The sequence below is a fragment of the Coregonus clupeaformis genome, chromosome 1, assembly GCF_020615455.1.
Source record: "Coregonus clupeaformis isolate EN_2021a chromosome 1, ASM2061545v1, whole genome shotgun sequence".
Lineage (NCBI taxonomy): Eukaryota > Metazoa > Chordata > Actinopteri > Salmoniformes > Salmonidae > Coregonus > Coregonus clupeaformis.
Genome location: NC_059192.1, coordinates 10,258,392 through 10,330,480, shown reverse-complemented (window position 1 = coordinate 10,330,480; position 72,089 = coordinate 10,258,392). Strand labels below are relative to the sequence as shown.

The window sequence follows — 72,089 nt, the reverse complement described above, 5'->3', positions numbered from 1 at the left end:
TACAGTACCCCCCCTCCGACGAACGCCACCGGGCGGACTCCCGGAGCGCCAGGATGGAGGCGGTAGAAGTCACGGATGAGGTCAGCATCTAGGATCTGTCGCCGCGGAATCCAACTCCTCTCTTCAGGACCATACCCCTCCCAGTCCACGAGATACTGGAAACCCCGGCCCCGCCGTCTGGAATCCATGATGCGTCGCACCGTGTAGGCAGGACCACCTCCGATCATCCGAGGAGGAGGAGGAGGAGGCGGAGGAGGCAACAGAGGACTGAGGAAAACAGGCTTGAGGCAGGAGACATGAAAGGTGGGATGGACTCTGAGCGTCCTCGGGAGTTTGAGTCGAACTGCCACCGGATTGATCACCTTCTCCACCACAAACGGACCAATGAACTTCGGTAACAACTTCCTAGACTCAGTCCGTAAAGGAAGATCCCGTGTGGCCAACCAGACCCTATCTCCGATGGTATAGGTGGGAGCGGGGATCCGGCGACGATTCGCCTGGAGCTGATACCGGTCCGAAACTCTAAGGAGTGCCTTTCTGGCCCGATGCCAGGTCCGGTGGCAACGACGAATATGGGCCTGAACAGAAGGCACTGAGAGCTCCTTCTCCTGAGAAGGGAACAAGGGAGGTTGGTAGCCATACAGGCACTGGAAGGGAGACATCCCAGTGGCAGATGTAGGGAGAGTATTGTGGGCATACTCAACCCAAGGCAACTGAGAGACCCAGGAGGTGGGGTTGGAAGAGGCCAGGCAGCGTAGCGTGGATTCCATCTTCTGGTTGGCTCTCTCCGCCTGACCATTAGATTGGGGGTGAAAACCAGATGTGAGACTGACTGTAGCTCCAATGGCCAAACAGAAGGACTTCCAGACAGCAGAGGTAAACTGAGGGCCACGGTCGGAAACGATATCACTGGGCAAACCGTGGACCCTGAAAACCTCCCTAACCAGGATCTCGGACGTCTCCGAGGCAGAGGGAAGCTTGGCAATTGGCACAAAGTGGGCGAACTTGCTGAATCTGTCCACGATAGTCAGAACGACCGTGTTCCCCTCAGAAGCGGGCAACCCAGTGACAAAGTCCAGGGCCAGATGCGACCATGGTCGCGGGGAATAGGAAGGGGGTGAAGTAGTCCAGAGCTGGGCCGATTGGTACTCGTATTCTGCGCACACACTGGACAGGCAGCAACATAACCCCGAGTATCCTCGGCCATGGCAGGCCACCAAAAACGTCTGCGAAGAAACGCCATCGTCCGAGCCACGCCAGGGTGACAAGCCATCTTGCTGGCGTGGGACCATTTGAGGACCGCAGGACGAACCGACTCAGGCACAAACAACCGACCGGGTGGACCGTTACCGGGACCGGGCTGCGTCCGAAGGGCCGCCATCACCTCCTCCTCAATCTTCCACCTAACAGCTCCCACGACGCAGTTCCGGGGGAGAATTGTCTCGGTCTTGGACCCACTCTCCTCCGTCTTGGAGAACATCCGAGACAAGGCGTCCGCCTTGCCGTTCTTAGATCCAGGTCGGAACGTCAGGGAAAAATTGAATCGTCCGAAAAACAACGACCAACTGGCCTGACGGGAGTTGAGACGTCTAGCCGATTGCACGTAAGCAAGATTCTTGTGGTCAGTCCAGACAATAAACGGTTGCTCCGCCCCCTCCAACCAGTGGCGCCACTCCTCCAAGGCAAGTTTCACCGCGAGAAGCTCCCGGTTACCCACATCGTAATTCCTCTCCGCAGGCGAAAGGCGACGAGAGTAGTAGGCGCAGGGATGGAGTTTACTGTCCGTGGAGCATCGCTGCGACAGGATGGCGCCAACTCCCACATCAGACGCGTCCACTTCAACGACGAACTGACGGGCCGTGTCCGGTTGAGAGAGAATCGGTGCGTTGGTGAATCGCCTCTTCAAATCCAGAAACGCTCGATCCGCCTCCGGATTCCACTTGAAGCTCCTGATACTGGAAGTCAAGGCAGTTAACGGAGCGGCCACACGGCTGTAATCCCCGGATGAATCTGCGGTAGAAATTCGCAAACCCCAAAAATCTCTGGAGCTGCAATCTCGTACCGGGCTGGGCCCATTCCAGAACCGCTCTAACCTTCTCCTGGTCCATCCTAATCTCTCCCCTGGAGATGATGTACCCGAGAAAGGATGTCGTGTGGGCGTGAAACTCGCACTTCTCGGCCTTCACGAACAGGCGATTCTCCAACAATCGCTGCAGAACCTGCCGGACATGCTGGACGTGGTCGGAAGGTTCCTTCGAGAAGATCAGAATGTCATCCAGATAAACAAACACAAAGAGACCGATCATATCTCTCAGGACGTCGTTCACCATACTCTGGAATACCGCTGGAGCATTGGTCAGTCCAAACGGCATCACCTGATACTCGAAGTGACCCATCGGTGTATTGAAACCCGTCAACCACTCGTCTCCCTCTCTGATCCGGACCATGTGATACGCATTGCGTAGGTCTAGCTTGGTGAACACCGTAGCACCCTGTAAGGAGTCGAAGGCAGAACTCATCAAGGGCAGGGGATACTTGTTCTTGACCGTGATGTCATTCAACCCCCGATAATCAATACACGGTCGAAGAGAGCCATCCTTCTTACCCACAAAGAAGAATCCTGCCCCCAGGGGTGATGATGAGGGACGAACGAGACCAGCAGCTAGGGACTCCTTGATGTAGGTCTCCAAAGCCTCACGTTCAGGGCGGGAGATACTGTATAACCTTCCCTTGGGGTAGACAGCTCCAGGGAACAGGTTGATGGCACAATCATATGGTCGGTGGGGAGGGAGTGACAGAGCCTTCTGCTTACTGAACACTTCCCCCAAATCGTGATATGTCTCGGGAACCAGGGACAAATCTGGGGGTTTAGCCTCAATCACCTGACTGGGAACCGAATGGGGACAGGCAGTCTTGAGACAGTTAGCATGACAATCAAGGCTCCAACTCGTTACCTTGCCCGTTACCCAATCGAACGTGGGATTGTGTTCCTTCAGCCAGGGGTATCCAAGGACCAGAGGAACATGGGAAGACGGCAGAATGAAGAATGAAATTATCTCCGAATGATTCCCCGACAACAGCATCTTAACCGGTTCAGTCCTCATCGTGATACGTGCCAGACTACTGCCGTTCAGAGTGGTCGCTTCAATGGCTTCCGGCAATTGCTCCTTGGAAAGCCCCAGCTGTTCCACCAACTCGGCATCAAGAAAGCTTCCATCGGCACCTGAATCGATAAAAGCGTTAATCGCTAAGCTCTGATTCCTGTTCACAAGGGTAGCCGGGAAACGGGGTCTGACAGAGGTACTGAGAGGTTGAAACTGGCTCGCTAAAAGTCCTCCCAACTTTAGCGAGCCGGGCAGTTTGACGACCGCCGGGAACAAGTGGAGATGTAATGTCCCGAGCTACCACAGTAGAGGCAGCAGTTGGTCTTACGTCTATGTTGACGCTCCTCCTTGGTTAACCCGTGCCGCCCCACTTGCATGGGTTCAGGATCGGGAGAGAGGACCTCTCCACTAATCCTTTGTGGTGGAGAATGATCGACGTGTTCTGGTCCACCACCCGACCCGACTGGGAACTGAGAAGCTGATCGATTGGACGGACCCCATTGCTTCTCCCTCCTTCGCTCTCGGACTCGATTATCCACCCGAATATACAAGGCTACCAAGCTGTCCAGGTCACTAGGCTCCGGATAGGAGATCAACTCATCCTTGAGCTGCTCCGACAGACCCTGGTAAAAGGCTGCTTGCAGAGACTCCTCATTCCACCCACTCTCCACAGCCAACGTCTTGAACTCGATCACGAAGTCGGCCACGCTGCGAGTTCCTTGGTGAAGCGAAAACAGGCGCCTAGCTGCGTCCCTCCCTCGGACGGAATGGTCGAAGAGCTTCCTCATCTCGGCCGTGAACCCCTGGTATGAAGCCATGCAGGGGTCTTGTCGTTCCCAAACGGCTGAAGCCCACTCCAGCGCTCGACCACGCAGCAACTCAATCACAAAGGCTATCCTAGCCTTGTCTGTGGCATAAGAGTAGGGCTGTAGATCGAACACTAACCCACACTGCATAAGGAAAGAACGGCATCTTCCCAGCTCCCCCTCATATTTATCCGGCGTCGGAACCTTGGGCTCACGGAAGGACACAGCTCCAGACGCGGCAGGCGAGATGGGTGAAACCGGTAGTGGATCCTCCACCGGAAACTTGCGCTGGTTCTGGACCTCCGTCAGACCGGTAGAAAGGTTCCGAACTGACAACGCTATCTCCTGTAGTGCCGTGCTATGTTGTCCCAACATCTTCTCCTGATGGGAAATGGCATGGCGAACAGAGTCCAGGTCCGCTGGGTTCATACTGGCCGGATCGTTCTGTCACGAGTTACAAAGCCAGAACCCAGAAGCAGACCAGGACAAGGTAAGTTGAAACGAAGGTGAGTGTTTATTTACAAATTCAAGAGTGATGCTGAATAATCCAGGGAACAGAGCGGGCGGCGTTGATTAGTTGTTGGGGGTGCAGTGGTTGATCCAATCATGGCTCGGCAGCCGCCGACCACCAGGCAGAGGTTGGATGAAGGTTCCGGACGAGTGATGTTCATGGCTAACGATCCGGCAGGGAATGGATGTTAGGCCAGAGCCTAAGAAGGGTGATGATCAGGACCAGGTGTGCAGATTGCTGATGGGATGCAGGTGCGGAAATCAAGAGAGCTCCCCGGAGCGTTCCAGAACCCTCGGGAAACTGGAGATCACGAGCAGAAAAACTAGTCCACAGACAGGACCCGACTCAGACTGCCGGGATCGTTACATGTACCCTCCGAATAACTGGAGGCAATCTAGCTTCACTAATGCACTAAAAGTTGAAGTCTTTGAAGACTGCTAGCCTATTTACCAAAGCAATTGCAGGGAGCATACGCCTAAAACTTTCTGAGATGCTGGAAGGATAAAAAGCATACAGACAATAAATAAATCAGCCTGAGAAAAATTGTAATTTTCACACAAAAAATAATAATTAATAAATAAAATCAGTACAATGAGTCAATATCAAAGTAGAGGAATTATTTAGAGTTCATGGTACAGTTTTAATAGGCTTTTATGATTATTGTGGTGTAGTCAGCAAGTCAAGCATTTTGCAGATGAACCCTTGACTTCCTTCATTCACCAAACAAAACATGTATTCTGATTAGTTGCTCTAATAGCTTTCTATTGACAAGTTAAGCCCTGAAGCCATGTGTGCTAATGTGTTACAATAGAACCATATGTGGTTATTATGTTCAGGGCCATCGTTGCTGTATATGAGGCATTAGCAATCACAGCAGAAACGGATGCACGTTGTTCGAAGCATCGCATCGCTGCTGTTAACACTTCAAAGTGCAGACAAGGTCATCTTTTCATATCAGACCGCTCTTTGCTATTTTTTATATTTTTTTATTCCACAGCATGAAAGTTTCACCAGTTCTCAGTAGTCTATTTATCTAGGTTTTCATGGGTATTTGAAGTGTGCTACTTAAAGTAAGATACCAACAGCAGTAGGTTTACATGCAGAGCAGGCTGAAGAAAGACATGGCAGATGGGATGTGATGTTCACTGTGAAGTTTAAAAAATCTGTTTTGATTACAGTTTAGAAATGTCACAGTTTGTAAAGTTTCAAGCTGTTTATGTCATGTGCAGAAGTACAGTGAAATGCCTTTCATGCAAGCTCCAAACCCAACAATGCAGTAATAAATATCAGTGTAGCCCAAAAAATAACAAGGTAGAACAAAAAAACACAATAAATAGGAAGAAGAAGAACACCAGAACGTAAGAAGCTATATACAGGGTCAGCTCGAATACCATATTTACAATGTGCAGGGATACTGGAGTGATAGAGGGAGATACAGTTGAAGTCGGAAGTTTAGATACACCTTAACCAAATACATTTAAACTCAGTTTTTCACAATTCCTGACGTTTAATCCTAGTAAAAATTCCCTGTTTTAGGTCAGTTAGGATCACCACTTTATTTTAAGAATGTGAAATGTCAGAATAATGGTAGAGAGAATGATTTATTTCAGCTTTTATTTCTGTCATCACATTCCCAGTGGGTCAGAAGTTTACATACACTCAATTACTATTTGGTAGCATGGCCTTTAAATTGTTTAACTTGGGTCAAACGTTTCCATTTGGGAGACCCATTTGCGACCAAGCTTTAACTTCCTGACTGATGTCTTGAGATGTTGCTTCAATATATCCACATAATTTTCCTTCCTCATGATGCCATCTATTTTGTGAAGTGCACCAGTCCCTCCTGCGACAAAGCACACCCCCAGCATGATGCTGCCATCCCCGTGCTTCACGGTTGGGATGGTGTTCTTCGGCTTGCAAGGGTACCCTTTTTCCTCCAAACATAACGACGGTCATTATGGCCAAACAGTTCTATTTTTGTTTCATCAGACCAGAGGACATTTCTCCAAAAAGTACGATCTTTGTCCCCATGTGCAGTTGCAAACCGTAGTCTGGCTTTTTTATGGCGGTTTTGGAGCAGGGTCTTCTTCCTTGCTAAGTGGCCTTTCAGGTTATGTCCATATAGGACTCATTTTACTGTGAATATAGATACCTTTGTACCTGTTTCCTCCAGAATCTTCACAATGTCCTTTGCTGTTGTTCTGGGATTGATTTGCACCTTTTGCACCAAAGTACGTCCATCTCTAGGAGACAGAACGCGTCTCCTTCCTGAACGGTATGACGGCTGCGTGGTCCCATGGTTTTTGTACTTGCGTGCTATTGTTTGTACAGATGAACGTGGTACCTTCAGGCGTTTGGAAATTGCTCCCAAGGATGAACCAGACTTGTGGAGGTCTACAATTCTTTTTCTGAGGTCTTGGCTGATTTATTTTGATTTTCCCATGATGTCAAGCAAAGAGGCACAACGTTTGAAGGTAGGCCTTGAAATACATCCACAGGTACACCTCCAATTGACTCAAATGATGTCAATTAGATTATCAGAAGCTTCTAAAGCCATGACATACTTTTCTGGAATTTTCCAAGCTGTTTAAAGGCACCGTCAACTTAGTGTATGTAAACGTCTGACCCACTGGAATTGTGGTACAGTGAATTATAAGTGAAATAATTTGTCTGTAAACAATTGTTGGAAAAATTACTTGCGTCATGCACAAAGTAGATGTCCTAACCGACTTGCCAAAACTATAGTTTGTTAACAAGAATTTGTGGAGTGGTTGAAAAACGAGTTTGTAAACTTCCGACTTCAACAGTACGTATAGGGGTAAGGTGACTAGGCATCAGGATATATAAGATAAACAGAGTAGCAGCAGTGTATGATGATTGTATGTGCGTGTGTGTGCGTGTGTGTCGAGTCAGTATAAATGTGTGTGCATGTTATGTGTGTGTTGGAGTGTCAGTGTGTGAGTGTGTAGAGTCCTGTGAGTGTGAATAGAGACAATGCAAAAAAATAGCAGTCTTATGGGGATAGAAGCTGTTCAGCTGTTCACGAGCCTGTTGGTGTCAGATTTGATGCACCGGTACCTGTTGCTGTGCGGAAGCAGAGAGAATAGCCTATGGATGGGTGGCTGGAGTCATTAACAATTTTCCTGACCTTCCTTTCACATCGCCTGATATAGAGGTCCTGGATGGCAGGAAGCTCGGCCCTAGTGATGTGGTGGGCTGTCCGCTTAACCTTCTGTAGCGCCATGCGATCGAGGGCGGTGCTGTTGCCATACCATGCAGTGATGCTTTGCTATTCTTGAGTAGTGGAATGACTTCTTTCTTCCCTCCAAGCCTGAGGGCACACACGTTCCTGTAGGCTTAGATTGAAAAGATGGCAAATAGGACTGGCAATATCATCCTCTATTATCCTCAGTAATTTTCCATCCAAGTTGTCAGATCCAGGTGGCTTGTCATTGTTTATAGACAACAATAATTTGTTCACCTCTTCCACACTCTCTTTACAGAATTCAAAATTACACTTCTTGTCTTTCATCATTTGGTCAGTTATGCATGAATGTGTTGATTCAGAATTTATTATTGGCATGTCATGCCTATGTTTGCTAATCTTGCCAAAGAAACATTAATTAAAGTAGTTGGCAATATCATTGGGTTTTGTGATGAATGACTCTCTTATTCAATGAATGATTGAGCCGAGTTTGCCTTTTTGCCCAAAATTTCATTTAAGGTGCTCGAAAGTTTTTATTATCATTCTTGATATAATTTATATTTGTTTCATAGTACAGTTTCATCTTCTTTTTGTTCAGTTTAGTCACATGATTTCTCAATTTACAGTACATTTGCCAATCAGCTATGCAGCCAGACTTATTTGCCATTCCTTTTGCCTCATCCCTCTCAACCATACCATTTTTCAATTCCTCATCAATCCACGGGGATTTAACAGTTTTTACTGACATTTTCTTAATGGGTGCATGCTTATTAGTAACTGTAATAAGCAACTTCATAAATGTGTCAAGTGCAGCGTCTGGTTGCTCCTCATTACACACCAGAGACCAACAAATATTATTTACAGCAACAACATAGGAATCACTACAAAACCTATTGTATGACTTCTTAGACACTATATTAGGCCTTGCCTTTGGAACTTCGGTTTTCCTAGATATGGCTATTATATTGTGATCACTACATCCGATGGATTTGGATACTGCTTTAAAGCAAATTTCTGCAGCATTAGTAAAGATGTGATTAGTACAGTGGCTTGCGAAAGTATTCATCCCCCCTTGGCATTTTTCCTATTTTTTTGCCTTACAATCTGGATTTAAAATTGATTTTGGAGATTTTGTATCATTTGATTTACAAAACATGCCTACCACTTTGAAGATGCAAAATATATTTTTTTGGTGAAACAAACAAGAAATAAGACCAAAAAAAACTGAAAACATGAGCGTGCATAACTATTCACCCCCCCAAAGTCAATACTTTGTAGAGCCATCTTTTGCAGCAATTACAGCTGCAAGTCTCTTGGGGTATGTCTCTATAAGAACGGGGATTCCTGCCCATTCTTCAAGGCAAAACTGCTCCAGCTCCTTCAAGTTGGATGGGTTCCGCTGGTGTACAGCAATCTTTAAGTCATATCACAGATTCTCAATTGGATTGAGGTCTGGGCTTTGACTAGACCATTCCAAGACATTTAAATGTTTCCCCTTAAACCACTCAGGTGTTGCTTTAGCAGTATGCTTAGGGTTATTGTCCTGCTGGAAGGTGAACCTCCGTCCCAGTCTCAAATCTTTGGAAGACTGAAACAGGTTTCCCTCAAGAATTTCCCTATATTTAGCGCCATCCATCATTCCTTCAATTCTGACCAGTTTCCCAGTCCCTGCTGATAAAAAACATCCCCACAGCATGATGCTGCCACCACCATGCTTCACTGCGGGGATGGTGTTCTCGGGGTGATGAGAGGCGTTGGGTTTGCACCAGACATAGCGTTTTCCTTGATGGCCAAAAACTCAATTTTAGTCTCATCTGACCAGAGTACCTTCTTCCATATGTTTGGGAACTCTCCTTTAAATTAACACAAAGGCCACGCTCTACCTTTGATATGACAATGTTGTCATTGAACCAGTATGATTTAGTTCTTTATTATGACAACTAATGTATATTTGGTTGTTTTTATCCCATTTCCTATAAAAGGGGAAGGAGGCTGCTTTTCGGAAGTGGTGTGGAATGGTGGGTGAGCTGCGGTCAACTCTACCAGTTCCAGTTCCTGTATTGGCCGTCACAGCTACAGCTTCCAAGGCTACAATACGAGCATAATGAAGCACCTGGTAATTTTATTTAATCTTTATTTAACTAGGCAAGTCAGTTAAGAACAAATTCTTATTTACAATGATGGCCTACCCCGGCCAAACCCGGACTCATGCTGGGCCAATTGTGTGCTGCCCTATGGGACTCCCAATCACGGCTGGATTGTCATACAGCCTGGAATCGAACCAGGGTCTGTAGTGACACTTCTAGCTCTGAGATGCAGTGCCTTAGATGCCGCGCCACACTGGAGCCCTCAATGTATTGAGGTGGTAAAAACTCCTGACAGGGAAAACATCCGACTGGCTGTGAAGAAGGTGTCATCTGACCCTGTAAAGACGTTTTCATGGTTTCTCACAGAGTTGGAGTCAATGGGGCCTGAAACCCCAAGGCCTGTAAGATAAATTAAGATTATTTGTTCTTTGATGTACAACAAGGACTTTCAGCATTTTCTTGGGCAGGAATCTGTGTGTCCAGCAGGAGCCGAGGACACACTGGAAAACAGGCTTTTCAACATGTATCCCTGAGAGACACCCGAGCACATACAACAGCACATCATCACAGCCTTGAAAGATGAGTCATCTATTCTCAGAGTTGTGATGGCTACTTCAGCACTGGGAATGGGGGTATACTTCAATCATGTAGTCAACAATGGACCACCTCAACACCTTGAGTCCTACATGCAGGCGTATGGAAGAGCTGGGAGGGACGGCACAAGATAACATTCACTTCTCCTGTACCATGGAAGACAGCTTGATGGAGATTCAACTAAGATCAGACTGTACAATATGAGACTGTATGTGGTTGCTGATCCACAACACTAGTTCCTCATAGTCCAATTTTTGCAACAGGTTTATTTGAAAGTTCTGGAAACTTGGGTAGAACCTGCCAGGTGTCAAAGCAAACACCTTCTGATCAAGAAGCACAGCTACTATATCAAATCACTGCATGAGGTCTGTCTGCTCTCCAATGGTCCTGCTGACTTTCTGTGCTATGTCAAACTGGACATGGCCCCTTGATTTGGCTGAAGTCTTTTGTGAGGTACACATGGTGTTCGCAGTGCTTGCATCAAATACTTTGGTAATGCTCTTTACCGACAACCTTGAAGACATATACCAATTATTTCCAAAGGACCTCTAAGTATCCATGACAGAAGTAGTTGTAACAGTGAAAATAAGGTTTTAATATCTGAGACGGTCGTCATGCATTATGCAACACATTTGCAATGATAAACTTTGTGTATGTGCCACATAAAATGGGCTTTATCAGTCACTTAATTGTGATGCGGAAAAAATTAACTATGTATAAAATTATCTAGTCTACAATTGTCACTATGATCAACTGAAAATCTTATTAAATGCAGCCTACAAATGTGAGCCTGTAGGACATGGCAACACTTTTCGACCTATATGAGAAGTCTATGAAGAGTGTAATTATTCATTACTGGGATAACAAAACAAACAAACCAACAATCAAACAGAAGTTCAACTGTAGTCGCAAAAAGCTATAGATAACTTAGCTGTAGATATCACTGTTGTTAGATGGTAGAGCACTTACTTCAACTATGCAGTGATAACTTTCGTTGTCGTTACTTACAGCCGATGATGCACCAGAAACCGGTGGTTGAATTCCTATGTCTGGCGGTTGGCCATCTGTCGCTGGGTCCCTGAATAGGCCTTGTCGCGCCAGACTCTCAGTGCTTTCCTGAATAGACACTCTTTTGCTACTTTTGGTGGTCGAGGCAGGTCCAGGTAGACATATTTTTGTTCTAACTCTAAAATTTGCTCTCTCCCTCACAAAACAGCCGATTCTTTCTACATCATTGGCACTTCTTTTATACTCTTCTAAACCCATCACTCAGCGTGACAGCTCCTGTTAGCTCTTCTAAACCCATCACTCAGCGTGACGGGTCCCGTTATCTCTTCTAAACCCATCACTCAGCGTGACAGCTCCTGTTATCTCTTCTAAAGCCAATGTGTAGTCCGGTCGCAATAAAGACCATTTACCTTGCAAAAGGTTATGTTTGTTCCTGTTACAGTCATAAGGGGCACCACAAACATGGCATATATCAACACATTATGATGGGGTTTTAATCTACGATTTCACAGCCATCCTCACGCACTGTTGCACAGACGACAATAATCTAGTGAGCACCTTCGCCCAAGCAAGGCATTTGATTAGTTTAGTCACTGGTTTTGTGCCATGGACTTCCCCAGGAAGCCTGGTTCTCGACAAGGCTATACAGAAGGTTACTTAATGCAAAAACTGAAGTAGGGTGTAACGCAAATGTCTAGCAACCCAAAGGTTGTGTGTTCGAATCTCATAATGGACAACTTTAGTATTTAGCTAATTTGCAACTTTGCAACTACTTACTACTTTTTAGCTACTTTGCAACTACTTAGCATCTTAGCTAACTATTTCCCTAACTCTAACCTTAACCCCATAACCATAACCTTAATCCAAACTTTAACCCTAACCCCTAGCTTAGATAACGATAGCCACCTAGCTAGCATTAGAGTTAACCACCTAGCCACCTAGCTAACGTTAGCCACAACAATTTGCAATTCGTAACATATTGTACGAATTGCAATTCGGAACATATTGTACGAATTCCAATTCGTAACATATCAAACTAATTGCAATTCGTAACATATCACACTAAATGGATGATGGACTTGCACAAATTAATACATGCCATAAGAAACGTAACATATCATACTAATTGGAGTATCCTGGATTGACATTTACTATGTTACGTCTACCCCTGAGTACAGGTTGTTTCATGAGGATAATGTAGTGTAATGTTTAGGCACAACATTGCAGTAAGACTGAGAATTGTTTACGATAACCCTAACCTAAAACGACACCTTATGGTGGATCCATAGTACCACAGTTTATGGTAGTCAGTCAACCACTGAACGTGAGTGTGTGAGCCATGCACCGCTTCTAGATGAATGACCATCAACTCGATCTGTGTCTGGACTTTACTTTATTGTTCATTTTGAACATATGGAATATTACAATGGTGATGAGGATTAAAAACGAGATGGATTACAGCAATAAAACAAACATTTGACTGTCTTTTCTTCGAGGCAAGGAAAGGATTTTCAATCGTGAGTAGAAAGCTAGGCTAGCAAGTTACCGCTAGCAAGCTAACAAACATGTAGCTAGCTGAAAGGACATTGAAATGGTGTTATCTGGCAACGTAGCAATCGCACCATTTGATACTGAGTGACCCTAGTTCAGTCGGGCAACATTGGAATGAATTGGTGCAAAGATTTGATAATTACACCACTGCCTTGAACATTACCGGAGATACTTGGATGAAAGCACTGTTGTTGCACCTAGCAGAAGAACGAATGCATTACATTTATGACATGCTCGCGGTAGTGGCAGACATGAAACCGAAGCTTGTTTGTTATTTTTCACTGAAAAAGAACGTTCAATACAGAAAGTATTCAGACCCCTTGACTTTTTTCTGATTTTGTTACGTTACAGCCTTATTCTAAACTTGATTTTAAAAAAACTAAAAAAACTCATCAATCTAGACACAATACCCCATAATAACAAAGAAAAAAAACGGTTTTATAAACTCTTGCTAATTTATGAAATATGAAAAACTGAAATATCACATTTAAATAAGTATTCAGACCCTTTACTCAGTACTTTGTTGAATCACCTTTGGCAGTGATTACAGCATCGAGTCTTCTTGGGTAAGACGCTACAAGCTTGGCAAACCTGTATTTGGAGAGTTTCTCCAATTCTTCTCTGCAGATCCTCTCAAGATCTGTCAGGTTGGATGGGGAGCATTGCTGCACAGCTATTTTCAGGTCTCTCCAGAGATGTTCGATCGGGTTCAAGTCCGGGATCTGGCTGGGCCACTCAAGGACAGTCAGAGACTTGTCCCGAAGCAACTCCTGCGTTGTTTTGGCTGCGTGCTTAGGGTTGTTGTCCTGTTGAAAGGTGAACCTTCAACCCAGTTTGAGGTCCTGAGCGCTCTGGAGCAGGTTTTCATCAATGACCTCTCTGTACTTTGCTCCGTTCATCTTTCCCTCAAACCTGACTCCCAGTCCCTGCCGCTGAACAACATCCCCATAGCATGATGCTGCCACCACCATGCTTCACCGTAGGGATGGTGCCAGGTTTCCTCCAGACGTGATGCTTGGCATTCAGGCCAAAGAGTTCAATCTTGGTTTCATCAGACCAAATAATCTTGTTTCTCATGGTCTGAGAGTCTTTAGGTGCCTTTTGGCAAACTCCAAGTGGGCAGTCATGTGCCTTTTACGGAGGAGTGGCTTCCATCTGGCCACTCTACCATAAAGGCCTGATTGGTGGAGTGCTGCAGCGATGATTGTCCTTCTGGAAGGTTCTCCCATCTCCACAGAAGAACTCTGGAGCTCTGTCTGAGTCACCATCAGGTCCTTGGTCACCTCCCTGATCAAGGCCCTTCTCCCCCGATCACTCAGTTTGGCCGGGCGGCCAGCTCTAGGAAGTGTCTTGGTGGTTCCAAATTTCTTCCATTTAAGAATGATGGAGGCCACTGTGTTCTTGGGGACCTTCAATGCTGCAGACATTTTTGGTACCCTTCCCCAGATCTGTGCCTCGACACAATCCTGTCTCGGAGGTCTACGGACAATTCCTTCGACCTCATGGCTTGGTTTTTGCTCTGTGGGACCTTATATAGACAGGTGTGTGCCTTTCCAAATCATGTCCAATCAATTGAATTTACAACAGGTGGACTCTAATCAAGTTGTAGAAACATCTCAAGGATGATCAATGGAAACAAGATGCACCAGAGCTCAATTTCAATTTCGAGTCTCATAGCAATGGGTCTGAATACTTATGTAAATAAGGTATTTCTGTTTTTTACTTTTAATAAATTTGCAAACATTTCTACAATCCTGTTTTCGCTTTGTCATTATGGGGTATTGTGTGTAGATTGCTGAGGATGTGTATTCATTTAATCCATTTTAGAATAAGGCTGTAACTTACCAAAATGTGGAAAAGGTCAAGGGGTCTGAATACTTTCCGAAGGCACTGTATTTAGGAAAGCCACTCAGCAGCTGGGCGAGAACCTAGATACTTACCACACCAGACTTTGCATGTTGAAGAAGATGGTGCCGACAGACATGGCAGCTCTGCTTCTAGCTCCTAAGCAACTTTGTACACGCATTTCGTTAAACCCGCAATAAGATCAGCTAAATATGTAAATGCAACTAATAAAATGTTATTTGATTTCATGTTGACAAAGAACTGTGAGTTTGCAGATGTTGACATGGAGATCAAAGCAAAATTGATACAGAGCTGTACCTCACCCAGGCTGCGCAGGAGAGCGCTGAGAGAGCCTGACATGACTTTAACCGCCTTCCTTGATCACGGGAGATCGCTGGAACTATCCAAAATCCAGGGAACAGGCATAGAACAAGGCTCAGCTGCTGTGGTCAATGCAGTGCATCAGAAGCAATACAACAAGCAGCCTGCCACCAACAAGCAGCCTGCCACCAACAAGCAGCCTGCCACCAACAAGCACAGAGAAAGGTCTAAATCAAACAACCAATGCAGGAATTGTGGAGGCAAATACCCACATAATGGAGACTGTCCAGTGCGAGGAAAAGAGTCCAAAGCTTGTGGGAAACCAAATCACTTTGCAAAGCAGTGCTTCTCAAAACCAAAGCAGCGGCAGCACACAGATACCAGAGACAATGCTAAAAAACTCAGATCATGCCAGAGAGTTAACCAAGTAGGTGCAACTCATAGTGGAGGTAATGATGTGTTTGTAGTTAACAGTGACAGAGTGTTAAACAGATAAATCCAAACTTTAACCCTAAACCCTAGCTTAGCTAATGTTAGCCACCTAGTTAACGTTAGCGTTAACCACCTAGCCACCTAGCTAACGTCAGCCGCAACAAATTGGACTTCGTAATATATCATACGTTTTGCAAATTCGTAGCATTATGTACGAATTGCAATTTGTAACATATTGTACGAATTGCAATTTGTAACATATCATACGAATTGTAATTCGTAACATATCATACCAAATGGATGATGGGTCTCCACAAATTAATACATGCCATACTAATTGGGTTATATTTACCTTTACTATGTTACGTCTACCCCTGAGTCCAGGTTGTTTCATGAGGATAATGTACTGTAATGTTGAGGCACGACAATACAGTAATACTGATAATTGTTTTTACGACATCAGAGTAGCAGTTTTGAGAGACTCAGGGGCTGCAGTGAACATTATCAGTGAGGTGGTTTTCAATACACTGAAGCCACAGCTCAGTCCATCAAAAAGGTGTTCTCCATGTTTGGGATCCCCCCGAGTTATTAAAACAGACAATGGCCCTCCTTTCAACAGTGACCGAATGACTCAGTTTGCAACCTACTTACGGTGTCACCACCTCAACATCACGTCCCTCTGGCCGCTGGCTAACACTGCAGCAGAACGGTTCATGCGCACTCTAGGCAAAACTATCCGCATGGCAGGAACACAAGGTGTTCCATGGAGACAGTACCTCAACACTTTCCTCCGTGAGTACCGTTCCATACCACACAGCAGCACAGAGACAGCACCTGCTGAAATTACGTTTCAAAATGTACGCAAAGATCCTCACAGTTATCCCCACCAAGCCAGGTGACACAAACTGTGAAAATCCGACAGAGAGACAACAAGGCAAAGATGAAGGCTAACTAACAAACGCAGACGCCACACCTAACAATCTCACTCACAGGTGATAGCGTGCTACACCACCAACCCAAGCACAATAAACTCACACCGCCCTGCAACACAAAACCCTACACTGTGTCAAAGGCTCAATGGTCACAGCCATGAGGTATGGACACTACATCACAAAGAACTCGTCATTCTTGGAGAAGCTCAACCCGGATATACAGGACTCCTCAGCTGAGGCTGACGATGATGACAATCCTGTCACAGTAGCACCATCACAACAAAGGTACACCACTAGATGTGACAGACAGCCTCCATCGTACCTCCGTGACTATGACTAGTCTCACCGACTACAAACAAAGACTGTTCCAAAGCGAGAGACGGTGAAAAAAATAAAAGAATATAATATTTAAAAAAATTACTTAAAATACAAGAGACAGTTGTGTCTTAAAAGGACTGTACGCTCAGTGGAGAGACAAAATAATGCTTCATGTTTGCATTTGAGTGAATTTTTAACTTACTGTGATTACATGCGAAGAGTAACAGTGAAGTTGAAATGCATTGACGGTGACAGAAGTACAACCGTATTGTCATTCTGAAAAAAAAAAAAAAAAAAACAGGAGTGATGTAATGTTTAGGCACGACATTGCAGTAAGACTGATAATTGTTTACGACAACACTAACCTAATACGACATCTCATGGTGGATCCATAGTACTACAGTTTATGGTAGTCAGTCAACCACTGAACGTGAGTGTGTGAGCCATGCACCGCTTCTAGATAAATGACCATCAACTCGATCTGTGTCTGGACTTTACTTTATTATTCATTTTGAACAAATGGAATATTACACCTCCTAAAAAAGAGGACATTTTGAGTGAGGTGAATGAATGTACAGCCCCACACCGATGCGACCAATACATTTTTCACACAGCCAAGTCAATGAGTCGCAAAAATTGGACTAAATGGTTGCAGTCTGGAGCCTTGTGGCCTTTTCACTATAGGCACACTCTCCAACTTACATTTTACTTCAATGAAAAATGCCTCCATCTTCGCAATCAACAGTAGCTTAGGCCAAGGCTCCTCTCTCGCTCCTCAGCAGCAGGGCAGCCCCAGACAGTTTGGCTGGCTACAATTTTATTTATTGTCTTTTCAATTATTTATCGTCCAGCGAGGAACCAAGATAGAAGAGAGACCCGTTCACTGAAACTTTAGCTCAGCACGCCTGTAAAGAGACAATGGGGTTCTGGAATGGAATGGAACTCATAAAACTGCAAAGCATCGTATTCGACAACATTGTTCCAAAATGGAAGTCACAACATTCTGAATGAACACAACGTTCTGCAATAATTCCACAAGGATGCTCTGGTATTCCGAAACGAACAGAACTCTTGTTGACAGTTACTTTATGACAAGAAAGTCGCCACTGTGCCACTTGTCTTGGTTTGTGATGCATATATTTTAACAAAAACTTTGTTTGGCTTATCAATGAAACCATGTTGGCTTTGCTAAGTGACTCTTCATACAGGAAGAGACACAAGGTCAAATTCCAAGGGTGATTCTCAGTGATTGTGGAAAATAACCACATACCCAATGGGCTTAACTGATCCCAGTAGGCTAGTGGGGAGATGGTGGGACTAGAACAGTGTAAAATAATGAGGAATATTGTTTAGAGATGATCATTTTCGACTTGGGGACAACTAAATAATTAGCACATATACGTAGGCCTACACAAACCCAGACACATCTTACGTATCAACATGTTGGCTTTACGCACGCACAGGCCTCTGACTCATCCGGACAAGTGTAAATAATCAAGTTAGCCAATCTCCTTTTATTCTCTGGCTCTGAGAAGATGCATTCCTTTGTGCGTGTGTTCAGGCATGTGTGTGACTCATTCTTATATCCTTTAACTTTGCAGCAGGACTCCTCACATTTCAACGAACGGGAGATGAATTTGGTGTGATGGCCTTCCCATAACTAGCTTCACATCCACTTCCCAGGAAGACCAAATACTTAGATAAAGCCTATAAATGGTTCAAAGTGTGTTTGTGTGTGTGGGTATGTGTGTCACAGGAGGTTGGTGGTACCTTAATTGGGGAGAACGGGCTCGTGGTAATGGCTGGAGTGGAATCATTGGAACGGTATCAGATACATCAAACATATGGTTTCCATGGTTCCCAGGTGTTTGATGCGATTCCATATGCTCCGTTCCGGCCATTATTATGAGCTGTTCTCCCCTCAGCAGCCTCCACTGATGTATGCGTGTGCATGTTCATATCTGTGTGCCTATTTACGTAGAACTGATTAATACATACTAAAGTCTATCTTTCTTCATTTTCTCTTCAACTGGGTTCTTACAAACTGGGTTCTTACCAACTGGGTTCTTACCAACTGGGTTCTTACCAACGGGGTTCTCACTCCCACTATATTTGACTTATTTATCTTGTTTACTCTCTACTAACCCCTCCTCTCCCTCTCTCTGGCAGTGTGTCTGGGGGTTAGGCGGGCCACACAAGGCCCCTCTCTCTCTCTGGTAGTGTGTTTGGGGGTTAGGAGAGCCACACAAGGCCTGGGTCATTTGTCTTCTCCCAGTTCTACTCGAGCCCCATCCATCACTACAGGGTTCCTGAAGCCCCTAATGTCTAAAGCACCTGTGTGTCTGTATGTGTGTACTCACTGCACCCCCATCCCCCTTTCCTCCCCTCTCTCTTCCCCCTTTCCTCCCTTCTCTCTTCTCTCTTCTCCTTCCTTCCCCTCCATCTCCCTCCTCTCTCCTCCCCTCCATCTCCCTCCTCTCTCCTCCCCTCCATCTCCCTCCTCTCTCCTCTCCTTTCCTCTCCTCCCCTCCATCTCCCTCCTCTCTCCTCCTCTCCATCTCCCTCCTCTCTCCTTCCCCTCCATCTCCCTCCTCTCTCCTCCCCTCCATCTCCCTCCTCTCTCCATCTCCCTCCTCTCTCCTTCCCCTCTATCTCCCTCCTCTCTCCTCCCCTCCATCTCCCTCCTCTCTCCTTCCCCTCCACTTCCATTACATAAACAGCATCTTTCCCCCGTCGGCCATGGCGCTTCCTTCACAGAGGACCAGGGCAGGGGAACTCTCTGAGGTTTCCTGCCCCAATCCAGAGCTCTCTGTTCTGGACACCTAGGCTGCTCACTTCCCCTTCTCCTGGTTTCCTCTGTAGGGCATTCATTACCCTAACCCCCCCCCGCTATCCTGGACCACATGGAGGCCACACAAGCTCACAGAATACTTTTGGTAATGTAATGTATATCTAACTAAAACAGTCAACCTACTTTAGTTTAATTGAAGGAATGTTCTCCGAAGTAAGCTGCCCTTACTGCCCGTCAACGATAAGCAATCAAGATCGAGATAGCGATAAATATTTATGTTTGAAAAAAAACATTGCCCTATGTCTCTCTGTGTTTCAGATGGTCTAGAAAACCGTTGTTCCTCCCATTATCAGCAAGCGATTGAGAGAGCAGGCTAAGAGTGATATTAACACAACACAATTTAGCTAAACAGTTCCACCCACTATCTAATCTGATGATGTGAATGGCGTTGCATACCGTGGGCATCATTAGCTCCCTGACTCAGCCTGTTAATTTCTAGACAGTGAAACAGCTTTCCTCTGCGAGTAAACACATACTATGTCTGTGAGGTAGAGGGGAGAGCAGAACACACACACACACACACACACACACACACACACACTCACTTAAGCAAGGGCTAGACATATTTTTGTTCTGACATTGTGATACAAAAGGGCAACGCTATATTTTATTCCCTGTCTGGGAAACAAACATGTTCCAATAGTCAGGGGGTTAAAGACAGTTAAGTCTCCTTGTTAAGTTTCGTGACACTGTGGAGAAGTAGGAGAGGTTAGAAAGATCAGAGAGCAGTATTGTATAACAATCTGGCATATTTGAGCTGAAAAAAGGAGGGACATGTTGTAGGGGAAAAAGTGGAGAGAGGAGGTGGAGAATCCTAAAATCAACTGAATGCATAGACACAAACTTTGGCCATGACATTGTCCTCAGAGGACATTGTATGGCACTGGGGCTGCCCTTTTTAAAGTTTTGACTCAGCAACGTCAGAGTCTTGGTGTGTGCATAATTACATAATTAAACTAAACGTAACAATTAAAAAACGATTCCAGCTGGACTATGTTTCCTTATTGCTCTTACATAACTGTACTGCACAAACAGCAACCTTGGCAGTAATAATGATATTGTATTAAAACATTGAAGTAACATTGACTCATTTTGAGTTGATTTCACCAGATCTAGCTTTATCACAACAGTTTAGATTGAAAAAAGCAAAAAGATAACCAACTGGAACATTTCAGAGCTGTCTAGAAAAAGTGTTCTGTTTCACTAGCTGTCTCACAACTTCATGTTTCACTAGCTGTCTCACAACTTCATGTTTCACTATCTGTCTCACAACTTCATGTTTCACTAGCTGTCTCACAACTTAATGTTTCACTATTTGTCTCACAACTTCATGTTTCACTAACTGTCTCACAACTTCATGTTTCACTAGCTGCCTCACAACTTCATGTTTCACTAGCTGTCTCACAACTTCATGTTTCACAACTTCATCATGCTCTGGCCTCTTTCCTACCTCTGGGATTCTGTTCACAGAGCTGTGTCTTCTCACAGAAGAATGGTTTAACAACAGGTGGAAACAGTGCTGTCGAGCTGAAATTAACTCAGCGGGCCACAGTCTGCACATCCATATTCAGGAACACCTTGGGAATGTTAAAACAACCTGAACGTAACTCAAAGATGCAGCTTGTGCATATCCCTTACTGTACACCCGAGTGACTGAGACACAACTAGTGAAAATGGAGAGTTGCCCCAAGGTTCTGCAACTCTCAAGGGGCGAATTCTGCCGCTGAGACAACACCAGTATAATACAGTGCCCTCTGTAATTATTGGGACAGTAAAACAATTTTATTCTTTTGGCTCTATACTTCAGAAGTTTGGATTAGAAATCAAACCAATGACTATTGGGCTAAAGTGCATACTGTCAGCTTTAATTTGAGGATATTGTCATCCATATCGGGTGAACCGTTACAAAAATTACAGCACTTTTTGTACATAGTCCCCCCATTTTAGGGCAGCAAAAGTATTTGGGCATATTCACTTATATGTGTATTAAAGTAATAAAACGTTTAGTAGTTGGTCCCACATTCATAACACGCAATGGCTACAATCAAGCTTGTGACTCTACACATTTGTTGGATGCATTTTCTGTTTGTTTTGGTTGTTTCAGATTATTTTGTTCCCAATAGAAATTAATGGTAAATAATGTATTGTCACTTTTATTGTTAATAAGAATAGAATGTGTTTCTAATCACTTCTACATGAATGTGGATGCTACCATGATTACGGATAATCCCGAAAGAAATCGTGAATAACGATGAGTGAGAAAGTTACAGTCGCACAAATATCATACCCCCCCAAAAAATGCTACCTCCCCTGTTATTGTAATGGTAACAGGTAAGCATGTCTTGGGTGTATGATATTTGTGCGTCTGTAACTTTCTCACTTTAACCTCATGGCCATGGTTTGATTTTGGAGTATAGAGCCAACAGAATAAATAATTATGGAGGGCAGTATATATAACAGAGTTAGACAGAACACTGGACTCTAAGGACACAGACGTCCAGATATCCTACTGATCACATCGAGCATTATGACTTAGACATATTTCTAGTGATGGATTAAACACAACTCCCAGACAATCCGTTTAAAACAGACAAACACACACCACACACACACCAGACCACACCACACACCACACCACACAATTACATTTACATTTAAGTCATTTAGCACCACACCACACACACACGCACGCACGCACACACACACACACACACCCCGCCATTGATCATTCCCCTAGATTTAGCTGAGGAAGTTATTTTAAAGAGATCTCCTTGTACCTGACACATAACAAATACGGACACACTGTTTGACACTTTCTGCTAGCCACACGTTCAAGCCTCACTGAGCCATCAATATCACTAGGCTATAGTCAAGAGAAGGAGAGGTTTGAAGGATGAAAGTGCCAGTTTCTCTGAAGTGTGGCCTTGAAGTGGCCATTACCTCATCTATTATAATGAATGCAGCCATTTTGATTAGATTGAGGTTAGATTGAGCCAACCCTATCCATTTCTCATTACAACCAATAGAGAAACGATCTAATATCGTTCAAGGACAGAATGGAATGTTTGATTGAAGCATGAAGTTGAAGTCACTCAATCAATCTAATTCAATTGTTCAAAAGTGCATCGCTCAGTTACAAGGTCGTTGAGACACCGAATGCTAATGACAGAAACAGAGAAACAAGACTATGGTGAGAGGGATTCAGTTAAAACAAGACTATGATGAGAGGGATTCAGTTAAAACCGGTAAAACATGATTTGGTTTGAATCGGACACCTCTGGAAAACACAGCTGCATTCCATTCCTAAACATCACTGCCTTCGACTTCATCCTTATGGCTTTTCTAAGTGTGACCTCTGGCACAACAAGACAGTGTTAACCCTCTGAGCTAAAGCCTAGGCATTAGGGAGCTAACGCAAGACAGTTAGGTAACGGTGGTTCCTAGTTACCGAGGAGAGGAGAGGAGAGGAGAGGAGAGGAGAGGAGAGGAGAGGAGAGGAGAGGAGAGGAGAGGAGAGGAGAGGAGAGGAGAGGAGAGGGGTTGAATGAGCCAATTGGGGGCTTGGATTTATTATTATGTGGCACAGTGTGTAAGGTACAACACAGCAAATTATTCACGGGTGTGTGGGCACGTGTGCGTGTGTGCGTGTGTGTGTGTGTGTGTGTGCGTGTAGGAAACTGAAGAAGCCACATGTGCCAGACACCCCAGGGTCAGAGGAAAGCTATTTACAAGTGTGCAGGCTGAGGACCTGAGGCTTATAAACAAACACACACACACACACACACACACACACACACACACAACGCATTGTAGAGTGCTGTAGGTACATGCAATAACAAGGTAGTGAACGGTGCACAGCTGTAGGTGACAGGGGCACTCCATCACCACACCATGTCTACCAGATGATGTGTCTATTCTAACATATGAGAGCTGTAGTAATTGACTGGTTATTGATCAGGGTAGTGACAGGGACCAGACGGAACACACAGCCAACACAGCCTCTAGGTCCCTTTCAGTAAATTAGTATGTTGCCGTTCAATGTAATAAGCTTAAAGATATATACGGCTCGGAGATCAATAGCCCTTCCACCTTAACGGCAGGTGTGCATGTGTGCGCACACGTGTGTGTGTGTCCTTGATTGACCTCTATAGCGTTTCCAAGACACACTTCAAAGCACACTTTCATCTAGGAGTGATTGAAGTAGTGCAAGCCGACTAGGTTGATCAATTATCCCTCTTTACCCGGTAACATGCTCACACAGGACAATTTCCCAGAAGATACAAATATTATATAGAAATGTGATATATGTGGTCCTCTGTAGCTCAGCTGGTAGAGCACGGCGCTTGTAACGCCAAGGTAGTGGGTTCTATCACCGGGACCACCCATACGTAAAAATGTATGCACGCATGACTGTAAGTCGCTTTGGATAAAAGCGTCTGCTAAATGGCATATTATTATATTATTACATATGAATTGCTTGGATGATATGTTGAACGTGATTCCATGATTAATCCTGCTCCCATGTATTGAAGAATATATTGTGGTAACAGTTTGGGGAAGGCCCTTTTCTGTTTCATCATGACAATGCCCCGGTGCACAAAGCAAGGTCCATACAGAAATGGTTTGTCGAGATCAGTGTGGAAGAAATGGACTGCACAGAGCCCTGACCTCAACCCCATCAAACACCTTTACGATGAATTGGAACACCGACTGCGAGCCAGGCCTAATCGCCCAACATCAGTGCCCGACCTCACTAATGCTCTTGTGGCTGAATGGAAGCAAGTCCCCGCAGCAATGTTCCAACATCTAGTGGAAAGCCTTCCCACTCCATATTAATGCATATGATTTTGGAATGAGATGTTCAACGAGCACATGTCCACATACTTTTGGTCATGTAGGTTATATGTCCAAGAAGTGTTTATGGTATGCCTTTCAGTTTTGAGAACATACAGTGCCTTCAGAAAGTATTCATATCCTTTGACTTATTCCACATTTTGCTGTTACAGCCTGAATTCGAAATGAATTAACCTCTTAAGGATCTGACCCTTTTTTTCAATTTTCGCCTAAAATGACTGCCTGTAGCTCAGGACCTGAAGCAAAGATATGCATATTCTTTATACCATTTGAAAGGAAACACTTTGAAGTTTGCGGAAATGTGAAATTAATGTAGGAGAATATAACAAATTAGATCGGGTAAAAGATAATTGAAACAAAAAAAATGTGTTTTCATATATATATATATATATATATATATATATATATATATATATATATATATATATATATATATATTTCATCTTCTTTGAAATGCAAGAGATATAATACAATATAATATTGCAGTTTAGGTGCAATTTAGATTTTGGCCACTAGATGGAAGCAGTGTGTGTGCAAAGTTCCTGATTGATCCAGTGAAGCATTGCAATACTGGACTATTTTGTATCAAGTCTGCCCAAATGTCCCGAATTGGTCAATTGATACATTTTCTATAAAATGATATGCTAATGCAAAATGTAAGTTTAAACACTCCCAGGAATGTCATGCATGATGGATCATTAGCTTATACACTAATTTTCACACATCTAGATGGCCGGGCGGGGTGGGTGTGGAGCCAGAGACAACAAGGGTTCAAACTGTAAAACCCAGTTCCTACATTTGAATATAAAATTGATTTTATCAAACAAAACTATGCTATATTTTATCTCTGGGACCCTCATGATGACAAATCAGAGCAAGATTACTGAATGTAAGTACATTATTTACCTTCAGAGGTGAATGTATCAAACTAGTTGCAGTGTACGTTTTTTGTTGTTGTGCACTCTCCTCAAACAATGGAATGATATTTTTCCACTGTAATAGCTACTGTATATTGGACAGTGCAGTTAGATTAACAATAATTTTCTGCCCATATAAGACATGTCTATGTCCTGGAAAGTTTGCTGTTACTTACAACAGTCAATTAGCGCACGTTAGCTCAACCATCCCATTTATGGTTAAATAGATTTTTGTTCACCCATCTACACACAATACCCTATAATGAAAACAAGTTTTTAGACATTTTTGGAAATGTATTGAAAATTACATACAGAAATATATCATTTACATAAATGTTCACACCCCTTTGCTATGACACTCCAAATTGAGCTCAGGTGCAATCCAAGTTCCTTTATTCATCCATGAGAACCTGACAGAACAGTCTGTACAGCACTTCACCAATATGGGCTTTATGGAAGTGTGGCCAGACGGAAGCGACTCCTGAGAAAAAGGCAGATGACAGCACGCCTGGAGTTTGCAAAAAGGCACTTGAAAGAGTCTGAGAGCATAAGGCAAAATATTCTGTGGTCTGATGAGCCAAAAATGTGTTTCTTTGGCCTGAATGCAAAGCACTATGTCTGACGAAAACCAGGCACACCTGTCTAACACCATCCCTACCGCGAAGCATGGTGGTGGCAGCATCATGCTATGTCGATGCTTTTCAACAGCAGGATTGGGAGACTGGTAAGGATAGAGGGAACAATGAATGGAGCAAACACAGGCAAATCCTTGATGAGAACCTGCTTCAGAGTGCAAGATTTACGTTCCAACAGAATAATGACCCCAAGCATACAGCCAAAGCAATGCTTGAATGGCTTCGGAACAAGAATGTGAAAGTCCTTGAGTGGCCCAGCCAAAGCCCAGACTTGAATCCCATTGAAAATCTGTTATCATGTTATGGTTATGCTTGTCATTGGCAAGGACTAGAGAGTTTTTTAGGATACAAAGAAACGGAATAGAGCTAAGCACAGGCAAAATTCTAGAGGAAAACCTGGTTCAGTCTGCTTTCCAACAGACACTGGGAGACAAATCCACCTTTCAGCAGGGCAATAACCTAAAACACAAAGCCAAATATACAGTTGCTTACCAAGATGACATTGAACGTTCCTGAGTGGCTTAATTACAGCTTTGACTTAAATCAGCTTGAAAATCTGTGGAAAGACTTGAAGATTGCTGTTCACTACTGCTCCCCATCTCACTTAAGAGAGCTTGAGAAAATCTGCAAGGAAGAATGGTACAAAATCCTCAAATCCAGATGTTGATACGGACATACCCAAGACCATTCAAAGCTGTAATCGCCGCCAAAGGTGGTTGACTCAGGGGTGTGAATACTTATATAAATGAGATATCATTTTATTTTATAAATTTGCACAAAATTATATAAAACAACAACATATGGAATAAGTCTAGGGTTATGAATACTCTCTGAAAGTACTGCACATGTTCAAAAAGTGCATAGGAAGTCATTTTATAAACCGTAAACCAGTTTTACTTAATCCAGTTTGGGCTGCGAACTGAATACATCTGGGAAAGCAAAAAGGCTACCAGGCTACTTTCACCTGCCATTTTCAATCGTATTTGAAGAAAGGTCAAAAACACATGGAGTGCAGGGCAGTGACCAAAATCTTAAAGTTCCCATTTTGTCCAACGAAAGAAACATCTACACTGTGATATACGGTACAATAAAGAATGCGCTGTTATTACAACGTTCGAACATTTCGGTATTTTATTGCTTCTAAAGATTTTCTTTTTTACTCCTCTTTCAAGTTTGATTAGTCATATGTATGCGATACGCATTGGATACATTAACCAATGAAATGCTCACTTAACAGGTTCCTTCTCAATTATGCAACAACAATATGAAATAATAAAATATAAGTAAATATAATTAAATATAATTAAATATAATATACACCGTCTAAAATATTATAATACCAACATAAAGTAAGTGGCTCAGTAAAATAGACATTTTTATCATAAGTATTATACAGGAATGCACAATTTAATGTCCAATATGTACATGTGTATTGGGGAAGGGGGGGATGTGGGGGGCAGTGTGTAAACTGAGCAGTAAAATGAGAGTCTGATAGCAGCAGTAGTGATGTGTGTGTGTGTGTGTGTGTGTGTGTGTGTGTGTGTGTGAGTGAGTGTGTGTGTGTTTAGCATGGACTTTTTACACATTTTGTTGTGTTACAGCCTGAATTTAAAATGGATTACATTTAGATTTTGTGTCACTGATCTACACACAATACCCCATAATGTCAAAGCGGAATTATATTTGTAGACATTTTTACCAAATTAAAATTAAGCTGAAATGTCTTAAGTCAAATAACCTTAGGTGTCACGTCTACTCCGGCTCTCCCTCTCCGGCGCTCCACGTTGCCGGTCTACTAACCACCGGTCCTGGCAACCCATCGTTACGCACACCTGGCAACCCTCACTACACACACCTGGCAACCCTCATTACGCACACCTGGCAACCCATCTTTACGCACACCTGGCAACCCATCATTACGCACACCTGGCAACCCATCATTATGCACACCTGGCAACCCATCATTACACACACTTGGCAACCCTCATTACGCACACCTGGCAACCCTCATTACGCACACATTTTATTAGTCATATGTATATACCCATCATGAGGCACACCTGGACTCCATCACTACCCTGATTACTTCCCCTTTATCTAGCACTCCTTTGTTATCACCCACCAGGCATGTTTATGTTTCCATGTTCAACGCTGCCCTTGTTTTGTATCGTACCTTCATCATTAAACTCACTAACTGCACTGACTCCCTGCATCTACTTTACATTAGGAGTATCTCTGTACTCCAAACATACAGATAATTGTAAGGTCCCTCAGTCGAGCAGTGAATTTCAAGCACAGATTCAACAACAAAGACCAAGGAGGTTTTCTCAATGCCTTGCAAAGAAAGGCACCTATTGGTAGATTGATACAACAAAAAAAGAAGCAGACATTGAACACCCTTTGAGTATGGTGAAGTTATTAATTACACTTTGAATGGTGTATCAATATACCCAGTCACTACAAAGGTACAGGCATCATTCCTAACTCAGTTGACAGAGAGAAAGAAAACCGCTCTGGGATTTTACCATGAGGCCAATGGTGGCTTTAAACCAGTTACAGAGTTAAATGGCTGTGATAGGAGAACACTGACGATGGATCAACGACATTGTAGTTACTCCACAATTCTAACCTAAATGACAGAGTGAGGAAGCCTGTAGAGAATATTCCAGAACATGCATCCTTTTTGCATTAAGGCACTAAAGTAATACTGCAAAAAAATGTGACAAAGAAATGAACTTTATGTCCTGAATTCAAAGTGTAATGTTTGAGGCAAATCCAACACAACACATCACTGAGTACCACTCTATATATTTTCAAGCATGGTGGTGGCTGCATCATGTTATGGTTATGCTTGTCATTGGCAAAGACTAGAGAGTTTTTTAGGATACAAAGAAACGGAATAGAGCTAAGCACAGGCAAAATCCTAGAGGAAAACCTGGTTCAGTCTGCTTTGCAACAGACACTGGGAGACAAATCCATCTTTCAGCAGGGCAATAACCTAAAACACAAAGCCAAATATACAGTTACTTACCAAGATGACATTCAATGTTCCTGAGTGGCTTAATAACAGCTTTGACTTAAATCAGCTTGAAAATCTATGGCAAGACTTGAAAATGGCTGTCTAGCAATGATCAACAACCAACTTGACAGAGCTTGAAGAATTGTAAAAAGAATAATGGACAAATATAGTAAAATCCAGGTTTTCAAAGCTCTTAGAGACTTACCAAGATTGACTCACAGCTGTAATCGTTGCCAACGGTGATTCTGAGAAGTATTGGCTCAGGGGATTGTATACTTATCTAATCAAAATATATTTATGTTTTATTTTCCATTAAATACAACTCCTCATTGCTGGTTATCAGACCTACAACCGTGGTGTTATTATTAAACTTGATGATGGAGTTGGTGTCGTGCAAAGCCATGCAGTTGTGGGTGAACAGGGAGTACAAAAGAGGACAGAGGACACACCCCTGGGGGGCCCCTTTGTTAAGAGTCAGTGTGGAGGAAGTGTTGTTGCCAATTCTCATAGCCTGTGGTCTGCCAGTCAGGAAGTCCAGGATCCAGTTGCAGAGTATAACGTTCCAACTGGCCACTCTCTCAGTATCAAACCTCTTCTCTTTCTGCTGACTCACTTCTCGGAAGGAAAAGACAGGTGTTTAGATATGCCACTATGACAATGAAAACACAAAGATATACTGCCCTGTTTTTTGGCCTTTCTGAGAGCGGGTAAACTGTAGGGTGGAAATGAAACCATTAAATAAAAACCAGGGCAAAGTTGAATTCTTGGGAATGTTCTAGATATTTTGCCTGCTATTCATAAACTATTCACATTGATTGTTTTATATATTAAGGGTATGTGAGACAAGGGAGATGTACCTGTCCATAGTTGTTTGGTAGGAAAGGGAATTGTACTAATTATCTCATGTTATGAAACAAACAACAATTTTGTCTGTCATTGTATGTTGCCATTACATCTGCCGTCTAACCTTGTTGCATTCCTCCTGCCCTCTTCAAAAGGACCACAATAGAAATAAGCTTTGAAGCTTTGTTGTGTTATCCTTGATGATTGGCTTAAATTGTATGTGGAGGCGTCACCGGCTGGAGCGCCCTTATGTATGTATTTTTAAAAGAATGGTCTAATACATTCAACCAGTCAATCAACCTGTTTGTAATGTGTTTGTTTGCTTGTTTATTTGTCAATAGTATTCTTTCATTTGTTTTTATTTGTTTTTGTTGCTGTATTTCTATACAGCTGTACTTTATTAGAAGTCACAGGACTTTCCTATGGATATCTGTTTCTGTTTGGTGTGTCTCTTTAATATATTGATAAAAGTCACCTTGTCCTAGAGAGATTTACACAGTTATCAAAACATCACGAAACACAGCCTTTATTTTAAGTGTTTCTAAAATCCCCTATGGAAAAAATGAATGGTGGAAAAACAATTGGAACCATTTCCTTGTTTGGCTGCTAGATTTCATGGGTACAATGACTCATACTATTGTACTCTATAACGGTGTAGATAAAAATATGAGTCCTCTTTCTATCTCTGTGGCCTGTTCACATGCATATCTGCCCTCTCATTGGCTAGAATGGTCGCACCTGATCTCACCTCCTCCCATTTTTAGAGTGGTCACTTGACTATCTTGTCAATATAATAGACAATCTTTGGCATTAAGTAGGGGCACTTCCTCTAGCCGTTTGAGACAGCAGATGTCACTGGGTTCAGAGGCTATGATATATAGGCCTCTATGGTATATTACAGGAAGGGAGAAAGTGTGTCTGCATTAAGCAATAGCTCATAGTGTTGGGAGTGCTCTTTCTGTCAGAGCTTTACTTTAAATTGAGGGATACTCTTTCTTTCTTTCTTTCTTATTTTCTCCTCCAAGCCAAACTAAACTCATTAACCCTATCAGTTATCTGGCCGAAACAGGAAGTTGGACCAATTACTTACCCAGTTTTGTTCTCGTTACTTCGTCTGCAGTCGCTCTCTCACTCACACCCTCAATCTCTCACTGAACCTAACAGCATCATATCAATCAACCATCCAACCAATCAAATCAAATCGAATCAAATTGTATTTGCCACATGCGCCGAATACAACAGGTGTAGACATTACCGTGAAATGCTTACTTACAGGCCTTAACCGACAATGCATACATTTTTTTATAAAATAGTAAAATAAAACAACAACAACAACAATAAAGTGTTGAGAAAAAAAGAGCAGAAGTAAAATAAAATAACAGTAGGGTGGCTATATACAGGGGGGTACTGGTGCAGAGTCAATGTGCGGGGGCACCGGCTAGTTGAGGTAGTTGAGGTAATATGTACATGTGGGTAGAGTTAAAGTGACTATGCAAAAATAATTAACAGAGTAGCAGCAGCGTAAAAATATGTGGTGGGGGTGGGGGGGCAGTGCAAATAGTATGGGTAGCCATGATTAGCTTATGGCTTGGGGGTAGAAGCTGTTTAGAAGCCTTTTGGACCTAGACTCTGCAAGCTCCGGTACCGCTTGCAGTGCGGTAGCAGAGAGAACAGTCTATGATTAGGGTGGCTGGAGTCTTTGACAATTTTGAGGGCCTTTCTCTGACACCGCCTGGTATAGAGGTCCTGGATGGCAGGAAGCTTGGCCCCAGTGATCTACTGGTCCGTATGCACTACCCTCTGTAGTGCTTTGCGGTCGGAGGCCGAGCAGTTGCCATACCAGGTGGTGATGCATCCAGTCAGGATGCTCTCGATGGTGCAGCTGTATAACTTTTTGAGGATCTGAGGACCCATGCCATATCTTTTCAGTCTCCTGAGGGAGAATAGGCTTTGTCGTCCCCTCTTCACGACTGTCTTGGTGTGTTTGGACCATGATAGTTCGTTGGGGATGTGGACACCAAGGAACTTGAAGCTCTCAACCTGTTTCACTACAGCCCTGTCGATGAGAATGGGGGCTTGCTCAGTCCTCTTTTTTTTTCCTGTAGTCCACAATCATCTCCTTTCTCTTGGTCACGTTGAGGGAGAAGTTGTTATCCTGGCACCACACGGCCAGGTCTCTGACCTCCTCCCTATAGACTGTCTCATCATTGTCGGTGAACAGGCCTACCACTGTTGTGTCGTCGGCAAACTTAATGATGGTGTTGGAGTCGTGCCTGGCCATGCAGTCATGGGTGAACAGGGAGTACAGGAGAGGACTGAGCACGCACCCCTGAGGGGCCCCCGTGTTGAGGATCAACGTGGCAGATGTGTTGTTACCTACCCTTACCACCTGGGAGCGGCCCGTCAGGAAGTTTAGGATCCAGTTGCAGAGGGAGGTGTTTAGTCCCAGGATCCTTAGCTTAGTGATGAGCTTTGAGGGCACTATGGTGTTGAACGCTGAGCTGTAGTCAATGAATAGCATTCTCACGTAGGTGTTCCTCTTGTCCAGGTGGGAAAGGGCATTGTGGAGTGCAATAGAGATTGCATCTTCTGCGGATCTGTTGGGGCGGTATGCAAATTGGAGTGGGTCTAGGGTTTCTGGGATAATGATGTTGATTTGAGCCATGACCAGCCTTTCAAAGCACTTCATGGCTACAGTCGTCAGTGCTACGGGTCGGTAGTCATTTAGGCAGGTTATCTTAGTGTCCTTGGGCACGGGGACTATGGTGGTCTGCTTGAAACATGTTGGTATTACAGACTGTTGAAAATGTCAGTGAAGACACTTGCCAGTTGGTCAGCACATGCTCGTAGTACACGTCCTGGTAATCTGTCTGGCCCTGCGGCCTTGTGAATGTTGACCTGCTTAAAAGTCTTAGTCTCATCGGCTACGGAGAGCGTGATCACATAGTCATCCGGAACAGCTGTTGCTCTCATGCATGCTTCAGTGTTGCTTGCCTCGAAGCGAGCATAGAAGTGGTTTAGCTCGTCTGGTAGGCTTGTGTCACTGGGCAGCTCGCGGCTGTGCTTCCCATTGTAGTCTGTAATAGTTTTCAAGCCCTGCCACATCCGACAAGCGTCAGAGTCGGTGTAGTATGATTCAATCTTAGTCCTGTATTGACTCTTTGCCTGTTTGATGGTTCGTTGGAAGGCATAGCGGGATTTCTTATAAGCGTCCGGGTTAGAGTCCTGCTCCTTCAAAGCGGCAGCTCTACCCTTTAGCTCAGTGCGGATGTTGCCTGTAATCCATGGCTTCTGGTTGGGTTATGTACGTACGGTCACTGTGGGGACGAAGTCATCGATGCACTTATTGATGAAGCCAGTGACTGATGTGGTGTACTCCTCAATGCTATCTGAAGAATCCCGGAACATGTTCCAGTCCGTGCTAGCAAAACAGTCCTGTAGCTTAGCATCTGCGTCATCTGACCACTTTTTTATTAACCGAGTCACTGGTGCTTCCTGCTTTAGTTTTTGCTTATAAGCAGGAATCAGGAGGATAGAGTTATGGTCAGATTTGCCAAATGGAGGGTGAGGGCGAGCTTTGTATGCGTCTCTGTGTGTGGAGTAAAGATGGTCTAGAGTTTTTTTTCCCTCTGGTTGCAAATTTAACATGCTGGTAGAAATGAGGTAGAAAAGATTTAAGTTTCCCTGCATTAAAGTCCCCGGCCACTAGGAGCGCTGCCTCTGGATGAGCGTTTTCCTGTTTACTTATGGCCTTATGTAGCTCATTGAGTGTAATCTTAATGCCAGCATTGGTTTGTGGTGGTAAATAGACAGCTACGAAAAATATAGATGAAAACTCACTTGGTAAATAGTGTGGTCTACAGCTTATCATAAGATACTCTACCTCAGGCGAGCAAAACCTCGAGACTTCTTAGTATTTGATTTTGTGCACCAGCTGTTGTTTACAAATATACACAGACCGCCACCCCTTGTCTTACCGGAGTCAGCCGTTCTATCCTGCCGATGTAGCGTATATCCCGTCAGCTGTATGTTGTCCATGTCGTCGTTCAGCCACGACTCGGTGAAACATAAGATATTACAGTTTGTAATGTCCAGTTGGCTAATAGGATTGATGGAAGAGGCAGTTTACTCGCTCGCCGTCGGATCCTTATAAGGCACCCTGACCTACGTCCACGATATCTCCGTCTCTTTCTCCTGCGAATGACGGGGATTTGGGCCTTGTCGGGTGTCTGTAGGATATCCTTCGCGTCCGACTCGTTGAAAAAAAAAAATCTTTGTCCAATACAAGGTGAGTAATCGCTGTCCTGATATCCAGAAGTTATTTTTGGTTATAAGAGACGATGGCAGAAACATTATGTACAGAATAAATTACAAATAACGCGAAAAAACACACATAATAGTACAATTGGTTAGAGGGCTGTAAAACGGCAGCCATCTTCTCCGGTGCCATCTTTACTCAGTCAATCAATCAATAAGAAATTACAGAACTTACTTTAGGACTGTTGCACTGAAAGTGTTTGTGTCCCTCTGGTCTACACTCAGACATTTGAGTCATTACCTAGGATGGATGGAAATGGAAACACTGGGTGTGTCTCAGAAAGCGTAAACACCTTGTTTTTTCCACCACCAGCCCATTGTTTACTGAATCGATTTTCCTAAAGGTTGTAAAATGTCAAAATGAGTTTTTCAGTGCCTGCTCGGGTATGCAATACATTCATTTTCCACTATGTCATATTCAGGGTTTGGTTCTGTAAACTGGAGGATAAATACCATATTTATATACTTGTCAATAAAATGCTGTTAGCTTCATAAAAGGGGTGCTGGTTGTATAAACCTATTCAGAACTAAGGCTGTGGAATTGAAAACAGTTTCAGTCCGAGATCAAAGGTGTCCCTCTCATTTTAGTAGTTGGTTAGCAGAGCCAAGGCGGATATGGAAAAATAAATAAAGGTCAGAAAAGGAATGGGATCATATCAGAGTACTGAACTATGAGGTTTCATTTCTCCACAGAGATATTAATGCTGGGCTCCAGTGTAAGCTGAAACAAACAGAAATATATTGCAGAATACATACCCTAAATGGATCTGCTGTTATTCTCCATGGTGAGAGTTTAAGCAGACACAGATTGTGTGTGTGTGTGTGTGTGTGTGTGTGAAAGAGAGTGTGTCAGACAGTGTTGAGATATAGCTCCTTGCCCTAGAATATACCCTGCTGAGTGACACTACTGTAATTTACAATGGGGTTAAAACACACACACACAGAACATCTCCCAAAAGCAGTCCCACAAGACCGGCCATCCTACTGAGGGGGGAAACCTATCTATTTATCTGACAAACAGTCATATAAACAGTGGCTGCTCACCGTGCCAGTAACATGAACAGATCAACACATGGAGAAAATAGTCCCTCTGAAGGGCAGAGCATTGTGCTGTGAAATTAACTCACTGTAGAGTAGCCAGTTGCGTTGTGTTTGCATTGAGGGACAAGTACAAGTTGTAATGTAAGAAGATAAGGGTTGGAACACAGTAAATATTATATTGTTGATGTTCATTTATCAGCAATAATAAATCACAAGCTAATTAATACCTTTGTAAAAAAAAAACGTACAAACCAAATAAATGAACTGTCTTCCCAGATTATGTTTCTGTCTGAACGCCAAAGGATAATCCTAGCAATTGTTTTTATAGCCTAAAGAAACACACACACACACACACACACAATGTAATGAAGCATGAAGCAGATAGATTGAATTTCCATATTTGGTGAATTGATTGCAATGAAACTAAATACTAAACAACATAAATTAGTGCAGTTTTATTGTTCGAATATGGAGACAACATTTTTGATGAGACAACTTCCCTGCTGTTTCAGTCTGGCCCTAGTTATGACCACATGTTATCAAGACAAAGATGGAAAACTTCACTATGTCTTTATGTGTATGCAAGACAAATATTTTACTGATTGCTTTATATATAAAAATGTTATAGAAGAACATAATTGACCATGTGCATATCAGATTTCCCTCCGATTCTGCCTTGCAGTGATTCCCTATGTTAGCACCCACAGTTTTCACCTATACCTATATTTTCTACAGCTTGTTAACACCTATTTCCACTAGGTGTACTGCAATAGTGGAGAAGGAGAGAGAGAGATAGAGTGAGAGAGAGAGAGAGAGAGAGAGATAAAGAGAGATAGAGTGAGAGAGAGAGAGAGAGAGAGAGAGAGAGAGAGAGAGAAAGAAAGAGAGAGAGAGAGAGAGAGAGAGAGAGAGAGAGAGAGAGAGAGAGAGAGAGAGAGAGAGAGAGAGGAGAGAGAAGGAGAGAGAAGGAAGGAAGGAGAGAGAGAGAGAGAGAGAGAGAGAGAGAGAGAGAGAAGGAGAGAGAGATAGAGAGAGAGAGAGAGAGAGAGAGAGAGAGAGAGAGAGAGAGAGAGAGAGAGAGAGAGAGAGAAAGAGAGAGAGAGAGAGCGCTAGAAAGAGAGAGAGAGAGAGAGAGAGAGAGAAGGAAAGAGAGAGAGAGAGGAGAGAGAGAGAGAGAGAGAAAGAGAGAGAGAGACAGACAGACACAGAGAGAGAGAGAGAGACAGAAGGAGAGGGATTGTGTGTGTGTGTGTGTGGGAGTGTGTGTAACAAGATAGTAGCACCGAGCTCTCTGTGGTGAGTGGTGTCAGTGTCCAGCACGTCTCCTACCTCCCCCTCCGTTCCTCTTCACTGCAATCAGCTTCTCTGAATCCCCCTGCTTCCTCGCCAAGGCACATTTAACTCACAGGGTTGCCACACATACAACTACACACGCAGAGATATGCAGAGACACGCACGCACACACACACACACACACACAGCACAGCACACAGAGCATCTCCCATACACACTCCATTAGCACATTTGTTCAGCTGCTCAGCTGCTTAAGTAGCTGTCGTATCTTGACTTCAAAGACAACAGTCCCTCACCACATAGCTGAACCAGCTTCCATCTTCCACTCCATAGATTCAAACCAGAAACAGTCCTCAGAAGCAGCGGTTAAGATAGGCAGACAGTGGAATGGACGTGTCTGCAGACGGACAGATTTATTTGAGTCTGGGTATAGACTTAAAGGGATGAAGCCATAGACGTAAAGATGGAGGAAATTAAGAGTTCAGAGTAGGGAGAGAATAATTCATTAATTATGTGTATGTTCCTTCAACACCTAGGCACGGTTACAGCCTTCATAAACAACCAAAGACATCCCTCATCCCCCAGGCACGGTACCCTATGGCAACATCCACTGAGTGTACAAAACATTAGGAACATCTTGATACACACTGAAAACTGTTGAGCGTGAAAAACCCAGCAGTGTTGCAGTTCTTGACACACTCAAACCCAGTGTGTCTGGCACCTACTACCATACCCTGTTCAAAGGCACTTAAATATTTTTTATTGCCCATTCACCCTCTGAATGGCACACATACACAATCTATGTCTCAATTGTCTCAAGGCTTAAAAATCCTTCTTTAACCCATCTTCTCCTGTTCATCTACACCGATTGAAGTGGATTTAACAAGTGACATCAACAAGGGATCATAGCTTTTACCGGGATTCACCTGGTCAGGTCAATGTCATGGAAAGAGCAGGTATTCCTAATTTTACATTTACATTTAAGTCATTTAGCAGACATTCTTATCCAGAGCGACTTACAGCTAGTGAGTGCATACATTTTTCATACTGGCCCCCCGTGGGAAACGAACTCACAACCCTGGCGTTGCAAGCGCCATGCTCTACCAACTGAGCTACAGGAGGCATGTTTTTTTTTTACTCAGCGTACGTTACAGTACAGCACACGTTGTTCCCCGGGAACAGATATGTTTGGAGAGACACAAGTGAGACAACATCAGGGGAAGTACCGAAACCATGCATGGACCTCCTAATCTGTTTCTCACAGGCTGACCTCACCATAATGACACACAACACACAGTGCATTCAGAAATTATTCACTTTTTCCACATTTTGTTACGTTACAGCCTTTTTCTAAAATTGATTAAATGTTTTTTTCCCCTCATCAATCTACACACAAAACCCCATAATGAATGAGCAAAAAACGTTTTTTTGAAATTTTTGCAAATCTATCAAAAATAAAAAACTTAAATATCACAAGTATTCAGACCCTTTACTCAGTACTTTTGTTGAAGCACCTTTGGCAGCGATTACAGCCTTGAGTCTTCTTGGGTATGATGCTACAAGCTTGGCACACCTGTATTTGGGGTGTTTCTCCCATTCTTCTCTGCAGATCCTCTCAAGCTCTGTCAGGGGAGCGTCGCAGCACAGATATTTTCAGGTCTCTCCAGAGATGTTCGATCGGGTTCAAGTTCGTGCTCTGGCTGGGCCACTCAAGGACATTCAGAGACTTGTCCCGAAGCCACTCCTGCGTTGTCTTGGCTGTGTGCTTACGGTCATTGTCCTGATGTAAGGTGAACCTTCAGCCCAGTCTGAGGTCCTGAGCGCTCCGGAGCAGGTTTTCATCAAGGATCTCTCTGCACTTTGCTCCGTTGATCTTTGCCTCGATCCTGACTAGTCTCCCAGTCCCTGCCGCTAAAAAATATCCCCTCAGCATGACGCTGCCACCACCATGCTTCACCGTAGGGATGGTATTGGCCAGGTGATGAGCGGTGCCTGGATTCCTCCAGACGTGACGTTTGTCATTCAGGCCAAAGATTTCAGTCTTGGTTTCATCAGACCAGAGAATCTTGTTTCTCATTGTCTGAGAGTCCTTTAGGTGCCTTTTGGCAAACTCCAAGCGAGCTGTGCCTTTTACTGAGGAATGGCTTCCGTCTGGCCACTCCACCATAAAGGCCTGATTGGTGGTGCTGCAGCGATGGTTGTCCTTCTGGAAGGTTCTCTCATCTCTACAGAGAAACTTTGACCATTCTTGGTCACCTCCCTGACCAAGGCCCTACTCCCCAGATTGCTCAGTTTGGCCGGGCGGCCAGCTCCAGGAAGAGTCTTGGTGGTTCCAAACTTCTTCCATTTAAGAATGATGTAGACCACTGTGTTTTTGGGGACCTTCAATTCTGGATATATTTTTGGTATCCTTCCCCAGATCTGTGCCTCGACACAATCCTGTCTCGGAGCTCTAGGGACAATTCCTTCGACCTCATGGCTTGGTTTTTGCTCTGATATGCGCTGTCAATACATTTACAAACATTTCAACAAAACTGTTTTTGCTTTGTCATTATGGGGTATTGTGTGTAGAGTGATGAGGGGGAAAAAAAATATTTAATCCATTTTAGAATAGGGCTGTAACGTAACAAAATTTGGAAAAAGTGAAGGGGTCTGAATACTTTCCGAATGCACTGTACATCCTAAACCCCCATCAGACATACAGTACAAATGTAGAATCTTAATATGACCCATTTCGTCGCAGGAGGAACATAATCGTGAAGCAGGATTGTATAAAATGTATAATTGCTGCCGGGGGGCAGCTGGGCTATACAATGCAGCACCATACCTAGGGGGCTATAGTTTGGGGTAGGCTCTGCAAACCAGCTGACCTCATCATCAAGTATCATCAAGTACTCTGAGCAGCATGCTTCGGCTATGAGCATTTCGAATTTGCGCCCAGTGATGGATAATTGTTTTGACACTTTGTATGAATGGTGTTGGTGTAACATCCTGTTATTATTTAACCAATCCAAAGGCTGGTGCCTACCTGCCTTCAAAGTCACCTACCTTAGTAGGTAGCACTTTTCCACTAGTTTACTGCCATTTAGGAAGGTATTCGAAGGCACAATTCACATTCCACCGAGCACGAGACATTTGTAGCCACATTTTAACCACTGTAGCAGAGTGAGCAACTAGTACTAGAAATGCGCAATTCAGTGAACAACAATCCCAAAATATAAATATCTGACACGAATAACAAGTAAGCAAGTAACAGAATCGATCTCCTCAGTACCTGTTAATGAACGAAGTTGACACCGAGCAGAATAATTATTGCACAGCACAGGGTCCTCTTCTAACATATTGCTGGTCTGCTGCTCCATCGTTGTGGACATGACAGGTAAGCTTGCGTGCATGATATCATGCAGGCAATTTTTTTAGATAGCTAAATAAGCTATTTTACAGAGTGTTTAAGAAAGATTAATAGCCAGAATAGTGGTGTTTCACTGTGAAGCTAATATGGCAATAGAGCTGCTTGTTTCCCCTTAATGAGTAGCTTGCATTGTGATTACTTCATTAAATTGTCACACCTGTTCATATTATTAAATTACACCAATGTTCAAGATAACATTGTTTAATATTCATTGATAACTAATATTGAAAGGTGATATAATGCAATCTAACTAGATTAGAAGGAAAAGGCTACTTAATCATAATGTAAACTAAATGCATTTGATAAAAAAACAAATACTGGCATGTGATAAAAGATAACATGTCCAATATAATTATATAAATGCATATCAAAACAGGAATATATATTTAATTAAATGCATACAGAATTGTAATATTATTGATGCCTTTCTCTCTCATTGCAGGGGATTAGACAGATGAACTGCAGTCCCCAGATGCCCAAGCCTCAAAACTAGAAACATGTGGAGACATCAACACTTGTAATGTTGAATAAATGTTAACATTTTTATTGGTTTTCCTGCATCTGTGCATGAGTCCTTAAAACACAGTCCATTGTATAAAATAAGTAATTCCCTAGTGAGGGACATGTCAAACAGATTAAGCTCCAACATTCATAAACTTGTTCAGTACAGGAGGGCTGTAGATGATGTCATCATGTTATTTTTGTATACACAGGACAGGAGTTTACAGGTACACTAGCAACTAATTCAACTAATTGTGGTCTAAATTGAAGACTTGCACACAGAAATCAAGTCTGTATTTTAGAATGAGCTTCTTAAATTACAATGTCCTGACAAATCTGCATGATAAACAATAACATGGGTGAATCTATTTCTAGCTAACATTGTGATGTTGTATCCTACTGAATAGTATCCTGGGAGATGGTGATTATCCTGGTGCCTGGAAGGTTCACAATAAGTTATTTATATCTGCAAGGTGTCAGGGTGCAATGTCCTTCAACCTGGAACAAGCAGAGACAAGGGGGGAGAAATTAACCTCACTGCTCAAATTTCGCTGCTGGTTCAAGTTGCTGAAGCCACAACTACCTTTATTAATGTGCAATCGTTTGGTTAATAGTTTGTATATTTTTTAGATCAAATTGTCTACAGTAAGAGTAGAACAACTTAGCCTCTAATTTTAACTACTAACACCAACCCCAATGGTGCAACACAAGAGGGGAAGGGAAAGTGTCAAGAGAAAGTTAGCTAACGTTAGCTAGTTGAACAGACACTGCATGCATCTATCTAGCAAAACAGACTCATCAACAGAATGCACAAATAACTTAGCTGGCTAGCAAGCCTAGATTGGACAGAACACAGCTGGTTGCTACATTTTTCATCAGATGTTGTTAAAATGTCTTACCTCCAAACGAGTCGGGCAGGACTGTTTTCTCCTGCCAAGCCAATGCAATGGAGTGAAACGCGATCAGGCGCACTTTAGTCCCTGAAAACAAATGGTAAAAAAACGATTTTCTACATGTCTTTAGCTGGCTAGCAAACCAATTCCTGATTTTAAAAAACTGTCCGAGTCTTCACAATTGACATATTGCTGAATCTCGATTAGTTAGTTTAGAGGCTCATCGCTAAACAGCCGATAAGCAGGATGAGATTGCCTGCTAGCTAACTATCGCATCTGATGTGTTAGCTAGCTAGCTAGCTTGGCAATGGGCTGATAAACAACAGTTACTCAACATTTGAAATGTGAAAATAATTTTGTGAATAAATAAACATTATAGCTACATACATTTCTGGAAAATGTTATCCCAAGTCCAATTATGTATTTTTTTTCGCTACACCGCAAGGTGTTATGGGATAGCCTCCCCGGCGAAGGATACATGGGGATTGAGACATGTCAATTTTGACACCCTGCCTAGAAATTCTGCCACAAAAGGCAGCATCCTTATTATCACCAGCTGATGTCTCGTTAACCATCAATATGCGCTAAAGTGTCTGGTATGGTAACTTCTTATCAAGATTGGGGGTCAAATCCACAGATGGAAATCCACACACCCAACAGATCCACAGATGACGCAATCTCTATTGCACTCCACACTGCCCTTTCCCACCTGGACAAAAGGAACACCAATATGCAGCCAAGACAGAAATATAAATGTGGTCAGAGACCCACTAAAGCAGTCTGAGCCTGCCTGGCAGGGTTGGTCCAACAAAGCCAAAGCTCCTGGATTGGTGAGCATAATATACAAGGAATTTCTCAAAGCTGCTAATGAACCTTGGTGACCATGTACCTAGCTGGTGGGAATTTTTCTGGGTTGCCCCCACCCAGGTAGTGGCAGTGCTGGCAACCCTAGCTGCAGGGGAGGGGGTCACACTCGGACAATCAGAGAGGGGGCAAATTATTGTGGCCCTGGTGGCGCAAAATATTCAAAAGGTCGGACTGCACAGAGACGCTTGATAAAATGGTCACAACGGGGGATCAGCGTGTGTACGTGTTTCAATGGACTTGACATTGGTTAATCCAATCTTCCCATTCTTGCTCAATTTTGCATGCCTTCTCAAAAAGCTACAACTGTACATACATTTGCACAACAAGTCTTCAGGGATGGAACAACTGTTGAACATCTGAGTTTGTGGTTGTTTGTGGGGAAAGGGTGGGGAGTGTGTATGAGTTTGGTGTGTGTGTGTGTGTGTGTGTGTGTGTATCCCACATCTGTTGCTATGGGGTAATGCTGTTAGGGACAATACAGTATGAATCACAATAATTGTTTGCCAAAATAGTAATTGCTTGCCAAAAAAATGTGTAATGCCAATCTTGGTTATAGATAACAATCCTTCGTATGAACGGCCTACATTATTACATTACATTATTACTGCCTAGATTATTACGCATATTATTCGTTAATTGTGGAAATAAATTAAGATATGCAAGATTTAAAAAAATATATACAGTATATATTTTTCATACAATACGATCGAGGTGAGAGCGTTGGAAATGCTTTTGCCAGTTAATCTGCTTCTGTTCTGTGGGAGGCACTGTGTGCTCCTTTTAAAGGATGGGTCTCAATCTCTCAAAGACCCTGGGATACAGGTGGACAGGGGTGGTCTGCCAGTCACTGGGACGACAATCCAGCTTGTAATGAGGGGAGGTTTTAGCGGGTGGAATAGTGGAGAACAATTGGAGGTTTACTCAATAGCAGTGCAAATACCATGGTACAGTTATATGGACACTCAATCATTATGATACGTTTTAATAGTAAGTTTACAAACATATACAGTGCATTCGGAAAGTATTCAGACCCCTTGACTTTTTCCACATTTTGTTACGTTACAGTCTTATTCTAAAATGGATTAAATTGTTTTTTTTTTCCCCCTCATCAATCTACACACAATACCCCATAATGACAAAGCAAAAAGCGGTTTTTAAAATGTTTGAAAAAAATAAAGACTGAAATATTCAGACCCTTTACTCAGTACTTTGTTGAAGCACCTTTGGCAGCGATTACAGTCTCGAGTCTTCTTGGGTATGACGCTACAAGCTTGGCACACCTGTATTTGGGGAGTTTCTCTCATTCTTCTCTGCAGATCCTCTCAAGCTCTGTCAGGTTGGATGGGGAGCGTCGCTGCACAGCTATTTTCAGGTCTCTCCAGAGATGTTAGATCGGGTTAAGTCCGGGATCTTGCTGCGCCACTCAAGGACATTCAGAGAACTATCCCGAAGCCACCCCCGCGTTGTCTTGGCTGTGTGCTTAGGGTTGTTGTCCTGTTGGAAGGTGAAACTTCGCCCCAGTCTGAGGTCCTGAGCGCTCTGGAGCAAGTTTTCATCAAGGACCTCTCTCTACTTCGTTCATCTTTCCCTCTATCCTGACTAGTCCCCCAGTCCCTGCCGCTGAAAAACATGCTGCCATCACCATGCTTCACCGTAGGTTTCCTCCAGACGTGACGCTTGGCAATCAGGCCAAAGAGTTCAATCTTGGTTTCATCAGACCAGAAAATCTTGTTTCTCATGGTCTGAGAGTCCTTCAGGTGCCTTTTAGCAAACTCCAAGTGGGCTGCCATGTGCCTTTTACTGAGGAGTGGCTTCTGTTTGGCCACTCTACCATAATGGCCTTATTGGTGGAGTGCTGCAGAGATGGTTGTGTTTCTGGAAGGTTATGCCATCTCCACAGAGGAACTCTGGAGCTCTGTCAGAGTGACCATCGGGTTCCTGGTCACCGCCGTGATCAAAATCAAATGACATTTTATTTGTCACATGCGCCGAATACAACAACCTTACAGTCAAATGCTTACTTACAAGCCCTTAACCAACAATGCAGTTTTAACCTCTACGGGATCGGTGTCCCGTATACGGGATGGTTGAGCTAACATGCGCTTATGTGATTAGCATGACTGTTGTAAGTAACAGCAAACTTTCCAGGACATAGACATGTCTTATATGGGCAGAAAGCTTACATTTTTGTTAACCGAACTGCACTGTCCAATTTACAGGAGCTATTACAGTGAAAAAATACCATGCTATTGTTTGAGGAGAGTGCACAACAACAAAAAACTTATCACGGCAACTGGTTTGATACATTCACCTCTGAAGGTAAACAATGTACTTACATTCAGTAATCTTGATCTGATATGTCATCCTAAGGGTCCCAGAGATAAAATATAGCATAGTTTTGTTTGATAAAATCAATTTTTATATTCAAATGTAGGAACTGGGTTCTACAGTTTGAACCCCTGCTGTCTCTGGCTCCCCACCCACCCTGCCCGGCCATCTAGAAGTGAGAAAAGTTAGTGTATAAGCTAATGATCCATCATGTATGACATTCCTGGGAATGTGTAAACTTACATTTTGTATTACCATATCATTTTTGCATGTTCTCTATAGTTATGTACTTGAAAATGTAGCAATTGACCAATACGGCAAATTTGGGCAGACTTGATACAATATTGTCCAGTATTGCAATGCTTCACTGGATCAATCAGAAACTTTGCGCACACACTGCTTCCATCTATTGGCCAAAATCTAAATTGTGCCTAAACTGCAATATCATATTGTGGCCTTTCTCTTGCATTTCAAAGATGACGCATGTTTTTTTGTTTTAATTATCTTTTACCCAATCTAATGTGTTATATTCTCCTACATTAATTTCACATTTCCACAAACTTCAAAGTGTTTCCTTCAAATAGTCTGGGTAGACATTTGATTAGATGTCTTATGGCTTGGGGGTAGAAGCTGTTAAGAAGCCTATAGGACCTAGACTTGGCGCTCCGGTACCGCTTGCCATGCGGTAGCAGAGAGAACAGTCTATGACTAGGGTGGCTGGAGTCTTTGACAATTTTTAGGGCCTTCCTCTGACACTGCCTGGTATAGAGGTCCTGGATGGCAGGAAGCTTGGCCCCAGTGATGTACTGGGCCGTACACACTACCCTCTGTAGTGCCTTGCGGTCGGAGGCTGAGCAGTTGCCATACCAGGCAGTGATGCAACCAGTCAAGATGCTCTTGATTGTGCAGCTGTATAACCTTTTAAGGATCTGAGGACCCATGCCAAATCTTTCCAGTCTCCTTAGGGGCCCTTCTCCCCCGATTGCTCAGTTTGGTCGGGCGGATAGCTCTAGGGTACAAAAACAGAAATGTTTTGGTACCCTTCCACAGATCTGTGCCTCAACACAATCCTGTCTCTGAGCTCTACGGACAATTCCTTTGACCTCATGGCTTGGTTTTTGCTCTGACATGCACTTTCAACTGTGGGACCTTGTATAGACAGGTGTGTGCCATTCCAAAACATGTCCAATCATTTGAATTTACCACAGGTAGACTCCAATCAAGTTGTAGAAACATCTCAAGGATGATTAATGGAAACAGGATGCACCTGAGCTCAATTTTGAGGCTTATAGCAAAGGGTCTGAATACTTCTGTAAATAAGGTATTTCAGCCAAGACAACGCAGGAGTTGCTTCGGGACAAGTCTCTGATTGTCCTTGAGTGGCCCAGCCAGAGCCCGGACTTGAACCCGATCGAACATTTCTGGAGAGATCTAAAAATATCTGTGCAGTGACACTCCCCATCCAACCTGACAGAGCTTGAGAGGATCTGCAGAGAAGAATGGGAGAAACTCCCCAAAAACAGGTGTGCCAAGCTTGTAGCATCATACCCAAGAAGACTCCAGGCTGTAATCGCTGCCAAAGGTGCTTCAACAAAGTACTGAGTAAAGGGTCTGAATATTTGTGATATTTCAGTGTTTTATTTGTAATAAATTTGCAAAAATGTCTAAAAACCTGTTTTTGCTTTGTTATTATGGGGTATTGTGTGTAGATCCATTTTAGAGTAAGACTGTAATCTAACAAAATTTGGAAAAGGTCAAGTGGTCTGAATACTTTCCAAATGCACTGTATTATCATAAATATAATTGAAACTTGTATCTCGTTATGGTAAATGGTGAAATAAGTATAGCCAGTTATAATTGTAATGGCTTAACAGAAAAGACAGATAAAAGAGACCGTCAGTATGTACTAACAGAGAAGAAATATAATATCTGTTGTTTACAGGAAACTCATTCAACAATTTTAGATGAAGTTGTGTAGAAATATGATATATACTTCTCCTATGGGCAAATAAACTCAAAATGAGGTGATGATATTAATTATCCATTTTGAGCCGAATGTGCAAATTGTTCAAACAGATCCGCAAGATAGATGGATTATTTAAAAAAAATTATTGGACCATAAATATATTTGGCTCATTAATCTATGCGGTCCAAATAATGATGATCCACGCTTCTTTGAAAATATATACACTACCGTTCAAAAGTTTGGGGTCACTTAGAAATGTCCTTGTTTTCGAAAGAAAAGCAATGTTTTTGTTTATTAAAATAACATGAAATTGATCAGAAATACAGCGTAGACATTGTTAATGTTGTAAATGGCTATTGTATTTGAAAACGGCTGATTTGTAATGGAATATCTACATAGGCGTACAGAGGCCCATTATCAGTAACCATCAGTCCTGTGTTCCAATGGCACGTTGTGTTTGCTAAACCAAGTTTATCATTTTAAAAGGCTAATTGATCATTAGAACGCTGTGTACTACTCCCTTCACAGAACAGCGCAAACTGGCTCTAACCAGAATAGAAAGAGGAGTGGGAGGCCCTGGTGCACAACTGAGCAAGAGGACCAATACATTCGAGTGTCTACTTTGAGAAACAGGCGCCTCAACAGTCTCAACGTCAACAGTGAAGAGGGGACTCCGGGATGCTGACCTTCTAGGCAGAGTTGCAAAGAAAAGCCATATCTCAGACTGGCCAATAAAAACAAAAGATTAAGATGGGCAGTCTGAGATATGGCTTTTTCTTTGCAACTATGCCTAGAAGGTCAGCATCCCGGAGTCGCCTCTTCACTGTTGACATTGAGACTGGTGTTTTGCGAGTACTATTTAATGAAGCTGCCAGTTGAGGACCTGTGAGGCGCCTGTTTCTCAAACTAGACACTCTAATGTATTTGTCCTCTTGCTCAGTTGTGCACCGGGGCCTCCCACTCCTCTTTCTATTCTGGTTAGAGACAGTTTTCGCTGTTCTGTGAAGGGAGTAGTACACAGTGTTGTACGAGATCTTCAATTTCTTGGCAATTTCTCGCATGGAATAGCCTTAATTTCTCAGAACAAGAATAGACTGACGAGTTTTAGAAGAAAGTTATTTGTTTCTGGCCATTTTGAGCCTGAAATCGAACCCACAATTGCTGATGCTCCAGATACTCAACTAGTCTCAAGAAGGCCAGTTTTATTGCTTCTTTAATCAGCACAACAGTTTTCAGCTGTGCTAACATAATTGCAAAAAGGGTTTTCTAATGATCAATTAGCCTTTTAAAATGATAAACTTGGATTAGCAAACACAACGTGCCATTGGAACACAGGACTGATGGCTGCTGATAATGGGCCTCTGTACGCCCATGTAGATATTCCATAAAAAATCAGCCGTTTCCAGCTGAAATAGCCATTTACCACATTAACGTCTAAACTGTATTTCTGATCAATTTGATGTTATTTTAATGGACAAAAAAAATCGCTTTTCTTTCGAAAACAAGGACATTTCTAAGTGACCCCAAACTTTTGAACAGTAGTGTATAATAATTTATCAAGCCTACAAGCAATACGAGACGATTATTATGGTGGGAGATTATAATACGGTTTTAAATATCTCAATGGACCGTAAAGGAAGTCACACTACAAACTATCACCCTTATGCACTTAAGGGAATCATGAATATTATGGATATATTGGAACTAGTGGATGACCTCCCGAGTGGCGCAGTGGTCTAAGGCACTGCATCGCAGTGCTAGCTGTGCCACTAGAGATTGTAGTCACCAATGGGGCGGCGTCCAGGGTAGGGGAGGGAATGGCCGGCAGGGATGTGTCTCAGTTGGTAGAGTGTGGTGTTTGCAACGCCAGGGTTGTGGGTTCGATTCCCACGGGGGGCCAGTATGAAAAATAAATAATGTATGCACTCACTAACTGTAAGTTGCTCTGGATAAGAGCATCTGCAAAAAAATAAAAAAAATGTATGGAGGCTTAAATATCCTGACCTAGTGAGATAGACATAGAAGAGGCTCAATCAAGCTACTCATCTTGACTACTTTCTTATGTCTCGCTGGCACCAAAAGTGTTGGTAGGAGACAGAATGCGGTCGGACCATCAAATAATTGGCCTATTCATTACTCTTACAGAATTTCCACGTGGGTGAGGATATTGGAAATTTAATCAAAGTCTTTTGGATGACAACTTGTTTTTAACCAGGACAAAATAATTTAAAACTCATAATATAATATACACTACCAGTCAAATGTTTGGACACACCTACTCATTAAATGGTTTTTCTTTATTTTATTTTATTTTTTTACATTGTAGAATAATAGTGAAGACATCAAAACTATGAAATAACACATATGGAATCATGTAGAAACCAAAAATATATTTAATATTTGAGATTCTTCAAATAGCCACCCTTTGCCTTGATGACAGCTTTGCACACTCTTGGTATTCTCTCAACCAGCTTCATGAGGTAGTCACTTGGAATGCATTTCAATTAACAGGTGTGCCTTCTTAAAAGTTAATTTGTGGAATTTCTTTACTTCTTAATGCATTTGAGCCAATCAGTTGTGTTGTGACAAGGTATGGGGGGTATACAGAAGATATCCCTATTTGGTAAAAGACCAAGTCCATATTATGGCAAGAACAGCTCAAATAAGCAAAGAGAAATGACAGTCCATCATTACTTTAAGACATGACGGTCATTCAATAGGGAACATTTCAAGAACTTTGAAAGTTTCTTCAAGTGCTGTCGCAAAAACCATCAAGCGCTTTGATAAAACTGCCTCTCATGAGGACCGCCACAGGAATGGAAGACCCAGAGTTACCAGCCTCAGAAATTGCAGCCCAAATAAATGCTTCACAGAGTTCAAGTCAAAGACACATCTCAACATCCACTGTTCAGAGGGGACTATGTGAATCAGGCCTTCATGGTCGATTTGCTGCAAAGAAACCACTACTAAAGGACACCAATGAGAAGAAGAGATCTGCTTGGGCCAAGAAACACAAGCAATGGACATTAGACCAGAGGAAATGTGTCCTTTGGTCTGGAGTCCAAATTGGAGATTTTTGGTTCCAACCACCGTGTCTTTGTGAGATGCGAAGTGGGTGAACGGATGATCTCCGCAAGTGTAGTTTCCACCGTAAACATGGAGGAGGAGGTGTTATGGTGTGGGGGTGCTTTGCTCGTAACACTGTCTGTGATTTATTTAGAATTCAAGGCACACTTAACCAGCATGGCTACCACAGCATTCTGCAGTGATACGCCATCCCGTCTGGTTTGGGCTTAGTGGGACTATCATTTGTTTTTCAACAGGACAATGACCCAACACACCTCCAGGCTGTGTAAGGGCTATTTTACCAAGAAGGAGAGTGACGGAGTGCTGCATCAGATGACCTGGCCTCCACAATCCCCCGACCTTAACCCAATTGAGATGGTTTGGGATGAGTCGGACGGCAGAGTGAAGGAAAAGCAACCAACAAGTGCTCAGCAAATGTGGGAACACCTTCAAGACTTTTGGAAAATCATTCCAGGTGAAGTTGGTTGAGAGAATGCCAAGAGTTTGCAATGCTTTCATCAAGGCAAAGGGTGGCTATTTGAAAAATCTAAAATCTATAATATATTTTGATTTGCTTAACACTTTTTTGGTTACTACATGATTCCATATGTTTTATTTCATAGTTTTGATGTCTTCACTATTATTCTACAATGTAGAAAATAGTAAAAATAAAGAAAAACCCTTCAATGAGTAGGTGTGTGTCACACCCTGGCTCTGGGACTCTATATGTTGAGCCAGGGTGTGTTCATTCTATGTGTTCTGTTTCTATGTTGGGTGTTTCTAGTTTGTCATTTTCTATGTTTGACTGAGTGACTCCCAATCAGAGGCAACGAGTGTCAGCTGTGTGCTGGTTGTCTCTGATTGGGAGCCATATTTAACTGTCTGTGTTTCACTTTGTGTTTGTGGGTTTTTGTTCCTTGTCGGTCTTTGTCACCGTGGACTTCACGAGTCGTTTATTGTTTTGGTTTTGTGCTTTAATATAATAAAGTATCATGTTCGCTCAACACGCTGCGCATTGGTCTACTTCGCTTCAAGACGATCGTGACAGAAAAACCCACCATAAAAGGACCAAGCAGCGTGTCCAGGAGCAGGCAGACTGGACATGGGAGGAAGCGCCAGGAAAGGAGATGGAGAGGCTGGCGATGGCCCAGGTGGGCAAATCGTGGTCCTGGGAGGACATGCTCGGGGGCAAGGGACCTTGGGCTAGGATTAAGGCCCTGGCGAGAGAGGAGCAGCGGCGTCAGCAGTGCCATCGTCGGACGGACGAGAGGCAACCCCAAAAAATTTTTTAGGGGGGGGCACACGGCATGGGCGGCTGGGCAGCAGGAGGCTGCCACGGGGCGATTTGGAGAGGAGGCCACCGGGTTAAGGGGGCCAGAAGGCAGGTGGGCGGAGCCTGGATGGAGAGCGGAACCAACTTCCCGTACTCAGGCATGGCAGCATGGGACGGGGCAGGTTCCGCGGTATGCGGAGCGGCGTACTGTGCCACGAGTGGGCCGGCATAGTCCTGTACGTCCTGTGCGAGCACCCTGCACGTGTCGTGCGAAGGGGGGTATGCAGCCAGGACGGAGTGTGCCGGCTCAACGCTCGTGGTCTCCAATGCCTCTCCGCGGTCCCGGATATCCTGCTCCAGTGTCATGTGCTGTTATGCCAGTACGGGTACACAGCCCTGTACGTCCTGTGCGGATGCCTCACACAGAGTGTGTGAGGGTAGGCATTCAGCCGGGACGGGTTGTGGCCGCTCTTCACTCCAGGTCTCCTATCCGTCTCCACAGCCCGGTTCAGCCTGTCCCTGCTCCACGCACCAAGCCTACGGTGTGCGTCGCCAGCCCAGTCCGGCCTGTCCCTGCTCCACGCACCAAGCCTACGGTGTGCGTCGCCAGCCCTGTCCGGCCTGTCCCTGCTCCACGCACCAAGCCTACGGTGTGCGTCGCCAGCCCAGTCCGGCCTGTTCCTGCTCCACGCACCAAGCCTACGGTGTGCGTCGCCAGCCCAGTCCGGCCTGTCCCTGCTCCACGCACCAAGCCTACGGTGTGCGTCGCCAGCCCTGTCCGGCCTGTCCCTGCTCCACGCACCAAGCCTACGGTGTGCGTCGCCAGCCCAGCCCGGCCTGTCCCTGCTCCACGCACCAAGCCTACGGTGTGCGTCGCCAGCCCAGCCCGGCCTGTCCCTGCTCCACGCACCAAGCCTACGGTGTGCGTCGCCAGCCCGGCCCGGCCTGTTCCTGCCACTCGCACCAAGCCAGGGGTGCGAGTCGTCAGCCTGGTCCAGCCCGTTCCTGCCACTCGCACCAAGCCAGGGGTGCGAGTCGTCAGCCTGGTCCAGCCCGTTCCTGCCACTCGCACCAAGCCAGGGGTGCGAGTCGTCAGCCTGGTCCAGCCCGTTCCTGCTACTCGCACCAAGCCAGGGGTGCGAGTCGTCAGCCTGGCAAGGCCCGTCGCTGCTCCACGCACCAAGTCTACGGTGCGCGTCGCCAGCCCGGTCCGGCCTGTTCCTGCCACTCGCACCAAGTCTACGGTGCGCGTCGCCAGCCCGGCCCGGCCCGTTCCTGCCACTTGCACCAAGCCAGGGGTGCGAGTCGTCAGTCCGGCACAACCCGTGCCTGGGTCATCGGTGCCAATTCAGGTACCGCTCAACTGCTCCACTAAGGAGCTGAAGCCTACCGCTTCTGCTACGTCCAGTCCAGCTCCAGCCGAGCGGGGCCAGACCGGACCAGGGGCGCTATGGGGGTTTGTTGGAGGGTGGTGGGCAAGCCCGGAGCCGGAGCCGCCGCCGAGGAGGAATGCCCACCCAGCCCTCCCCTGTTTTGCTCGTATTTAGGCGCGGTCGCAGTCCGCGCCTTTAGAGGGTACTGTCACACCCTGGCTCTGGGACTCTATATGTTGAGCCAGGGTGTGTTCATTCTATGTGTTCTGTTTCTATGTTGGGTGTTTCTAGTTCGTCATTTTCTATGTTTGACTGAGTGACTCCCAATCAGAGGCAACGAGTGTCAGCTGTGTGCTGGTTGTCTCTGATTGGGAGCCATATTTAACTGTCTGTGTTTCACTTTGTGTTTGTGGGTTTTTGTTCCTTGTCGGTCTTTGTCACCGTGGACTTCACGAGTCGTTTATTGTTTTGGTTTTGTGCTTTAATATAATAAAGTATCATGTTCGCTCAACACGCTGCGCATTGGTCTACTTCGCTTCAAGACGATCGTGACAGAGTGTCAAAACTTTTGACTGGTACTGTAGGTACAGAAGATCCCCTTATTGTATGAGACACCTTTCAAAACTAATCTTTAAAAGAAAAGCAATTTAGGTAAAAAATAATTCATATTAACAAAATAAATAGAGGGATTAACAGTACAGATAGATAGCAATAAAAACTGTACCATAGAGGCACATAATACATTAGAGGAAAAACTAAAAACAAATGGAGGAACTTCTTCAAGAAAGATCAAGTGTAATATATTATTAAAAATAAAGTGAACTGGATGGAATACAGTGGGGGAAAAAAGTCTTTAGTCAGCCACCAATTGTGCAAGTTCTCCCACTTAAAAAGATGAGAGAGGCCTGTAATTTTCATCATAGGTACACGTAAACTATGACAGACAAATTGAGAAAGAAAAAACCAGAAAATCACATTGTAGGATTTTTAAGAATTTAATTTTGGAAAATAAGTATTTGGTCACCTACAAACAAGCAAGATTTCTGGCTCTCACAGACCTGTAACTTCTTCTTTAAGAGGCTCCTCTGTCCTCCACTCGTTACCTGTATTAATGGCACCTGTTTGAACTTGTTATCAGTATAAAAGACACCTGTCCACAACCTCAAACAGTCACACTCCAAACTCCACTATGGCCAAGACCAAAGAGCTGTCAAAGGACACCAGAAACATTTGTAGACCTGCACCAGGCTGGGAAGACTGAATCTGCAATAGGTAAGCAGCTTGGTTTGAAGAAATCAACTGTGGGAGCAATTATTAGGAAATGGAAGACATACAAGACCACTGATAATCTCCCTCGATCTGGGGCTCCACGCAAGATCTCACCCCGTGGGGTCAAAATGATCACAAGAACGGTGAGCAAAAATCCCAGAACCACACAGGGGGACCTAGTGAATGGCCTGCAGAGACCTGGGACCAAAGTAACAAAGTCTACCATCAGTAACACACTACGCCGCCAGGGACTCAAATCCTGCAGTGCAAGACGTGTCCCCCTGCTTAAGCCAGTACATGTCCATGCTCGTCTGAAGTTTGCTAGAGTGCATTTGGATGATCCAGAAGAGGATTGGGAGAATGCCATATGGTCAGATGAAACCAAAATATAACTTTTTGGTAAAAACTCAACTCGTCGTGTTTGGAGGACAAAGAATGCTGAGTTGCATCCAAAGGACACCATACCTACTATGAAGCATAGGGGTGGAAACATCATGGTTTGGGGCTGTTTTTCTGCAAAGGGACCAGGACGACTGATCCGTGTAAAGGAAAGAATGAATGGGGCCATGTATCGTGAGATTTTGAGTGAAAACCTCCTTCCATCAGCAAGGGCATTGAAGATGAAACGTGGCTGGGTCTTTCAGCATGACAATGATCCCAAACACACCACCCGGGCAACGAAGGAGTGGCTTCGTAAGAAGCATTTCAAGGTCCTGGAGTGGCCTAGCCAGTCTCCAGATCTCAACCCCATAGAAAATCTTTGGAGGGAGTTGAAAGTCTGTGTTGCCCAGCGACAGCCCCAAAACATCACTGCTCTAGAGGAGATCTGCATGGAGGAATGGGCCAAAATACCAGCAACAGTGTGTGAAAACCTTGTGAAGACTTACAGAAAACGTTTGACCTGTGTCATTGCCAACAAAGGGTATATAACAAAGTATTGAGAAACTTTTGTTATTGACCAAATACTTATTTTCCACCATAATTTGCAAATAAATTCATAAATAATCCTACAATGTGATTTTCTGGATTTTTTTTCTTCTCATTTTGTCTGTCATAGTTCACGTGTACCTATGATGAAAATTACAGGCCTCTCTCATCTTTTTAAGTGGGAGAACTTGCACAATTGGTGGCTGATTAAATACTTTTTTTCCCACTGTATGTGGAAAAATCCACCAAATGATTTTTTGATCTTCAACATAGAGATGTCACCAATGATTCACCAAACAATATTTTGAAAGCAGAAGCGAAGTATTTTAAGCATATTTTTGCTTTTCAGTCTCCTCCATCTCCACTAACCAAAGTTAATTGTAAGGATTTTTTTTTCTATTAATAATGTATAATTAACACCTGTAAAGAAAGACTCATGAAGGCCAAATTACAGATGATGAACTTCTTGATGTATTTAAAGCTTTTAAGTCCGGGAAAACTCCAGGGCTGGATGGCATACCAGTTGAGGTATACCAAACCTTTTTTGATGTACTCAGAGGACCGTTATTAGCATGTTTTAACCACTCCTTTGAAAATGGTAGATTATCAGATACTCAACAAGAAGTTGATTTCATTATTGCTGAAAAAGGACCTAAGTGGTAAATATAAAGATCCAGTCCATTAAAACAATTGGAGGCCCCTTAAACTTCAGTTCCGTGATGCAAAGATTCTAGCAAAATGTATAGCGCATAGAATTAAAAAGGTATTGACCGATATTATTTAACCTAATCAGACTGTTTTTTTTTACATGGACGATACATTGGATATAATATAAGACAAGTTCTGGAAACAATAGAACACTATAACAAATCTGGGAAACCAGGCCTGGTATTCATAGCTGACTTTGAAAAGGCTTTTGATAAAGTACGACTGGAGTTTATATATAAATGCCTGGAATATTTAAATTTTGGAGAATCTCTTATACAATGGGTTAAAGTTGTGTATAGTAACCCTGGGTGTAAACTAGTAATTAATGGCTACTTCTCAGAAAGTATTAAACTGTCAAAAGGAGTAAAACAAGGTTGTCCACTGTCAGCATATCTATTTATTATGGCCATCGAAATGTAAGCTATTAAAAATCAGATCCAACAATAATATCAAAGGGCTTGAAATCAGTGCTTAAAAACAAAGGTGTCATTGTACGCTGATTCATGTTTTCTTTTAAATCCAGTATTTGGATCCCTCCACAGACTCATAGAGGTTCTAGATTATTTTTCTAACCTCTCTGGATTAAAACAAAATTATGAAAAGTGTACTATATTACGTATTGGATCAATAAAAAATACAACTTTTACATTACCGTGTAGTTTACCAATAAAATGGTCTGACGGTGAAGTGGACATACTCGGTATTCATATCCTGAAAAAAAAAGAAATAAATTATCTCACTACAATACATTTTAATAGGAAGTTAGCAAAAATAGATAAGGTCTTGCTGCCATGGAAAGGAAAATACCTGTTGATTTGTGGAAAAATCACCCTGATTAAGTCTTTAGTCATATCTCTGTTTACCTATTTGCTTATGGCCTTGCCTACACCTAGTGGCAGAAATTATTAAATATTAAAGCATTAGACCTCTCACTAAAGGCTTCAGTCATACAAAAGGTATGCTTAAATCCAAAATGGTTCTCTAGCAGATTAGTAAGAATGTCTCAACCCATGTTCAAGAATGACCTTTTTCCCTTTATTCAGATTACAACCTCTCACTTTTGGTTATTTGAAAATGAAATAATATCCAAAATATCGCTATTTTTAAAACAAGCCATAGAAAGTTGTTTGCAACTTCAGTTTAATCCACCAGAGAAGAGAATACATATTACAACTCAAATATAATAATTGATAAAAAAAAACTATATTTTCTGTAAAAGAAATCACTGCTGGGTGATTTAAAAAGTCATAGTCAATTCATCAATTATATAATAATACTCTTGGCAAAAATGTTTATCTTGAATTTACAATCTGTAGAAACTATGAGAATAGAAAGGTTCAGAACTTTCGTGAATCAGCACAGTTGAAAAATATACGGCAAATAGAAATCAAAACGGCATGGTTTTCAGAGATAGATGGGAGGGGTTGAGTGGAGCTGAAGGGTGGGACTAAAACTAACAAAATAACTCATTTAAAATATACTCTGTCCGTAAAATGTATTTAGGTTCAGAACTTTGGGAAACAGCAAAATTGAAAAATATATGGCAAATTGAAATCAAAACTGGATGGTGTTCAGAGATAGATGGGAGGGGTTGAGTGGAGCTGAAGGGTGGGACTAAAAACAAACAAAATATAACTATTGTAAAATATACTGTGTCCGTAAAACGTATATAGGTTCAGAACTTTTTTGAAACAGCACAGTTGGAAGATATATGGCAATTAGAAATCAAAACCGGATGGTCTTTACATTTTAGTCATTTAGCAGACGCTCTTATCCAGAGCGACTTACAGTTAGTGAGTGCATACATTTTCATACTGGCCCCCCGTGGGAATCAAACCCACAAACCTGGCGTTGCAAACTCCATGCTCTACCAACTGAGCTACACGGGACTGATGGGAAGGGTTGAGGGTAGCTGAAGGATGGGACTAAATACAAACAAACGATAACTATTGTAAAATATACTGTGTCCGTAAAATGTATATACATTTTAGTATGTATAAGCTGGAAGTAGAAGTCTAAGTGTTGTTGTCCAATAGTTGACTCCAATTAGGGGAGGGGTGGTAGGGTTAGGGGAAAATAATACAGGAAAATATATTAAAATATATATATATATATATTTTATATACTGTATATATTTACACAAATATATATATGGGGGATTGGAAATGATGCAGATCTATCTGCAATATTAAAGCTGATATTTTTTTAAAATTCTGTTAATTTTCTACAGCTCAGCGTTCAACACAATAGTGCCCTCCAAGCTCATCACTAAACTAAGGACACTGGGACTGAACACCTCCCTCTTTAACGGGATCCTGGACTTCCTGATGGTCTGTCCCCAGGTGGTGAGGGTAGACAACAACACATCCGCCACGCTGGTCTTCAACACGGGGGCCCCACAGGGGTGTGTGCTTAGTCCCCCCCGTACTCCCTTTTCACCCACGTCTCCAACACCATCATTAAGTTTGCCGATGACATGACGGTGGTAGGCCATTTCACCGAAAACGATGAGACAGCCTATAGGGAGGAGGTCAGAGTCCTGGCAGTGTTGTGCCAGGTTAACAACCTCTCCCTCAACATCAGCAAAACGAAGGAGCTGATCGTGGACTACAGGAAATGGAGGGCCGAGCACGCCCCCATTAACATCAAACAGGGCTGTAGTGGAGCGGGTCGTGAGCTTCAAGTTCCTCGGTGTCCACATCACTAAGGACCTATCATGGTCCAAACACACCAATACAGTCGTGGGGAGGCGATAACAATGCCTCTTCCCCCTCGGGAGGCTGAAAAGATTTGGCATGGGCCTTCAGATCCTCAAAAAGTTCTACAACTGCACCATCGAGAGCATCTTGACTGGCTACATCACCGCTTGGTATGGAAACTACTTGGTATACGGCCGGCAAGGCACTACAGAGGGTAGTGCGTACGGCCCAGTACGTCATCACCAAGTCATACTCTGTTCCCTCCGCTACCACACAGCAAGCGGTACCGGAGAGCCAAGTCTGGCACCAAAAGGCTCCTGAACAGCTTCTAACCCCAAGCCATAAGACTGCTGGATAGTTTTTGACCTCCTTTGGGTTACACTCACTGGACTCTACCCACATAGTCACACATACTATACCGACACTCCAACACACACATACACACACTACATACTCTCACACACATAAAACACACACATGAATATTGATGCCACCCACATTTACACAGACACACTTTCACACTCTTCACATACGCTGCTGCTATTCTGTTTAATATCTATCCTGATTGCCTAGTCACTTTTACCCCAACGTACATGCGTATATTACCTCAACTACCTCGTACCCCTGCACATTGACTCGGTACCACTACTCATTATTGTTATTTTATTGTGTTAATATTAGTTTTAATTTTTTTGTTATTTACAAAACAAATTTTCTCTGTACTTTTTAACTCTGCATTGTTGGGAAAGGGCTTGTAAGTAAGCAGTAAAGTCTAAACTTTTGCATTCGGAGCATGTGACAAATATATACATATTTTTAAATAACCCTGGACTGTCCATATTTGAAATGTGTAACTACATCAAGTCAATTGAGGGATTTAGTTATTTCTACCAGAAGGGAATGGGCCAGAATCAACATACGTGCACACTGAAGGAAGCGGCCCTAACCGCTAGACCACCCCAGGCCATGGTTGAACTCAATTTTGAGTTAATTCGTAACTTTAGGACACACTAGACACTTGTATGTCGTAGCCTATTGGAGACCAGTATCTATCTTGTGTTATTAAGCTATATAAAACAACATTGTTGATGTGTGCGGCTGCATTTCAGATACATTTTTGTACATTTCAATGTGGCGGTAATGGGAGCTAGGCCTAGAGTTTGAGCGAGTGAGAGAACATAATTTTGATAGCAAGCCCTGATCCCAATGCTGCCCCGCATGGAGAGAATGAGAACTGCTCATTTTCAGCCAATCACGGGGCTATTTTGAATTTCCTGATGCATCAGGAAAATTCTCTGCGACAAAAATAGTGATTAAGTTAAGATCCGAACATCTGTACATCACTGTAAATGGGTCAATTTAGGAGCAGACATGTGGAGATAATGTCACGATAAGACCAATAACAGACACCTCTTCTCCTATACCTCACAGGCTGCTGTTGTGGGTGGTGCGCTGCGACGGCGTGTGCGTGTGCGTGAGCACGAAACTCTCCGTGCACTGCTGGCTGCTGGAGGACAGCGACCTCCTGGGCGAGCGCTGGAACCGGTTCCATCGGTTGAAGTAGCTGCCCGCGGTCCAGGTGCGCTGGTGCTTCCGCAGGTACTCCTTATAGTTCTTGGTGAGCAGCGTGTAGAGGAAAGGGTTGATGCAGCTGTTGGAGTAGGTGAGACAGGTGGTCAAGTAGTTGATGTTGCGCTTGGCCTTGTTGGAGAGGTGGATGGAAGGGTGGAACTGACCCAGGAGCTGCCAGATCCAGAAAGGCAGGAAACAAGCCCAGAACAGCAGCACAATTGTGAGGATCAGATAGAGGACCTAGATAGAGAAACACAATATGGAGTTAGGAGTAGATCAGCTAGAAGACCTAGAGGATAGAGAAACACAAGATGGAGTTAGAAATAGATCTGTAGAGGACCTAGAGGATAGAGAAACACAAGATGGAGTTAGAAATAGATCTGTAGAGGACCTAGAGGATAGAGAAACACAAGATGGAGTTAGAAATAGATCTGTAGAGGACCTAGAGGATAGAGAAACACAAGATGGAGTTAGAAATAGATCTGTAGAGGACCTAGAGGATAGAGAAACACAAGATGGAGTTAGAAATAGATCAGCTAGCGCACCTAGAGGATAGAGAAACACAAGATGGAGTTAGAAATAGATCAGCTAGCGCACCTAGAGGATAGAGAAACACAAGATGGAGTTAGAAATAGATCAGCTAGTGAACCTAGAGGATAGAGAAACACAAGATGGAGTTAGAAATAGATCTGTAGAGGACCTAGAGGATAGAGAAACACAAGATGGAGTTAGAAATAGATCAGCTAGCGCACCTAGAGGATAGAGAAACACAAGATGGAGTTAGAAATAGATCAGCTAGTGGACCTAGAGGATAGAGAAACACAAGATGGAGTTATAAATAGATATGTAGAGGACCTGGAGCACCTGGAGCACATAGAGGTTGGAGAAACACAAGATGGAGTTGTTCAACAACCTTTCTGAGTCAAGATCACCTTCTGAGTCAAAATTCAAGCTGAGATCTACCGTTCAGATGTATTTTTAACATTACTCAAAAAATATAAGCCTATACAACATTGACCTATTAAAAACAGTGCTGTAGTAATGAGGTGTGTGCAGTAGGCTATAGGCCCAAAACATTATTACCGCATATTGACTTTCCTTGAATTTCCCTGCCAATGCAATGTTGTTCTTCTCAGGCTATTTAAATAAAATATATATATATTTCAACATTTAAGGTAGGCTATATGATCACACTGGTAATAGACCAGCTGTTGGATTACTTGTGAGGCACAGCTGAGTGAGCATAAATTAAAATAATTCGCTTTATTTATTTTACTGGGCTGATGGAGCCTGCATCTTATGGTCAGTCTCAGCGGAGGGAGAGGGCAGCAGACTCAGGGTCCTCCTCTCGCACCGCATTAGTTCCTCGGTTAAAAACCCAAGCCATTAATAATAACTATACAATCCTATCGATACAATTTCCTACTCATTCATTGCAGCTGCAGTGCTGCGAGTCGAAGTAGGAAGAACGCACATTTTATGGCTTATAAAAATATTTAAAGAAGTGTTTGACAGTGCTGAGTAAAAAACTTCAACGTGAACTCACTCGTAAAAACAGCAGCTCTTTGCAGTATTCATTGAGAGGAACGCAAGGCTTATCGTTAGGTTTTTTTATAGAAATGTTTGCCGATCAACTAGGAATGCGCTGTTGGCTAAGATCGCGATCGACCGGTTGGTAACCACTGACCTAGAGGATAGAAAAACACAAGATGGAAATAGATCAGCTAGAAGACCTAGAGGACAGGGATTTACATGATCACAGCAATCAATCACATTCATTTGTTTTACCAAAGGCTATTCCTTTGACATATCTAAATGATGGTTAGACAGAGGGAGATACTTCGTTTGATTGACATAGCGGTACTTAGTTTAATTGACTGACCTTTTGGTTGGGTAGTTTCTTGGTCTGTTTGAAGGTTTCTGTCTGAGAGATCCAGTAGGTACGAGCCAGCCCGATGTATAGAAAGCCAATGATCATCCCCGGAGCCACAATGCTGGTACAGAACAGGAAGGTGATGTACACCTTATAGGACAGCGGTGAGATGGTCGGCTGGCACATGGCCTTGCTCCCCACCATCATCATCTGAATGCTGAGGATCATGGGTAAAGTCAGGACCAGGGAAGCTACCCATACAAGCACCGCAATGGCTTTGCGGTAGCTCTTGGACCGCTTGACTGTGTCCAGCGGTTTCAGCACGGCAAAGTATCTCTCGGTGCTCATGATGGTCAGCGTGAAAATGCTGGCGTGCATCGTCAGAAAATCCATGCTGATTAGAATCCTGCACCCAACATCGCCGAAATACCAACCTTTCAGGAAATACGTGCAGACCACAAACGGGATGGTCAACAGATAGAGGAGATCAGCCAGGGCTAAGTTGATGATGTAAATGTACATGGACGCCGCGGAACGCATGGAGTGACACATGACCACGAGGGTGTAGATGTTTCCGGTGACGCCGACCAGACACATGAGGGAGAGAATACAGCCTATTGTGAAGGTGGCGGCGGTGTCTTCAGGAGAGGAATGGGTGGAGTCTAAAGGCGGGTCGGTGGCGTTGGGGATCCGCTCCATCAGGACCAGCAGGGGCTCCATGGATACCGTGGTCATCGCTACGGAGATAGAGGGGGAGGGGGTTTAATTTATTAAGATCCACATAAAACATGTAACTATTGGAAAAACACAAAAAATAATATTTACACACTATTCATATATACAGTGGGGAGAACAAGTATTTGATACACTGCCGATTTTGCAGGTTTTCCTACTTATAAAGCATGTAGAGGTAATTTTTATCATAGGTACACTTCAACTGTGAGAGACAGAATTTAAAACAAAAATCCAGAAAATCACATTGTATGATTTTTAAGTAATGAATTTGCATTTTATTGCATGACATAAGTATTTGATCACCTACCAACCAGTAAGAATTCCGTCTCTCACAGACCTGTTAGTTTTTCTTTAAGAAGCCCTCCTGTTCTCCACTCATTACCTGTATTAACTGCACCTGTTTGAACTCGTTACCTGTATAAAAGACACCTGTCCACACACTCAATCAAACAGACTCCAACCTCTCCACAATGGCCAAGACCAGAGAGCTGTGTAAGGACATCAGGGATAAAATTGTAGACCTGCACAAGGCTGGGATGGGCTACAGGACAATAGGCAAGCAGCTTGGTGAGAAGGCAACAACTGTTGGCACAATTATTAGAAAATGGAAGAAGTTCAAGATGACGGTCAATCACCCTCGGTCTGGGGCTCCATGCAAGATCTCACCTCGTGGGGCATCAATGATCATGAGGAAGGTGAGGGATCAGCCCAGAACTACACGGCAGGACCTGGTCAATGACCTGAAGAGAGCTGGGACACAGTCTCAAAGAAAACCATTAATAACACACTATGCCGTCATGGATTAAAATCTTGCAGCGCACGCAAGGTCCCCCTGCTCAAGCCAGCGCATGTCCAGGCACGTCTGAAGTTTGCCAATGGCCATCTGGATGATCCAGAGGAGGAATGGGAGAAGGTCATGTGGTCTGATGAGAAAAAAATAGAGCTTTTTGGTCTAAACTCCACTCGCCGTGTTTGGAGGAAGAAGAAGGATGAGTACAACCCCAAGAACACCATCCCAACTGTGAAGCATGGAGGTGGAAACATCATTCTTTGGGGATGCTTTTCTGTAAAGGGGACAGGACGACTGCACCGTATTGAGGGGAGGATGGATGGGGCCATGTATCGGGAGATCTTGGCCAACAACCTCCTTCCCTCAGTAAGAGCATTGAAGATGGGTCGTGGCTGGGTCTTCCAGCATGACAATGACCCGAAACACACAGCCAGGGCAACTAAGGAGTGGCTCCGTAAGAAGCATCTCAAGGTCCTGGAGTGGCTGAGTCTCCAGACCTGAGCCCAATAGAAAATCTTTGGAGGGAGCTGAAAGTCCGTATTGCCCAGCGACAGCCCCGAAACCTGAAGGATCTGGAGAAGGTCTGTATGGAGGAGTGGGCCAAAATCCCTGCTGCAGTGTGTGCAAAACTGGTCAAGACCTACAGGAAACATATGATCTCTGTAATTGCAAACAAAGGTTTCTGTACCAAATATTAAGTTCTGCTTTTCTGATTTATCAAATACTTATGTCATGCAATAAAATGCAAATTAATTACTTAAAAATCATACAATGTGATTTTCTGAATTTTTGTTAAAAATTACAGACCTCTACATGCTTTGTAAGTAGGAAAACCTGCAAAATCGGCAGTGTATCAAATACTTGTTCTCCCCACTGTACATATTCTTATATACAGTACAGTTAAATTAGATATTTAGAAAGAGGAGAGGCACTGTGATACAATATGTTTTTTATTTATTTGTATTTTAAAGCTAAACTTGCTTTTTGCCTGAGTAAACCTCTGGTGGCAGAGCATTCCATGATGGCATGGTTATATACATAACTGAGTGACGCATGAAATCTCTTTTTAGTTTGGGTACAGGGAAGAAACCCATAGTGTCGTGTCTGGTGGATAATTCTGTTTGAAGTGTAGTTGATGTTAGTTCTGTGTGTGCAGTTAAGGGCAAGTCGTACTGCTTTGTATGAATGGGTGAGTGGGGGAGGAGGAGAGGAGAGAGAAATAAACAAGGAAAAATGTGATCACTCCACCAAGACCACCATTGGCTCCATGGATACCGCATTCATCACTGGAGAAAGGAGTGGGAGTGGGAGTGGGAGTGAGAGAGAGGGAGAGAGAGAGAGAGAGAGAGAGAGAGAGAGAGAGAGAGAGAGAGAGAGAGAGAGAGAGACAGAGAGAGAGACAGAGACAGAGACAGAGACAGAGAGAGAGAGAGAGAGAGAGAGAGAGAGAGAGAGAGAGAGAGAGAGAGAGAGAGAGAGAGAGAGAGAGAGAGAGAGAGAGAGAGAGAGAGAGAGGTCCTGAAAGATAGAATTGGTGTTGGATAAACTTAGATTTTCTTTACGAGGACATATACAGGATACTTCCCTCCACAACATAACGTTCACTCCAAATCACAACTGATTTTGGATAAAATTACCTGGAGGATTCTTCCTACCAATGATTCTTGCTGACTATCCAGGAAACGTTCTGACAAACCAACAACCAGCAAAAGAAGCACAACAGAAACCTGAAAAAATATCATCCAACCTGGAACTGAGTAAGTCATGTTCGATCTGAAGCTACTTCGAAACCCTAGAAGGAAAATAACATTACAATAATCTTTAGAAATTTAACTTTATAGACTAAATGCTACATTAAAAGGCTACCAAGTTTGCTACGAAAGAACAGACCTGGCCTCAACTTCAATTTGCACTGAGGTGTGAATTGAGAGGTGTGAAAGCCCCAGAGCCCAACAGCGGCATCACAGTTCCTCCCCCACCCAAATGCAGAGGTGCTCCATGGCTTCCCCTGTGCAGAGGTCACCACAGTACAGTACCCCTTGGATATAGAAAATGACAAGGCACAGAAAGACCACAAAGAGAAGCTCCTCATGGACAATCCAAACCTGTTTCCTCCAGCATCTTCACAAGGTCCTTTGCTGTTGTTCTGGGACTGATTTTCACTTTTCGCACCAAAGTACACTCATCTCTAGGAGACAAAACGCATTTCCTTCCTGAGCGGTATGACGGCTGCGTGGTCCCATGGTTTTTATACTTGCGTACTATTGTTTGTACAGATGAACGTGGTACCTTCAGGCGTTTGGAAATTGCTCCCAAGGATGAACCAGACTTGTGGAGGTCTACAATCTTTTTTCTGAGGTCTTGGCTGATTTCTTTAGATTTTCCCATGATGTCAAGCAAAGAGGCACTGAGTTTGAAGGTAGGCCTTGAAATACATCCACAGGTACACCTCCAATTGACTCAAATGATGTCAGAAGCTTCAAAAGCCATGACATCATTTTCTGGAATTTTCCAAGCTGTTTTAAAGGCACAGTGAATTTAGTGTATGTAAACTTCTGACCCACTGGTATTGTGATACAGTGAAATATAAGTGAAATAATCTGTCTGTAAACAATTGTTTGAAAAATTACTTGTGTCATGCACAAAGTAGATGTCCTAACCGACTTGCCAAAACTATACTTTGTTAACAAGACATTTGTGGAGTGGTTGAAAAACGAGTTTTAATGACTCCAACCTAAGTGTATGTAAACTTCCGACTTCAACTGTAGATAGACAGGGGATGGCCTCAAAGACAGACCACAGACACAATATACTGCAGTACAATAATGACAAGATGAACATTCAACTCTCATAAGAATAATGCATTTTCTGCAATAGTTAACTGCATTGACATACTGGAATACAAATGTCAGTGACCTTAGATGCAATAGTGGCTAACTGTACTGTGGTTTAATACTGAGTACACTCTTAGAAAAAAGGGTTCCGAAACAGTTCTTCGACTATCCCCATAGCAGAACCCTTTTTGGTTCCAGGTAGATCCTTTTGGGTTCCATATTGAACCCTCTATGGAAAGGGGTTCTATCTGGAACCAAAAAGGGTTCTTCATAGGATTCTCCTATGGGGACAGCCGAAGAACCCCTTTAGGTTCAAGATAGCACCTTTTTTTTTCTTCTAAAAGTGTAGGATCAGGATAACACCATTTTGGAATCAGATTTCCTGGTCCCTCCTTGAATGCAATTCATTTGACAGATATTCTTTCAAAAATAATATTAATTAATTTACTTTAAGACACCTATTCATGTCATAAGTCAATGGTGCAACCTGTCAGTGATTTTAGTAGGCAAGATAATTAGGATTTAAATGGTTTCACTGTCCAGGTCTGTCTCAAACAGATCACAAGGTCTATTAATGTGGGCACAATCAGAATGTGGACACAATCAGGACAAAAGACACATGTCAGTACCAGGTATAAATGAGGCTTTTGTCTGCTCTGACAGAGCCCGGCAGCCTGTTGGAGTGCCAGGTGTGTGTGTGTGTGTGTGTTTGTGTGTCTGCGTCCGTGCATGTGTACGTGCGCGTGTGAGTCAGGGGAGTCCCAATGAAATGTCATTGAAGGTAGAAGCAAAGTCTCTTACCTTGATTGTAAGCTGCAGACAGACTGGCAGCCTGAACAGAAAGGTTTAGCATGTAGCTCCGTTATCCCGTTGAACCATCACCTAGCTCACTCTGGTCCCCAAACTTCACATATACCGCAGGTATGTCTAGAGTCAAAAAAGTCCACACAAATCCTTCAGGGAATCTGGTGATCCTGTGCATTTCAATTGAGATAAATAAAAAATCCTGGATCTTGTGTTTGGGTAAGAAAAATCCTTTGCCGTAACACCACTGTCTTCATAGTTTAATTTACCATAGTATATAGTCTCAATCAAAAGGTGAATGAATCCGAGATCTGAAAAAAAGGTGCCTTTTGAGCTGAACTAAAACTTATCCTACTCTCTCTGTCTCTCAGTGCATCTTGATAGTACCTTCCACAGGTTTGATTGACAGCTTCAACATGCCAGCGGAGAAATTGAATGTTGAGGCAGACAAAAAAAAACATCAGTAATGATTAGGAGAAAAAGGAATGTTTCCTCATGGGTAGTAGAGAAGGACTGAGTTGACAAATCATATTAAGCTATAGCTGGTTACGGAGAATACCCTTCACTGAGACACAGTGTCTGAGAGACGGAGAGAGAGAGGACGGAGAGGAGGGAGGGAGGGAGGGAGGGAGGGAGGGCAGGAAGGAAGGAAGGAAGGAAGGAAGGATGGAAGGAAGGAAGGAAAGGAAGGAAGGAGGGAGGGAGGGAGGGAGGGAGGGAGGGAGGGAGGGAGGGAGGGAGGAGGGAGGGAGGAGGGAGGGAGGGAGGGGAGAGGAAGGAGAGGGACACAGATAGAGAGCCACTCTCGCACACAAGCGAGAAGTAGGAGGGGAGATGGCTGAGAGAGAGAGAGCGAGAGAGAGACTGAAAGGGAAGAGGCATGGATTATGAGGAGGTATGCAGGAAAAAAGTAATTAACAGAAACTGATGTTTTGAGGGTGACATTTCAAGAACAGGATTCTGTCATATTGTTAACCAAATTTCAACATGGACACACATCTATAAAACATGTTGAATTCATACCTTTAAAATAAAGTCAGCTGTTCAATGTTATATCCACTATCAGAAAAAACAAAACAATAGGCTGGACAGCTCCTCCTACTGGAGAAATGATCTATCTACAGCCCGCTATGATATTTGTCATTGACCATTACCAACGTGCTATCGTGAGAATGATTGTTGAGAGTTCTCCACTTAATAACTAAATAGATTCACTGTTGCTATCGAAGTCATTCCAAAGGGTAAGTTTAACAGAGCAAATTAAATGTGACCATACTTTATCACTCATACAGTATATAATCAATAATATTATGTAGGCCTATATAGCGTTTGCAAAGTCATCAACAGCTATTGTTTCAATTCAAACCGGAATTCAACTGAAAATAAACAATACAATAGTTCCAGAGTTTCAAGCTCTGGTTGATTTAAATGTAATGATATTTAGTGATATTGAATTGTGTTTGGTTGTCAACAAAACCAAATATCAACATTTAAAGGAGATGTATCTTCTGCTTGGCTAGTTCCATCTGTGCCACTGACTTAGTCTGGCTTTAATTCCAATTTGTCTACAAATTAATACTTTTAATGTTGGATTAATGTCAAAAATCTAAGTTAAAGAATATGAATAAATCAAATCAAACTTTATTGAAAGTACATTTAAAGTTAGACTTGATTTAGTCCTATTCTTTAACATTCATTTTGGGTTGAGATGGAGACGTGAATCCAACATATCAATTAATAATTTGTAGACAAAAGTGAATTAATAGCCATATTATATTGTTACAATTCCATAGGTTTTATTATTGTGTTTATTAACTAGTTGGATCAGGTGTGCTGAGGGTCAATGAGGAGAGAATTCAGAACTTCTGATTTAGTCAACCGTTCTTAAGTGACACAAGGCCATAGGTGAGTCTTTCACATTGTCACTGGCCATAGGCATATACACTACCGTTCAACAGATTGGGGTCACTTAGAAATGTCCTTGTTTTCCATGAAAACAAACTATGCTTCCGTCTAAGAATCCTCCATTTGCAACAATTACAGCCTTGCAGACCTTTGGCATTCTAGTTGTCAACTTGTTGAGGTAATCTGAAGAGATTTCACCCCATGCTTCCTGAAGCACCTCCCACAAGTTGGATTGGCTTGATGGGCACTTCTTACGTACCATATGGTCAAGCTGCTCCCACAACAGATCAATAGGGTTGAGATCCGGTGACTGTGCTCGCCACTCCATTATAGACAGAATAACAGCTGACTGCTTCTTCCCTAAATAATTATTGCATAGTTTGGAGCTGTGCTTTGGGTCATTGTCCGGTTGTAGGAGGAAATTGGCTCCAATCAAGCTTTGTCCACAGGGTATGGCATGGCGTTGCAAAATGAAGTGATAGCCTTCCTTCTTCAAGATCCATTTTACCCTGTACAAATCTCCCACTTTACCACCACCAAAGCACCCCCAGACCATCACATTGCCTCCCCCATGCTTGACATATGGCATCAAGCACTCCTCCAGCATCTTTTCATTTGGTCTGCATCTCACAATTGTTCTTCTTTGTGATCCGAACACCTCAAACTTCGATTCGTCTGTCCATAACACTTTTTTCCAATCTTCCTCTGTCCAGTGTCTGTGTTCTTTTGCCCATCTTTTCTTTTTATTGGTCAGTCTGAGATATGGCTTTTTCTTTGCAACTCTGCCTAGAAGGTCAGCATCCCGGAGTCGCATCTTCACTGTTGACGTTGAGACTGGTGTTTTGCGGATACTATTTAATGAAGCTGCCAGTTGAGGAACTGTGAGGCGTCTGTTTCTCAAACTAGACACTCTATTGTATTTGTCCTCTTGCTCAGTTGTGCACCGGGGCCTCCCACTCCTCTTTCTATTCTGGTTCCAGCCAGTTTGCGCTGTTCTGTGAAGGGAGTAGAACACAGCGTTGTACGAGATCTTCAGTTTCTTGGCAATTTCTCGCATGGAATAGCCTTCATTTCTCAGAACAAGAATAGTCTGAAGAGTTTCAGAAGAAAGTTATTTGTTTCTGGCCATTTTGAGCCTGAAATCGAAGCCCACAATTGCTGATGCTCCAGATACTCAACTAGTCTGTGACGATCGTCGGGTACAGAGGACCAAGGTGCAGCGTGGAAGGTGAACATATTTATTAAATAATGATTACACGAACAAAACAACAAACGATACGTGACGTCCAAAGGTGCAAAACACAAACCTACACAGGAACAAGATCCCACAAACACTGTGGGAAAACTGGCTGCTTAAGTATGGTTCCCAATCAGAGACAACAAGCAACAGCTGATACACGTTGCCTCTGATTGAGAACCACACTGGCCAACATAGAAATACTAAACTAGAACGAAAACAAATGAAAACTCACACCCTGGCTCAACATACTAGAGTCCCCAGAGCCAGGGCGTGACAGTACCCCCCCCAAAGGCGCGGACTCCGACCGCGCCAACCAAACACCACAGGGGAGGGACCGGGTGGGCACTCCGCATTGGCGGCGGATCTGGCTCCGGGCATGATCCCCACTCCCTCTCTAACCCCCCAAAGTACCCCTGGTCCGGTCTGGCCCTGCTGACCGGAGCTGGACTGCACACTGGTGGAGCGGATTGCTCTAGCTCCAGCGTGAAGCAGCTGACCTGTGCCGAACCAGGCACCGGTGGAACAGGCACGGGCTGTGCCGGACTGGCCGACGCACACCACTGGCTTGGTGTGGGGAGCAGGAATGGGCGAGCCGGGCTGGCCAAACGCACCCCTGACTTGGTGCGGGGAGCAGGAGCCGGGCCGGACCGGGCTGACGAGGCGCACCACTGACTTGGTGCGGGGAGCAGGAACGGGCCGGACCGGGCTGACGAAGCGCACCACTGACTTGGTGCGGGGAGCAGGAGCGGGCCGGACCGGGCTGACGAAGCGCACAACTGATTTGGTGCGGGGAGCAGGAGCGGGCTGAACCAGACTGACGATGCGCACCATAGGCTTGGTGCGTGGAGCAGGAACAGGCCGGGCCGGGCTGACGATGCGCACCATAGGCTTGGTGCGTGGAGCAGGAACAGGCCGGGCCGGGCTGACGACGTGCACCACAGGCTCGATGCGAGGAACAGGAACAGGAACAGGCCGGACCGTACTGGGGACACACACCACTGGCCCTACGCAGGGATCAGGAATGGGCCGGACCGGACTGGTAACACACCCCAGTACCTCTAGCCGTGCCTCTACACTTTCCCTCTCCTCTGTGACCAGTGGCCCCCTTAACCTGGCGGCCTCCTCTGCAAACCCGCTGGACCGCTCTATCGTGGCCTCCTGCTGCCCCGTCGTCTACGGCGTGAGCCCCCCCCCTAAAAATGTTCTGGGGGTCTCTCCTACCCGTGGGTCAGGCCCAGTCGAGGTTGATGTCCTTTAGCGATACCTCTGGCGCTGGCTCCTGGACACGCTGCTTGGTCCAGTGTTGGTGGGATCTTCTGTCACGATCGTCGGGTACAGAGGACCAAGGCGCAGCGTGGAAGGTGAACATATTTATTAAATAATGATTACACGAACAAAACAAGAAACGATACGTGACGTCCAAAGGTGCAAAACACAAACCTACACAGGAACAAGATCCCACAAACACTGTGGGAAAACTGGCTGCTTAAGTATGGTCCCAATCAGAGACAACAAGCAACAGCTGATACACGTTGCCTCTGATTGAGAACCACACTGGCCAACATAGAAATACTAAACTAGAATGAAAACAAATGAAAACTCACACCCTGGCTCAACATACTAGAGTCCCCAGAGCCAGGGCGTGACATAGTCTCAAGAAGGCCAGTTGTATTGCTTCTTTATTCAGCACAGCAGTTTTCAGCTGTGCTAACATAATTGCAAAAGTGTTTTCTAATGATCAATTAGCCTTTTAAAATGATCAACTTGGATTAGCAAACACAATGTGCCATTGGAACTCTGGACTGACGGGTGCTGATAAAGGGCCTCTGTACGCCTATGTAGATATTCCATAAAAAAATCTGCTGTTTCCAGCTACAATAGCCATTAACAACATTAACAATGTCTAAACTGTATTTCTGATCAATTTGATGTTATTTTAATGGACAAAAAAATAGCTTTTCTTTCAAAAAACAAGGACATTTCTATGTGACCCTAATCTTTTGAACGGTAGTGTATGTCATGTCATTGCGTAACACAACACAACACATTAGATCAACTAGAATACGGATTGAAGCCAGCCTCTAGTCTTGAGAACCTGAGAAACTCATATGTGCTCAGTGCAACCAGTGACCTTGTGTTTTCACATGGACCTACTGTTACAAATTATGTGGTTTTATAGCTAACGTAAAATGAACTGAAGTAATAGAGAAATCTATCATTGCCGTAAGGCGTTTGCCAAAGGTGTAGACACATTCTCTCCTGAGGATATCAAAACTATACAGCTGTATTAAAGTTTCTGACAGGGTCAGCGTGGCGTCCCGCTGGTGCAGTATCCGTCAGGACAGTAATGAAAGATGACATTTACAGTAATGATGGGTCTGGGATGGAGGTGCATGATGGGAGAATGCATCTGGATTTAGGAATAGGGCAGTGCTGCTTTTCTAATGAACTCTTCCTTTCTTTCACTCCCGTCTCGCACTCCAATTCTCTATTCTCTATGTTAGCGTTAACATGTTCCATAACGTTAGTGTTGCAGTACAATATTTAACATTAGTGAATAAAAAATCTTA

At 43.6% G+C, this 72,089-nt stretch overlaps 1 protein-coding gene across 4 annotated transcripts; it reads right to left on the bottom strand.

Annotated features, from left to right (window-relative positions):
• Positions 1-40,417: 40,417 nt before the first annotated feature.
• On the bottom strand, positions 40,418-66,964 carry LOC121583934 (urotensin-2 receptor-like). Of its 4 annotated transcripts, XR_006661613.1 has the most exons (5): positions 66,372-66,964; positions 61,221-61,948; positions 59,191-59,578; positions 41,297-41,377; positions 40,418-40,895 (listed from the first exon to the last, which is right to left on the bottom strand). XR_006661613.1 is itself a non-coding variant. In XM_045224011.1 (4 exons), exons 1-3 carry the CDS (start codon positions 66,421-66,423, stop codon positions 59,192-59,194), a joined length of 1,167 nt encoding a protein of 388 aa, XP_045079946.1. In that variant the 5' UTR covers positions 66,424-66,964; the 3' UTR covers positions 55,748-55,778; position 59,191. The 4 variants fall into 4 exon arrangements, 1 of the variants encoding a protein (XP_045079946.1); XM_045224011.1 differs by lacking the exons at positions 40,418-40,895; positions 41,297-41,377 and adding an exon at positions 55,748-55,778; XR_006661614.1 differs by lacking the exons at positions 59,191-59,578; positions 61,221-61,948; positions 66,372-66,964 and adding an exon at positions 55,720-55,760.
• Positions 66,965-72,089: the final 5,125 nt, after the last annotated feature.

What these genes read in the sequence shown, in the direction of transcription:
- LOC121583934 (XM_045224011.1), bottom strand. Translation starts at nt 66,423, where the DNA reads ATGCTAAACCTTTCTGTTCAGGCTGCCAGTCTGTCTGCAGCTTACAAT. An exon ending in GTCTGCAGCTTACAATCAAG is followed by an intron (nt 61,949 to 66,371) that starts GTAAGAGACTTT and finishes CTATCTCCGTAG; the next exon opens with CGATGACCACGGTATCCATG. An exon ending in AGAAACTACCCAACCAAAAG is followed by an intron (nt 59,579 to 61,220) that starts GTCAGTCAATTA and finishes TTCTCTATCTAG; the next exon opens with GTCCTCTATCTGATCCTCAC.